The following is a 72089-nucleotide window of genomic DNA, read 5'->3' as shown; positions in this document are numbered from 1 at the left end:
TCCTATCTCAACACTCTAAATAAATACAATTCATCGGACAATTTCTCATTCAAACATTTTATCGAACACTTAGTCTACACATTCCATCATATTTGAAATAAATTAGTTATAACCTATAGTATAGCAAATCCTTTCACAAAGGAATTGCCATACATACAACAATCATGTATTCTCAACTAATACTCATAGCGGGCACAAATCATAATTCCATGTTCATTCAGACATTTCAATAAACACATAGAATATATTATTTTTAACATACTTCATATATATATATATATATATATAACAATTACTTTGCTTACTTTGCTTGATTCTGCCTTGTGTTTCCATAACTCCCCACATTCACTACATCTTGGTTAGTATCATGACGTTAGTTGTATGCGGTATTTCAGCAAAAGGAGGTTAGTTGTCCACCATGGTATGTTTGTAAGACACAATAGGTCAAGGTCTCAAAATCAGGCAGATTGTAACGCCCTGAAAATCGGGGGCCGAGCAGAAGCTTAACTCCCGAGTTCCAACGCATCACTTATACAACATAGATGATGATGATTAAATGTTGTCCGTATTGGTGCATTAAACATGAGTGGGATTATACCAAAACAGCATATCATAGTCCAGAGACAGTTTACGCAAGCGGAAGACTATAATATGTATATAAAGCATATAAGTGATTGTAAGTCCCCAGAGTATGAACATTACCAGGTTAAACAGTTACATGTATGGTTCCAAAATATACAAAATGGTGAAGTATAATGTCCTCTATCCATATCCCTGTAGCCCCGATACGCAACTCCGGGTCTACATAGACCCGCCAGAGAGTTGCATATAGGAGAACTCCCCCTCGTCATCATAAAAGTTAAGCTCCGTTTCGTAAGCATCGCCACCATCTGCAACTAAAACAGAGTCTAGTTGGTGTTTTAAAACATCATCCCAAAACGTGGGAGTGAGTGATCAACTCAGTGGAGCTATAAAGCAAAGGATAACATGTTATCAATTCAGTCAAGCAGTAATGATAAAGCAATACAGCAAGCATTCCTAAGTACTTTGGTTAATGGAAGGATGATATGTATTTATGATGCATGCCCTCGCCTACACTCCCTCTGCGACATCATCTCACGATCGCGGCATGCACCCCTTCCTCTGTGCTCAAATCCAACGCTAAAGGCACATGCAAATGCGGTGCATGTACGTGATTAGCCAAGTTCTTAATTAGACTTATTCATACGGCAGGTTTGGAAATCTAAGGCACCTTCCTTATATCATTACCTAAAAAATGATCCATCTACAGTCGGCAATCCTAGTTAATCACATATGATAGGCAAGTTCGCGAGTTTACACTATAAGTTGCCACGGGAGGCTTGTCACCTCAGCGTAGGCTTAATTCACACTCGAGGTCACTACCACCAACGCCCTACCAACTGGCAGTCTATTTTCAAAGGCTCGTCACCAACACAATTAGGGACCGTAAACATGCTGCGCCAGTATAGGCCGACAGCTCGAATAAAGTGTCCCATACCACCATATTCAGCTCACGAATTTGGATTGCTCACTGGTCACTACGAGGAGGCTCGTCGCCCTAGCGTAGGCCGACAGCTCGACGACGATGTCCCATACCACCATGCCCAGCTCATGAGTCTTAGCGGATCATGGTACCATAGTTGAAATGAGTCTTTACATTGGTAAGGGGTACCTTAAGTTCAAGCAGTAACGTTCATACATGGTAAACACTCAGTAGGCCAATCGGGTTACTTGACAAGTTTGATTGGTACGAGCGTACGCTGAATTAGTCGACATGGTACCACTATCGACAATCATCATACGACTCGAATTCATCGAACTTATCAAATGTGGCAAGACTAGTTCAGCCACTCATTCCAGAATCATTACCGATTGCCTGGACTAGTAGTCCCAATCACATTCAAATGCAGCATATGGAGACATGTGATGATCATATAGGCATTTTACAAACATTCCCAACACGAATCTCATTCAGGCATTTCATCAAACACATTTCACATATTACCATATATTGCATTTCATCCATAGAATGCATGATCGAAATTTAGGTTACATGAAGGAAATTATACATATAGATAAGGTGGTTGAGAATTCTACCTCAACACCCTTATTAAATACAGTTCATCAAACGATATCTCATTCAGACATTTGTCAACTAAATACAGTTCATCAAACGATATCTCATTCAGACATGTTATCAACCAAATAGAACATGCCATTATACATATGCATTTTATACATAAACCACGTAGTTGAAATTAAGACTACATGGAGGAAATTATATATCTAGATAAGGTACTTGAGAATCCTATCTCAACACCCTAAATAAATACAATTCATCGGACAATTTCTCATTCAAACATTTTATCGAACACTTAGTCTAGACATTCCATCATATATGAAATAAATTAGTTATAACCTATATTATAACAAATCCTTTCACAAAGGAGTTGTCACACATACAACAATCATGCATTCTCAACCAATACTCATAGCGGTCACAAATCATAATTCCATGTTCATTCAGACATTTCAATAAACACATAGAATATATTATTTTTAACATAGTTCATATATATATATATATATATATATATATATATATATATATATATATATATATATATGCGTAATGCACGAAAATCATCACATCTAAGTGCATGTGATAGCAATCAAGTCAGTCATAAATCATTAACTGACATTTAAAGCCTTGAAAACCATAACCTAAACATTTATAGTCCGCACCTTTCGTCGATAAACTCGTAACGAGCTCAGTTTGAACATTATGCCTTTGCCTACGATACAACGGCAACCTGTAGCATGAAATAGGTTAGCTATTTCATCACTTACTCTATTTAAATCCCTCAAACAAATTAGGGTTAGGATTTCTTACCCAAAAACGGAGTTGAAATCGCCAGAATAGCGATACGGAAGCGGTGGTTAAGCATGTGGAGTGGTGGGATCGAATCCCGGGAACGATCTCCCACTCTCTCTCTTCTCCTCTCTTCTCTTCTCTTTCTTCTCTCTTCTCTCTCCTAGGGTTGAAATTCGTATGGAATGAGAGAGGGGTGGGTTTAGGTCTTTATATAGGCCCAGAACTAACCTCAATGGCTACAAGGCTATGGTATACTTAGGTTATAGCCAAAAGTCGGCTGTTTCGGCTCAACGGAGCACATCTGGAGGCCCCTTTCTGCATACGGTCCAGGAAAAGTTTTCTGACATTGGATCTAGGTCAGGCTAAGTTTTCGGTCTGATCGGATTTATAAATCGACCACGGAGGACCATTTTCAGTTCAACGGTCACCGGTACTTGATCAGGGTCACAAGTACACTGACATGTGTTAAAAATTTTCCCTGATCCGAGGGTGTAATTGGGTCAGATTCCAACGGTCTGAATCCTTAGATTTGGCCTGCAAGCGAATGACTCAATTTACTTAAGTTTTAGTTCATTTTCTAAAGATATTCACGTTTCTCACACACTTAGCTCCGGGCTCAAGTTGTGCGTTTTTGGACACTATCTAGATTTGATTACTGAGATAGTTGTCAAGTCCAGCAAAGCGGTCATAACCGTATAGTTTTGTGGTAACCGGACTTTCGACATGCGGTCCAGGTCTGATACGAAGTTTCAAAGTGCTCCCAAGAGCAACTGGGTTTAGAGATTGGTCCTAGGTTTCTAGGTAACATAACGTTAGCGGTTCTGCTCGTTTTGGGTCTTGCGGTTCGTATTTAATATGGTTTAAGCTAATTCCACCAATGATTTAGTTTAGCACTTAATTAATTTTTGTCTAATTCCTAAAGGATTTGGTCCTGAGTGATATCCACCTGAGGTGGTACTCAGGTCTTTGTATGAATTTTTCCGGGATGTTATACAGATTTACAACTCACGTGTGAGGATTTTATCCTCGCCGTGCGTAAGAATGAATCAGACCCAAAGCTCACGTGGGCCCCACCCAGCAATAGTGGGGTAGTGGCACTTACCTTTGAAAACTTCCTGTGTCCCACCTTGAATAGCTACACTGTCCTCCTGTTTTGGACAGACCGTGGGGCACACCTTGTGCTTGCGTTGTATATCCACACAGTCCAGCTGGTGGGCCCCACCACCTCAAACGTTGGAGCAGCGGCCTCCAGCGTTGAAACCCTCCTGCAGCCTACCATCCCTTTTCCCAGCAAGTGTGGAGGGAGGTGGCCCGCCAGATGACGCTGATCCAAAGCTCAAGCACGTTAAGCAGTGGGAATTGAATGCCTACCGTTTGAAGCCTTATTAGGGCACATTCTGTTGTACGTGTTACACCCACACCGTCCACGCATTTTTACATACCAGAATGAGACAGATCCTAAATTCAGTGGGGCCCACCACATGGGCTGTGGGTCCCTACCGTGATGTTTATAAAAATAGCACGCTGTCCATCCGTTTTGACAGCTCAAGTGGGCCCTACCACGGAAACAGTGGTAGTTGAATGCTTGCCGTTGAAATGGACCCAGGGTCACCGTAATGCCTGTGATTTACACGCTGGCAGTGGGGCCCACCGTGATATAACCACACCGTCCAGGGGCCCACCAGAGTGGGACCCCTGCAATGTTTGTTTGCCCTTCAACCTGCTGGGGCCGAGCGTGTTGTACGGGGTCAACATCCATACTGTCCATTTGATTTCCCTGACGAAGAGGCAGAGGCCAAATGCAGGTGGCCCCTATCACGTGAAAAAGAAAGAACTCAAGGCCCACTGTTGAAGACCCCTTGGAGTCCACCATGATGTGTTTGTTGTATCTACACCGCCCATCCATTCTGGCAAGATCGTTTAGGGCGTGGACCCACCATCTGAGACCCTGTGGCCCACCTTGAGGAGGATGTATGACATCCATCCCTGCTAGCTCCTGATGGGCAGGGCCCAAAAATGAGACCGATTTAATCCCAGGTGGACCCCACTGCTGGAAGCAGTTGTGAATCCCACCGAAATTTTTGGTGAGAAATCATCCAGTCCGTCTGTCTTTCCAGATCATTCTAGGGTAGTAGCTCAAAAATTAGCAATCTAAAGTTCAAGTGGACCAGACCATAGCTAGCAGAGCTGATTGGATCCCAACTGCAATGTTTATGTGCCATTCAGATTTCAGGGGGCCACCAGATCGTGCACTGCATCCGCTGCGCACTGGACAGTGTGGTCCACCTTAATGTGCCGTATATACCCGTTGTCCATTTGGACAGCAGGTTCCACCTTGATGACGTGTTTAAAATATATTGTCCATTGGACAGCAGGTCCTAATTAACCCCTGTGAACTTATGATGTATGCATGATCCTTAATCATGTAATCGAGTGATATGTGAATAGCCACTAAGTTCTGTCAAATTGTAATGTATGAGTGGCCCCTTAATCATGTGATCATGTTATGTATGAGCGGCCACTTAACCATGAGAAACGGCGATGCATACATGGCAGCTAAACCTTAGGAAATTGTGATGAATATGTGGCCACGTAACCTTGTGATGGTGTGATATGTCAATAGCCACTTAACTATATGAAATGGAGTGTGTTTGGCCACTTAAGTATGTGAAATTGAGTTATATGTCCAATGGACGGCAGGGCCCCATGATATTTACCATCAATTTGTAGGCCCATGTGTTAGTTGTGTGACAGGTTAACATTGTGAATTTATGATATTTGTATGGCCACTTAATTATGTGAATTTATGATACTTGTATGGCTATTTAACTATATGAATTTGTGATACTTGTGTGGCTACTTAATTATGTGAATTTGTAATAACTTAATCATAAGAACTTGTGGTGTATGTGTAGTTATTTTACCACGTGAACTTGCAATGTATGTGTGGCCACATCCAAGAGAGAAAACACAAGTATCACATCGACCAAATGAGTGTATGGGCCCCATTTGTAGGCCACCTAATACATGTGTTTCATGTTCGCCACCCATCTCTAGGCCACCTAATGCATGTGTTTCATGTGTCCCTGCTCATATGTAGGCCCACCTAGAATAGGTGTTTTAGGTTCATGGTCCATCCGTGGGCCCATTTTGATGTATGTGTTATCCACACCATCCTTGAACCACCGCAATGTACATTTGACATCCAATTCGTTGATACGGTCGCTCACACCGAGACAAAGAGAAAATACAAATGTCGGCTTGAGTACAAACCTTTTGCAGTGCCTAGAATTGCATGGATACTATAACACCACACCAAACTTAAGACACTAACTTAGGACAATACCTTACACATATCTGTATAACCGCAGCCCCGATCGATAATCAGTGATCATCAAATTGACTTCTAATCATACTCATCAATCGGCGCATAGAAATGGCAGATCAATCGTATCATGTGTACATCTCCACTTGGGACACATCCTATTGCATAAATGGATCCATACGTCTTCTAACGGGCCTCAAAAGCTAGAAACACCCTCCTGGTCAATACACCAAAACCATGACCCTTGGGGCCAAATACATTACTTCTGGCACTATAAAAAGACCTCATTTGGGCTCCCCATACAAATTTTCCCATGCAAATGAAAGGAAGAGAGGAAGAGAGGAAGAGAGAAGGAAAAAAATAAAAGAGGGATGTGAGAAATGGTAGGGCTCGGTGTGGAATCACACCGTCCGATCCCTATGCTAGCTGGATCTTGCAAGATCTCACCTGTACACTCGAATTCACGTCTTTAACTATCGAAATCTGACGATTTCGAGTGAGATTCTTCACCCCTTACTAGGTAGGAAGTTCCTATTCACAACCCCAAGTGCAGGATCGCAAGCTAGTAATAACTCAGTGAGAACGAGGTCGAATCCACAGGGAATGGGGAACACGGTCTAAAACTAATCTAAGTCTAACTGAGTTAGTCTGGATTTTTAATCCAATGATTTAGAAAAAAAAGTTTTGAAATAATAAAGATAAAAGACTAAGGATCCAATAATCCACCTATAACAATCTCTATATTAATTTACTTGATTCAACGATAACTCGATTGGAATCGAAGTCCTATCCTATCCAATCGGATGATAGAGAAGTTAAAACAGAATTTGAACTTTCATTGGATTAGTTCTCTCATGAAGCACCAACGTGATGATCGCAAGGAATTCAACCATCTACCATGCCCAGGAGACAATAGTAAATCATGAATTTTATAGATCACACAATTGTAAAATAGATAAAAATATATCAAACGTTTTCCAAGCATCTACTGTAATTGGAGTCACAATAAACTATAAAAAAATGAAAATATTCTTTTATTCAAAATAAAAATTAATAGAAGTTTAATTATAAACTTGGATCAAAGTAAGATAAACATCAAAATAAAATATAAGTTTCATCCCTTAACCTTAGTTAAGAGATTAGCCTAACAAGACTAACATCCTATAAGAACGTAAAAAGATCAACTAGGAACCGTAAAGAAATCGAAGTGGAAGAATGTTGTCGGCGCTCCGTATTTGTCTTCTCTACATTTCCAAGCCTTAGAAGATGCTTTGGAATGTTCTAGAGACTCTTATTTATAATTGTGGAACTCCAACTTTCACACCGCCTTAAAGATTTTACAAACCGACCTTTGATTTACACACTCTATTACGCTTCGGTCGGACCAAAGGACCGAAGTTACCTTTGGTCGTAACGAAGTCGTGTATGAAAAATCTGTGCAAATTTTGTCATATTTAGATCGGTCCGGTGGGACCGAATTTAGCTTCGGTTGGACCGAATTAAGGCTGAAAATCTCACTCCTCGCTGGACTATTTTACGGGATTTCGTCGGACCGAAGTCTGTTTTTGAAATTATTTCACGACTTCCCTTTTTAGACTTGGAATTCCAGAATATGATTTTTCTGGCCAATTTTTAATATTATTTTTCTTCATTTCAAATCTTTAATTTTCTTCATTCCTCACTTGGTTTCCTTAGATCTTTGGCATATGAATTCTCCATTAATGACTTCCAAATCTCCAATTCTTCATTATCTTTTTTTAAGCTCTAAATACATTCTTTTAAGTGCATATTCATCTTTAGGTCCAAAACCACCTCACATGATAAAAACATATACAATTAAATCGAATTAACACTTAAATGCTAGGAAAACTAATGTAATGAAAGGGTTAAATATGCAATATTTAAGTCTCAACACACCCCCCCAAGCAACATTTTGCTAGTCCTGAGCAAAACATGCGAAAGATATTTTCAAAACCAATGAATAATTTTCATAAGCTCAAGTGGTTCTAAAAACAATCTATATTATAAAAATCTAAAATACATTAATATTGAGTACCACTTTCTCCTAAACTCTAGTACTTGGTAAATGTCCTAATCAAGTTCAAAGCATTAATCCTATAATTAGAAAAATTCTAAACATTGAGTTCTATGAGTGTATAGTGAAGTCTAGACTTATCACAACCAAAGGTTCAGTTCTCTATTTTCATGATAACGTTGATAATCAAAAGAGTTCAAGATAATTAAAACTTGTCTTACAGTTCAACACTATATTCTTCTAGCTTCTGATTTTTCCATCAACAACTTTCACATTGTTTTCACTTTTTCCTTCTTTTCAACAATCCTTAATGAACTTTGCTAGGTAGCCCTTTTCGACAACAACTATTTTTTTAGCTGGATATTACTTCTCCCTCTTTTATTTCTTTTGTTCAATTCATTTCATTGAACATGATGAACCAATTTCCCAGGTTTGATCCTTATTATTCTTAGTAATCATTAAGTTTTTTTTTTTTTTTTACACACGCACACACACCCCCACACTCACGCTAGTGGAATTTCACCAGCTATGGGTACTCGAACCCGTGACTGGGAGTTAAAACTCTTAAGAGTCTACCACTCGGGAGTTAATAATCATTAAGTTAACAATTCAATATCAAACTTAAACTTTAATGTGTAAACTAGAGGTGATATGTGAAATCATGATTTAATCAATGTTTAAAACTTCTAATTATGAATTAATAACTCAAACTTAACTTTGAAATCTACCAAGTAACTAAAATTTAGATTTCAATATTCCTCAATAATAAATATCTTATCATTCTAATCTCTGTATTATTTTTAAAATCACTTAATTTCACAGAAATTTTCAAAAATTTTATAGCTCAAAATTTTAACAATTTGCTCAAATCTGAAAATTTTCCAAGGGAAACTTACCTCCCAACCTAAAATCTACATTGTCCTCAATGTATAAACATATGTAATAAAAATAAAATTGAGAGGAATGAAAATAAAAGGAAGTAGATGAAGAGTACCTGTGAAGCGAGAACAATCTTCCAATAAAATGTGGCTCTAGTAGAGAAACTAAACTATGAAAAGCAAACTAATCCTAAGAATGCAATAAATTTTAATCCTAAACTAGGAAAGTAAGGGAAAACTATTCAATCATGTAACAAGGTTCCTCCTCCGGCCAGTATCTTGATAACTTTCTCAAAAGATTTCTCAATAAGATCATTCAAAAGCCATTTTTATAGTAGGCTTGGATACCTTAGAGCATGAATGTCCAGAGAAATTTATGAACATTAGCTAAAAAAAATTCTTTTAACCCCCCGAGGTATCCAAAGTAGATAATATTCACCTGTGACAAAAAAGTTTACAATATTAGTACACCATGGTGAATCAGAGACTACAAGTAGGTGAAATTCAAAAAAAATCTCATTAGGTTGTGTAGTCTCAACACATTCCAAAGTTTCAGACTTCACTTCAATTTTCAGCTCATTCTCCTTTAATGGTAAAATATTTTGGATGTGTGGAAGGAGGGGCCTCAGAATAATGATTCCCTCAATCAATATCAATTACCAAGGTATTGTCTCACAAGGCATTCACTATGTCTTATATCATAGGATCATTTGAATCTGGAAAGTGTGTCAAGCAAACTTCTAAAGAGTTAAGACATTCAGTTGAAAGAGGCTCATTCTCCGCATTGAGGTCTGTGATGATATGCCCAAGGACTTATTCATCTTCTTTGAAAATAGAGGGAAGCATACTCTCTTGCTCTTCGTCTAGGTGAGAGTAAATCATCATTGGATATATCTCGCCTTGTCCTGCATAGACAGGTTGAGGATCAGTAGGCGAAGATTTAATGTGAAGACTTAATTCCTTGATACTAATCAGTATAGGCTTTGTATCGTCAAGGATTGACTGCTCAAATGGTGGGCTCCACTAAATAGTTTCAAATACCAGAGTCGTATCAAGCAAGTTGTCAATCTCCCTAATCATATCATAATATAAATCTTTAATTCTTCATTATCTTCTTTTAAGCTCTAAATACATCCTTTTAAGCGCATATTCATCTTTAGGTCCAAAACCACCTCACTTGACAAAAAACATATATAATTAAATCGAATTAATACTTAAATGCTAGGAAAACTAATATGATTAAAGGGTTAAATATGTAATATTTGAGTTTCAACAGTTCCCTAGTTGTCCTTCCACTTCTTTCTTTCGTTTCCTACATTTTTTAGCCATTGGGATTAAAAGTTCCATTTTTTTGGTCATTTCTCAGAAACCCTAACTCCAGGATTTATTTATGCTAGGACTTGGGGTCCTAACAATCTATTAGGAGTGGCTCATGCTATTGCGGAAGCCATATTTGGGTGTGGTCACATATGAATGACTTGGTATGTTATTTTTGAGCCCCGACTCGTCGAATCGAGTTGGGATTTACTCAAATTAAGTTATTTAAAACCCTTCATCCTTGATTAAAATCTAATTATGTTAGAATTTACGTTACTAACGATAAGATTACCGGTTAATTAAGGTTTAGAGCGTTTTCTCCAAATTTTGCGCTAAGGCCACATCAGAATCGATGATTTTCGACTTTAAGGTAAAAATCTACCATTAAGCTTATACATGACATTTTAGGTTATTAAATGTGTTTATTTGCTATTTGGTTAATAACATGCTCGATAAAATACTTGGGTGATCCATAATATTAGAATTCTTTGATGTTGAATGTTAAGAAATATTAATATAAATTGAATTACATTGAAATGTACATGTGTTCAACTGTCATGTGTTGATATAGGTCAGATTGTGTTTATGTTAGTTGGATTGTACTGATTCATACATGTGCTCAACTAGTATACATTGGGTATGGTATTGAATTTTCTTATGATTATGTTTATATAGTTGATAAACTCGAATTATTATGGTTGTGAATCAATCTCCGCAAATTATTTGAATAAGCAAATAGCCCACTTTAGGGTAGCTATTCCAGACTTATACGACCGATCAAATTTGAACACAAACGATCAGCAGTAGTTGGAACTACACGGGGTGCCTTTCACCCAATGTCGGTTTGCCCCCGTAGTCAATCGCAACAATCTAATGTAAGGCTCGATCATTCTTATGCTTGGTGACTGTATAACATTCGATAGAATCTAAAATATCACTATTATCATTGATTTAAGTCTACTCATAACCATTAGTGCGTTGCGATCCTATAAAGACTCATGGTTGAGCATGGTGGTATGGGACACCGTGTTCGAGCCGTCAACCTATGCTAAGGTGACGAGCCTCGCCATAGTGACCAGTGAGCATTAATGGATGCAATAAATTGTTGTTCGAATGACCCTTATTAAATACTCGCCCCATGGTTGCGTGCCAGAGAACTATTCAAACGACCCGAGTGTGAACAGAATCGGGTGATGACCTCTTTTCTTTGTATTGATTTAGTTTCGAGTGACAAACCAACACCTCTACAGTGATTATTCATAATCGGTATTTGAGTGACGACCCTTACTGTGTTGATTTATATATTATTGAGCATCATGTTGTACCTTTAGAATGGTTGATTTATGAGATATAACGGGTAATGCCTTAATTTGGATCAAGGGACGTTGTGAGGAGTCACTACGTGCAGCAACGAGTCATGTGATTCGGATAATGATTCATAATATAATGGTGGTATCCTAGCTTCGCCAACATATTGATTGAACTAGGAATAATAACAACTTGGCTAATCATGCATAGCATCATGACAATATTGTTGGGTTCTACTGCGGGCCAACCATTATGCATATCATCATGGAAATTATTGTTGGATTGTGTTACGAGCCAACCATTATACATAACATCGCATAATGTATTAAATAACTAACTTAAGAATTATTTATTTTGTATTGCTATTATTGTCTATGCTTGATTGTGTTGATAAAATGGATAACTCGTTTAGTATTTGTGCGTTTGAAGTAGAATGCTTAAGAGCGTTATATATAGAAATATGTATTTGTTGTGGATCTGTTTATTACTAAGATGTCCCGAGTATATTCTTAGGAATATTTCTTCACTATGTTGGTGTTTGACGTCTTCTATTTGACATGTGCAGATGACTCAAGAATAAGACCAAATGGTAGTGCGCTCGAAGCACTCTAGTAGACTCATAGCTCCATCACTTTGGGTAGTTGTACTTTTCGTAAATATTACATTTATTGTGATTTGTATAATTCTCGCAAGGATAAATACTACGTTTGGAATTGTATGTTTACATGTTAGCCCTATATTTTTTAGAGATTGTTACCTCTACCTTGCTTTGGATCCATTAAGTTGAAATGTGTTACTCTGATTATTTGTGTATGAAATGAATGTGAATCTAAATGATGACACGTGCGTTTTTTTCACTTCTGTCACGCTTCAAACTCGAAAACCAGGCTCACAAAATTCCCGATCGTCGAATCTGGTGCTAACAGCCTCCATAGTACCCCATTCTCGGCTCCAGGCACCCATACACAAGGTTCCGATCTTGGGATCTTACAAGGAGGATTTCAAACATGATTTGATTTATAATGAGCATGACCATAAGCATAACCCACGAACAATAACCACAAGAACACCCATCACAAAATCCACTATGATCAACAACTTTTGATACAATGCGGGTGAAAAGGAAATACAAGATAATGAAAATAACAGAAACTCCAGAAGCTCGACTGCACACTCCAACTGCAGCAAGGCTATGGTTGCGTCCTGACGTCACCTACACGCATCAATCGTGCATAAACTTATAGAAAGCTTAGAGGATGGTGTAAGTGTGTGTATAGTATGAACGTGCTCAGAATGCAATGTCAGAGTAATGCGGAATCATGTTGATAGGTACATTAATGCAATCAGTCGTACCAAGGCTATGCGGTGCAAGATGTGAATGCTATTAACCATATTAAGACTATGCGATGTGAGATGCAACTCAAGCACGTCAATCCTCATCCAAATCCTCATATAATACAGCTCATCAAATATCAGTACAGTTCTCATTTTGAATAATCACCGAGGTCTAGTACACTCTACGCCAGCTTGACGCCCCTATCCGAACGCACAACTAAGAGAGTGGAAGAGACCTCACTATCCGCTTGTCAATATCGGGCCCGGTTTCTCGATAGCGAACCCATTCCTCAAGCTAGTCAAACTCAACCTAAAAATTGCCCCCTCACTTAGGCGAGTAAGGTCACACCCCTTTCCAACCGACCACGACACAGTGGGAGACGTAACCTACTGGTATACGGCCCTCGCGGACTCATATATCCACTCAATCTCGATGTTGGAGTCATCCTCTAGTACCATCGAGTTTAGAGATTTTCACCCAGGGACATCTATGGTGCCCCGATGCTAGAAACAGTATTTTCGGTACCAATCCAGCCACCCATGATGTGTCTGTGGAAGTTATAGCCCTGATGTCACCAAGGCATACAATAATCACAATCACACAAATGCAAGTGCATGAATCACCCTACTAGATATGAACCAATCATGCGCGTACCGCGCGCTTATGAAGGGCAACTCCGCCTATCAGGGAGCTCATAAACAATCTGCCCGAAGGCATATGCTATGATCAGTCACTCCTCATATCAAGCATACATATGATGCGTATGAGCATGAATCATGGATCTATACTAAACATGTTATATGGTGATGGGCTCTGTTCATAACGACGATGGGCCTAGACGGCCTACACACTATAAGTATGGGCCTATCAATGGGCCTTAGGGAGAGTGACAATGCGAACATTTAACCAACATCATCCTCACAATGTGGACATCAAACCATCATTGCTCTCAAGGCACGGCCTGCCATGAACATCATTACATAAACCATAGTGGAATCACACATTACAATGGGCCTTATGTACATCCCGTTGGGCCTCGACCCAAGGGCTCCAAATACATCAAATGGGCCGCATCACATGGGCCTCTTATATATCCAGGTGGGCCTCAACATCAGGCCTCATATATCACATCGGGCCTAATCAAATGGGCCGAATCAACTGGGCTAAGTCAAATGGGCCGAGTTGAATGGGCCGAGTTCAAATAGGCCGAACACAACTCATCTATTTTTAGAAATCAATATATATATAAAATGAATCATATCAAAACATCAACTGGACCGCACTCCAAGTAACAGTGGTGACAATGATTCCCACCATTAAAATCCTCAAGGCCCACCATAACATTTATTTTCTATCCAATCTGATCATAAGATCACACAGACCTGAATAAAAAGGAAAACAATTTCCCTATTGGTCCAAGACTTCTGGGATCCAAGGGTTTCAATGGTAGATATTCAATCCCACTGTTTCTATAGTGTGGTCCACATGATACTAGATCTGTCTTATTTTTTTATCTCAAGCCTTAAAATGAGCTTTCAAAATGGTTGGACGGTTTGGATGTAACACATGCATCATGGTGAGTCCCATAGGGATGGACGGCATAGATAAAGCACGTACCTCATGGTGGAGTCCCCTACCGTCCGGCAGCCCAACCAAAATGGCTGGACGGCATAGATAAAACACATACGTCATAGTGGGTCCCCCGTCCAATGGTGTGGACGGTGTGGGCAAAACACATACACCATAGTGGGTTCCACGTGGGGCCCACCATAATGTTTATCTACCATCCAATCTATTGGTAAGGTCACACAGATCGGATGCAGAGGAAAAACAAATTTCATATGATCCAAAACTTCTGTGACAACAAAAGGGTTCCAATGGTAGACAATCAACCCTCACTGTTTCCTTCCATGTGGGTCACCTAAGCTTCACCTGCGACTGATTTTTGGAGGGCTCACTGCCCTAAGGGGCCCCATCAAAATGCACGGTGTTGATGTTCCCACACATCACGGTGGGGCCACGGATAGGACCTGCCTGTCTGCCCACGCAACAGCGCATGACGCTGTGTGTCCTCTATCAGCAGCAGCAGCAGATGCTGCTGCTTCATATATATATATATATATATATATATATATATATATATATATATATATATATATATTTGAAAAAGGGATTTTCTTGTGGTTTTTCCTAGGTGGGGCTTGCATCAGTTGAATCCAACCCAACCACTGGATTCTAGGACTCAAGACGGACCAAACAAGCCCAATATGCGATGTGTTTTGGCGTATAAAAATATCAGAGTGGATTTTAACAGTGAAAACCACTGTTTTCGACGCTATGGCCCACCAGAAAATCGGATTGGTTTCATTTTTTGGCTTAACGCCTAAAATGACTTGGGAAATAGGATGGACAGTGTGGATTAGATCCATACATCAAGGTGGGGCCTGCATAAGCAGCCCACCGGAAATTTTAAACCAAGCTGATATTTTTGTTTTTCATGTGCAACTTCCAGACCCTACTGGACGGCCTGGACAGTGAATGTACAACGGGTTCTCAGCTGGCCCATCTGGTCATCGTGGGGTCCACCTAAGATTTGTATTTCCATCATCCAAACCCTCAAAAAGGAAGGGGTAGCAAGGTGGGTTGTTCCCCATATTTGGACGATCATGTGGTCCGTTGGATGGACGGTCTGGATATCATGTACACTCATCAAGTGGGCCACAAAATATGAGAAGGAGAGAGAGAGAGAGAGAGAGAGAGAGAGAGATAGGAGACGATGATAGAGGGACCCCGCCACTATCAGCCCCTCATGGTTACAACACATACATCATAATGGGTCTCACCTATAAGTAGGCCCTCAAATGCAAATTAACGATAGATCACCCACCAATCGACTCTTTCTTTAGCTCCTTGGACTTGTATGCTCCTTGCCTACAACTTTGATCGAGGTTGATGGTGATTGGAAGGTTGAGATGGGAAATGAGAAGGTGGGAAAGTGGGCCACACTTGTTGTTTTGGAAGAGAGCTTGGGGAGGCTTGGACATGGGATATTTTGGGTTGCTTATGAGGTTTGAGAAATGAGAGAGAGAGAGAGAGAGAGAGAGAGAGAGAGAGAAGTGATGGGATGACATGGGATAGGTGTGATGGGTGATGGGTGGAGTGATGGATGAAGTGATGTAAGAGTTGACTTTGGGGTAGCTTGTGTAAGAGAGAGATAAGGGTAGAGTATGGGTTACTTGTACTTGACTTGATGCGTGATGTGTACTTGATTGATGGGATTGATGATTGATTGATGGGATAGGTCGTAGAGATTCTCTCGAAATTCGTAACGCGCGGCGTTTTCCTCGATATGAACGCGAGCCCACATCTCCTGTCCTGAGTATCGGTTTGGTACGCGAGTCGCAACATTGGAACCGCGGCGATGGCACGGTCGCTAAGATACAAGTTTCAAGTTGAGTCGACTCAGGTATACAGGACTCAGCTTAGGATCATGCGCAAACGTCGGATACGGGTTAAGGGTTGCTGGAATTCGACCGGAAGGACCGCGGAAGCTTATGGAATGGTACAGTCTAGGATACGGGCCTTACAAGTTCAATCCGGAAACTAGTAATCGGAGTCTCTATACTCAGGTGCCGATTTCCAATGTGTGACAAACATACACTACCGCCGAAAGCTCTCGTAAGAGGCTTTAATTGGTTTTCAATCAGTTAACCAACAGCCTCAGTCTTAATACAAGGATATACGTTTACCCCCGCCGGAGGTTCCCATGGAGACTAACACGTACACACTCGTATACGATGAATTAGGCCCTAAATAAAAGGCTAGGTCATATACAAGAACCTATCGAGTTTAGGTTACAAACTCTTACCCTCAATCCTACACAAGGAAAGAGAGCATGTACTCACAAATTGACACTTTTTTAATTGAGCCCCTCATTTGATGTGTAGTCTCGGGTTGCTTGATCGATGCTCTCTCGTACTTCAATCAGCTCCCATTTTGCTCTCCCGATCATTTATGTGATGTCTTGCGAAGGCTTCAACTCCAAGATCAAACATTTTACATGCAATGATCCATCGATGTGACCAAGGTGATGGGAGTTGGGTGAAGAATCCCCTACAACATGTGGGAAGATTGTAATTTCTTAGGGGATTCACCTATATGGGTATTCTAGACCGTTTAGACAAGGATATGACTATTAGTTCAAGTCTAATCTCTAAAACAAGGTAGAGACTAAGCTCATCGCCTTCATTGAGGTTGGAATCTTCTTTCAAGTGATAAATCACAAGAAAGATGACTTAAATCCCATGATTTTAGAGGCTTGGAATGTGGAATATGGGTGGGGAATCTCCAAAACTTTTATTGCACCAAAAATCTATATTTTTACTCAAAAACCAAATGCCCTTTTTATAAAAAAACCTAATTTGCAACGATTATAAAATGACTAGTTAACGGATCTGTCGATAGGCTCGAAAGGCCCGATGGGATTGAATATCCTTCAATAGGATTGAACAGTCTGTTGATCCCATCAAGAAAATCCAAAATTATATCTGATAGTTGTTAGGCTCATTCTTTGATCGGATTAAGTAATCCTTCAATTCCATCGTCTCATCGACATTTTTTATTGAGAACCCCTCAAAAACTTTTATTTGAGGAATATATTGTCACAACAGCTTAACAAATCTTCTAACATTGCTTATCATATTCCAATTAGACTCCTAAGACTAAGGGATAATCAAAACAACATTTACCTATTAGGCCATGATCAACTAGAAGGATAGGGTTGTCTTGGGTCAATGTTAAGGTCACCAAGGCATCTCATTCACTTGTTCTTCACTTCATTGATATTCCAGTCTTCATGCTTCTTCGATCTTTAGCTTCCAAGGACTTAACCAACTACATGACATATGAACTCACGTAATTGACAAACAAGGTGCAGAAATCAGTGAACTAACAGGCAACACAGTCAACAAGGACAATACATTTTGCCTGTTCCAACCTACTAAGAATGGTCTTTAAAAGTAATAAAGTTGATCCAAAGAATGGTCATTCCCGTTCATGAAGATGGCATTCCCACACTCGACCAAGGCCACTAGCATGGTCCTTGCATATATTCCAATGATCGAATCGTCGCACATTCCCTTCCTCATATTTCACAATCGAATCACCTCATAGTCCCTTCCTAAATGATGAAAACCTCGTGTAGTCCGTTCTTTATCGATGGACACTACTAAGAAATTTTTAATTTCTATTTGAATGTAATTAAGGACGTGGTATTTCACATCCTCGGATGTAATAAGAATATAAATATCAATAAAATTGAATTAAAATTTCTGGCTTCTTTTATGATTACAATTTCAACGAGTAAGAGATTGTTTTGCATATGTGAGCGATCACAATATTAACGAGTTAGCAATGGCAATTAGAGTGATCTCTAAATCAACAAATGAGCGACCACTATCGGAATGTACATGTGATCATGCTATGGACAAGTGTGCGATCGCCTTTAGAACGATCGAGAGATTGCAATTTGGATTCAATTTTTGAATTTGTATTGATTGGGTTATGCTAGAATCTGTTGAAAATCTTCTGCAAGCTTCATATGGGGGAGTGGGGGGAAAGCCGATAAAGCTAAATGGAGGATGATTCTTATGGTTGTTCCTGGGTCACATAGGGTGTTAGAAATAATAGATGCTTTCGGAATAAAAGCATGGGAGTTGATTAAAGGGCTCATGTCAGATTGGGCAATTTATGTAAAGGACAACTTGGCGAGTAATATTTTTAGATATTTTTAATAGTGTGTGGGTCAGTATTTTTTTTGAAAATTTTACTAAGATGACCCCAAGGAAGGGTTGTTTTAAGAGAATAGCATCCCTTTTCATTTCTTTCTTTTTTTTTTTAATCCTCTTTAGAACTTTTTATCTTTTACAAGATCAAAATGTCATTGCCTTTATGCATTGTGCCTGCATTCATGGGAGCATGCTTCACAGTCCATATCCCAATGCAACATTGTGGCCATTATGTGGTTATTGGGCCCACTTGAAGGAATATCCAATCTGTCATTCTCTTTGTGGCCCATCATTTCAGTAGGAAGACACTATTTTGAGTCGGATAGGAGCCTCTCTATGGCCCCCAACAATCGATACCGGCAGTCATTCCCTCTCAATTGTTTCATTGTGGCTAGCTCCACCTTATGTGGATGGAACTCATTTTTAGCCCATGATATTGAATTAAATTTTGAATCCAATGAACGGAGTGGATTCGACACATACCCCACGGTGGGTCCCACAACCCTTGGCATATGACCACCTAGACTCTTTAACACATGACCACCTAGACCCAACACATGACAACCTCAACCCTCAACGCATGACAACCTCGACCTTGACCCTTCAACACCAAAAGGGCACCACCTGTGGGGCCCACCATCTAGTATGTGTTGAATCCACTCCATCCATTAGAGTCAGCATTTCATAAAAGGTCATTGACCAAAGAATGAGCCACATGCGCAAATCAGGTGTACCACACTACAAGAAAACAATTGAGAGTGAACATCCAACGTTATCATTTGGTTGGGCCATAGAGAGCTCGTATCAAGCTGAAGCTAGTGCATACCCAATGAAATAGTGAACCATAACGAGAATGAATGAATTGAATCTACCATCACATTATAGCCACCTCATGCATCGAGAGTGAAACTTCGAAGCTTTTTCCACAAGTAAAATCAAGTACGGCATTACTACCAAAAGCAAGAGCATTTTGGTCCATGAAAAAGAGAATATGTTGTCATAGGTTTAAAATAAAATAAAATTAATAATAATTTTTTATTTTATTTTTTAAAATGAAAAGAGAAGCGACCATACCTTGAGGTTATTTTGGTAAAAATCCCTATTTTTTTGCTGCAGGCTTTTTAATAATAAAAAATTTATCTCTAAAAAAATCCAAAATCACCCTTGTATTTACTCATGGGTCACCAACCCTTTTACCACAGTTGTTACTGGCTATCATTACACGTCTTTACACCTGTTACCTACTCCCTTTGCTACTGTTGCACGTATGTAAAAACATACACATGCACACGGGGGCACAAGTGTAAAACACGTGTATGAGATCTCATCCATCCATAAGGTCGGAAATCATCTGTAATCCTTCTGCCTATTGCTAACAGTTGCTTCTTGTCCTTCCACACAAGCTACGGAAATACCACAAAGGGTGGTATCTGACCTATTTTGAGAACATACTGGTTTATTAGGAATACTTAGAAAGGCAGGGGGGAATCTGGGTATAGGCCAAAAGGCAGTGTTTGTATGTCCAAATCCCAATATTTAAACATCTCAATTTCTAGAAGGCATTTTTTTGTTTTCTTTCAATAACACACATTGAAATTAGGATTCAGGACTGCGAACTGCAGATGGATACCTGGACAAAAATAAAAGAGGTCCCGGGAACATCTGATGCAGACCAAACCTCCTGGGCTTCCAAGAACTCTCCATTGTAGCTTACAGACCTAACAAAGCCATTTAGGACTAGTCCATTTAAAAATAAGATAGTCCACTGACAAATCAGTCATCTTGATTACCTAGTCTGAGAGGGGTCAAAGATTTCATCGATTCAACTGCCACGCAAACTGATCAACAGCCACCATTGCACGAGATGCAGAACCAATTGAACCATCATACCTGTATATGGATCAAAGAAACACAAATATTTAAATGCTAATTACAAGTTCTCCATCACAAGCCACACCAAGGGCACATTTGGATGCCCCGTTGAATTGACTTGCAATTTTTTTTATCAAGGCAAACATGAATATCTAAATGCTTTCTTGCCACAAACCATATCAAGGGTGCGTTTGGATGCATTGCTGCTGAATCGACATGCGATTGTTGGTCAAATGCAATGGGAAGGACTGAAGGAGTCAGCATTCAAATCATGGGTCTGGGCTCTGAATTGCAATTATGTTGCTTTCAAGTTAGATGGTAAAAGAAACTGCAATTCGAGGCCACTTCCCCATTATGAAATATTAGGAAACATCATTATTTTTTGTTATTTCCTCTTTTGAATGAACTAAATATTTGCAATTCAAACTGGTGCAGCCAAAACACACCCCAAGTTTCTACATGACCATCCATATTCAAACATGCTGGTACCATAAGCCCATCAATTTTATTTTATTTTATTTTAACATGAATAAAACTTTTACATGTTTCAATCGACCCTTACATTGCAACCAACAGAAATGCTGCAATCTGCATAATGATAGCGCCTTCACCAGCAGGTTTTGATGTATTCACACACCGTGCACAAAACCAGTGCTCGTGGATTGACGTGACCAGATCTGTAGACACCATTTATCAGAAGTGAATACCAATTAAATCATTCAAATCATGCGGAACTTTGGGGGAGAAAAGCTAATGCATGAAAGTCAAGAAATAATATTGGACACCTATTATCCAGGTATGATGGATTTGAAAATGCATATTTACTTTTGACACTAGAAAAAAAAAATGCTAATGCACTGGGCCATTCATCAGGTGGGACCCGTCATGAACGTATCCGGTCCAAAAGATCCGGCCAATTGATTCATCATGTGAATCATGTGAGCAACATATGCACATCCAATATGGATTGTGGGTGATTTCTTCCCATCCATCCATTTACCTCAGATGAGTGCAGTGGCGTGGCCTGATCTTTCTCACATGTATGCTTACCGTTATTCAATTTATTGCTAGGCTGGAGTGTATTTGGGAAGCACAATATCGTGTTGCCCTCCCTCACATCTTTATATGTTGATCGCCCTCTTTCACATCTTACACACCCATCACCCTCCCTCTCTAAGCACATCTTTACACTCTGATAACCCTCCCACTCTAAGCCAAGTATTGATCAATTCTATTATGGAATCAGAGCATTGATCCAAATCTGGGCTCCTATGCATCTCGAACCTATAGAGAATGGCAAGTTGAAGAAAATCAGAGATCTGCTGTTTTGATTGGGGTAATCTATCTCCCAGTTTAAGGTGAAACTCACGAAACCAATCTGGTTCTGCTCTAATCGCCGCATGTTGCTGAGAAGAGATCCAGCATGATTAATTTTTTGTTGAACCAGTTGGGTTGAGATCTGATCGTGGACACCGGGATTTTTTTCTTTTTTTCCTTTTTCTTTTAAGAGCCAGCTGTGTCCATTCTTCCCTGGAACAAAGATCTGGTCAGCGTGATCAGGGCATCACAACTATTTCATCAGATTTGCCGGTGCTGATGTCATGGATATATTTGAGAAGTCTGCATTTTTTTTCTTTTTATAATCTGAAGTGACTAACTGTCAATTTGTTGATAGTTGTTAAGGTGGATATTGATCAGATTTGTAAGCCATTGTGATTGATCTGAATTTTTTTTTTTTATATACCATTGGTTTATTTGTATCTTTGGCTAATCGAATGGTTGATTTGAAACCAGAAACCAAGGCTGACACCCAATAGATTGCCGCAATCAAACTGCGGGGTGTCAAAAACTATTTGCCCTGGGCCCGCTCCGTAAAAATTTCCCTTCAATCCAAGAGAAAACTGAAGCATCTGACTGATGACTGGCCTGTGGAAGAATCAGACACATACTCGCAATGGAAGGAAAACAATTGCCAAGTCATGACCTAGCTATTTCATAGCATGGAGGAGATTATACTGCAATGTTATATATGGTGAAAGTGCCAAGGAAATATGAGCAACAACTTTATTCTAATGAGAAGAATATCCAATGGCTGTACGACATCTTCAAAGAGTTTCAAATGACTTAGTATCTGTATGAGCATTGTGCCCGATTTCAAGGATTGTTCAGATGAATGGAAATTACACCATGCCTTCACTCAGAATATTGCTCAACAGCAACGTCAAAGAGAGGAGATTGGAATAGTCCTCTTTCTCACTATAGTGCACCCATACCTAGAACCTATTAAGGCCCAACTATGGTTTTGAATGATGGTATCGGCCGCTGTATCAGCCTCGTGGAAAAAAGAAACGATATGATACGGCGTTGCGTATCGAAATCGAGGCCATATCGGCCTGTATCATCTCGTATTGGTCAGATTTTTTTTATATACGAAAACAAATATCAAAAAGTAGGAAAAATGAGATATTCATGAATCTTTCTTTCTTTTTTGAATTTTGACCGTGTATTCAATGGTGTATTGGACCATTCTTTGGTAAGAATGTTGTCCTGACAGGTTGACCTACTATAAGTTCTGGTATTGATTTTTTTGATATAAACAGTAGATATATATCATATATTACTAATAGTCTAATATGATTATACATGAATTACATTTAAAGTTTCAACTTTCAACACATTTATATAAAAAAATAATTAATAAAAAATTTTGAAATTGAAGAAAACTAGACATAATATTTGAAAGAACCCCCCACCCAAAAAAAAAAAAAAAAAAAAGAGCAAAGCAATATATTTGAAAAACAAAAAACGAAACAAAACATTTTCTGAAATTTTGACAGAAATTATCCTAAAAATAAAAATAAACAAACTTTATTTCTGATCAAACCCGATGTAGATCTAATAAAAAATGCCTCCCCTCTCCAGATTTGTGATCAGATTTTAAAAAAAATAAAAATAAATAATTAAAAAAATCTAAAATCTAAAATTTTTAGAATTTTCGACGGATTTAATAATAAAAAAAACTTAAGGGTTCCCCTCTCCAGATCTGAGATCAGATTCAAAAATAAAAAAGTTCTGGAATTTCCAGAATTTTCAACAGATTTAAAAAATAGAAAAAAAAAAAAAAAAAAAACTTTTTCCGATTATATCCCTAGATCTTAATCGGAAATGGTTCCCCTCTCCAGATCTGAGATCAAATTAAAAAATGATTTTCGAAAATTTCAAAAAAAAATCAGGCATAAATATGCTAAAAAAGCCCAAAAATGATCAAAACGATCGTTAAATCTGGTAATTTTTGGTAGATCTAGGGATATAATAAACATTAATATGGATTTCAACAAGGATCAAGAGGGAAAAAAAAAATGAATTCTTTTTTTTACATTTTTTTCGATTTTTTCAAAACCGGCCCCAAACTATTTCGATCCTTCAAATCAGTTGAAATCCAATGTTTTGATCCTCCAAGTAGTTGTTAATGGCACCAAAAATCTCTATAAGTTGATGTATTTAAGGGATTTGAAAGCTTGGAGGATAAATGATGAAGAGAAATCGAAAATGGAAAAAAAAAAAAGGAACATTTTTGCCCTTTTCATGCCTGTATCGATCTGACCGATACGGGTACAGCATATCGGCACCAATATGGGTTGTAACGGCCGATACAGACCGATATAGGCTAATGATACCAATACGGCCAATACAGGCCCGTATCGCGTATCGTATCGAGCCAATACGGATATGATACACCTGTATCAGCCGATATGGTACCAATATTTGGATATATAGGCACAACTGTTTGGGATGTGTGTGTGACTTATCCGATGTATTTGCTTGAGTGACATCTGTCTCAGCACCTCCACCCTTGTCAGCCCCACCACCATCAAGTGAAAGCGTAGCTTTGATCACCACCACAAGATGACAAGGTAGTGGCCGTGGAGGTCATTCAGGAAGGAAAGAACGGAGTTGTAGTTTCTCAAGTGATTCGATCGATCAACATTTTTGCATTTACTATAAGAATACAAACCATATAGTGAACAAGTGTTGGAATCTTCTTTACAGGGTTGGACCCCACCAAGCAAAATCCTGCACTACATACTGGTGATGGTTCATCTATTGGCGACTCGTCCAGTAGTAGCTCCTCTGGCTTTGGTGACTCTATCATCATGATTCCATTCTCGTGGGCTGACTACCAAAAAAAAAAAAAATCGTGGAAAGACCATGGAGTCTGATTCGGTTACTACTCCTTCGGCCGATGTAGCTAACTCTGATAATGCCCTGTTCCATCCTTTGGTTTATCGCCTTAGGTGCTCAATTCCAGGGCTACAAATCATATGACAAGTATGTGTTCCTTACTCCCTCCCACACCTCAATCCCTTGCTCTTCAATTTCCTCGATCAATTGGTCCTTGTCTAAAGTCCATGATCGGGAAAGCATTTTCCCAAGCACACACTAACCTTACTATAGGTTTTGTATGTCCTTAAGTTTACCCTTAAACTTTTATCTGTAAGCCAAATAACCAGAAATTTGAACTACTCAACAAACTTTTATACTTCTGTGTCTTTCAGGACCTCAAGACCAAGGCGATGGTTGGTGGGGGGCGTGAACTGTGCCTATATTACCTCAACCTGGGATCACTGGAGCTGCACTCAGCACACACGTGACTCCATCACGGTGGCGCTACCGGTTAAGTCATCCATTTTTGGAGTCCCTTAAAAGCTTTGTTTCATCACTATCTTCTATTTCATCAATATAGTGTGAATGTTAGTAAGATAAACACCATAGATCTGGTTTTTTTTTTTTTTCCTAGGATAGATAATCAGATTTCCGCTACTTTTGCTTTAATACATCAGATGTGTGGGGTCCTATTCAGGTTCCCAGTTTAAATAATTTCAAGTATTTTATTACATTCATTATGATTATTCTCACATGACCTGTGTATTCATGATGATAGATATATTAGAAGTTTTTACATATTTAAATCTTTTTCATTCTGAAATTCGTAATTAGTTTCGCAAATTATTTTCTGATCTGATAATGCCCCCAATTATCTCTTCCTCTCCTTCCGGGAATACTTAACCTTGACCAACATCGTTCATCAAACCTCTTGCCCGTACACACCGCAACAAAATGGGTTGGCAAAGGGAAAAAATCAGCACTTGTTGGAGTTGGGAAGATCACTTGTTACAAACATGAATGTTCCCAAATATTTTTGAAGTTTCGTGATTCTCACCGCATGCCATCTAATTAACAGGATGCCCTCCACGGTGCTAAGGGGTAAAACTCCTTTCTCAGTTATGTTCCCCAGCTTGTCTCTGTTTCACTTACCAGCCCGGCTGTTTGGGTGCACCACCTTTGTACAAAGACAGAGTTGACACACAGACTGTCAAATGCATTTTCCTTGCATATCCCGCACCCAGAAGGGGTATCGGTGCTTTGATCCCGTTAGTAAACGTGCCTTTGTTATTGCTGATGTGACATTTTTTTAGTAAACGCCATACTTTTCTTCTCCTTCTTGTGTGAGGAGGAGGCATTGCCAACTCTTATATGCCTCTTTGCCTAGCTCCTCCGCCTTCAATGGTCTCTAATGCTCCTTCCGGCAGTACGTGGATCAACAACACCTATCTCCAGTGAACAACAATTCCAACGGCCTCCAATTCTAGCTCGTCACAGTCAACCTTGCCTAGGGGTCCCACATTTCAGGCCTAGACCTACCCATCACTTTCTGGAAGCGTACTCGCTCTTGTACCTTGCACCTTATTTCAAATTTTGCATCTTACAACCAGCTAAGCCCCTCTTTCCACACATACGCCTTGTTCCTATCAAAGGTGACAAGACACACATCTCAACATGATGAACTGGCTGGCAAAAACCCATGGAAGAGAAGATTGCTAGGCAATGTATTGGGACTTGAGAATTGGCCTCATTGCCATGGTCCTATCCGTATGGACACGCCCTTTGCCAAGCCTGCGAGTGCCTTCATTTTGCTTTTGTCTTTCTCAAGCTTGAGCCCCAACCTAGGAAGTGGACAGTCAGTTGTCAGTGGGTTTATACTATCAAATACTAACCCAATGGATTGGTTAAACACATGAAAGCTAGGCTTGTTGCAGAAGGATATGCTTAGACTCAAGGGCTAGACTACAAGGAGACCTTTTCTCAGGTTTCTAAACTAAATTCTATTCAAGTTTTGATTTCTGCGGCAGCTAACAGGTCTTGGCTGCTAGATCAGTTGGACGTGAAGAATGCGTTCTTGAATCAAGATTTAACTGAGGAAGTTTACATGGAACAACCTCCCGAGTTTATTTGATGCAGGACATGAAATTAAATATGAGGTGCAAGATTTCAAGCTTTAGATCATACCAATTTCTAAATAATCACAAATATCCACGTCCCACATACGTTCAAACATTCAATAAGGGAAATCTACGGGGGTCCAGCCTACACACGTTTAGGGCTGGATCAAGTAAAATTATAAACCAAACAATACCCAAAGGAGTGTAAGATTCATCCAATCCTGCAAAGGACTGCTCCCCAATTCAAGAGAATCATCATGTTTCAAATAGGGGAAAACCTAAGGTTTGCAAAAGTTGGAAATACTTGGAATCTGGGATTTTCTCGTGTTAGGGTTTGAGATTTAAGGCAAGAGAGGAGAGAAATAGAGGAGAGAGAAGAACCTGAGAAGGATTTTGCATGTGGACAGCAGGCCCACCTAGGCGCACGTGCGTGACTACCTGGCTACACATGCGTGGGGCCCACGAAACTGAAAAAGGCCACCTAGGGCTTGATCGGCCAGGGGAGGCCCACTCTCACACCAAGTTTCGCGACGATCCGCCTTCCGGCGTGTGCGTGGTACTCCGCCAAGGTTTCAGCCCCTCTGGTAGGCCAAAATCTGGAAATCTGTTGTAGTAGGGAACTTGGGCACAAAAAATGATAAATATGAAGATGGGATGGCTGTGGAAGATGGTGGATGTAAGGTGGAGGAGGTGGGGACGATTTGGGATAGTTGTGGCTTCGCACCAGGGTAGTTAGCCCTTCGAGGAAGGGAGGGTTTCACACCCAATTAGCTTCTTCAACTCAGAGGGATAGAGAAGAAAAAATGCAGAATTTTATTCATAAACTTTAATGAATAAAAACCTACATGGGGTTGCCTATTTATAAGAAAACCCTATACCCCAAAAGTCGCGCCATGTGCGCACACTAAGACTTAGAGACAAAGTAACAAAAATAACAACTAATCAATGCAATCAAAACCGTTCATGATATTTCTAATAGCGATAATTAGGGGTGCACATTTAACCGGTAGAACCGTAGAACCGGACCGGAACCGACCAAACGGTCCGGTTTGGTCCGGTTCTAGAGTGCACCGGTTCCGGTTCCGGTTCCAAAAATCAAAGAACTGGTGACATCGGTTCGGTTCTCGGTTTGGGGGTATGTAGAACCGAACCGAACCGTGAACCGATCTGTAGAACCAAACCATGGATCCGATCCGTAGAACCGAAACGTGGAACCGAACCGATGTATTTTTGCACACCTTATAATTATTTTCTCTAGAATAATTATTTTCGTAAATGTATTTTTGAACACCTTATACAACATCTAAACCATTCATCAAATGGACCACAACATGGATGGACATGGGCTTGCAATTGGGCTGGATTATAAAAAGCCAAGAACCGTGGAACCGATCCGGAACCGAACCAGTGTTAACGGTTCGGTTTCGGTTCGGTTCTAGGGTGCCAACGGTTCGGTTCTGGTTCCAAATTTCCTAGAACCGTTAGGAACGGTTCGGTTCCGGTTTCACCCCAGAACCGGACCAAACCGAACCGTGTGCACCCCTAGCAATAATAACCAAAACTCAAACTCCTAGATCATCTAGAGTAGTGGGCCACAATCATGAGATCCAATGGTGGAATCCACATGATGATCGGGTCCACTCCAATGATCCATAGCACAACTTCCTAGCTAAGAGGTCCTCCATAGATGTCGTCGTCGATCCAGATCAATAGTGGGGCCTTCCTCCTTGAGTATGTGCATAGGGTGGGGGGCGTGCGTGTGCGCATGATGTCCCCATCAACTCTTCCTGGCTACAAAAGTTTTGCCATTGGCAAAACAAAACTCCTAAACCGCTCCAAAATGTCATGATCAAGTCTCTGAAGCTCCTCCTCAGTGAGCCACGTACTGTCTGAAGCTGGGCGTAACTTCCACTTGACCAAGAACTTTTGAAATCCGCCGTCCAACGTCGATACTATCTGATGGTCCAAAATATCCTCTATCTCCTCTCTGGCTGTGAGAAGGGTAGGCATGGGAGGTAGAGGCTGGGAAGATGGGTCGAGAAGAAGCCATAAATCAAAGGAAAGGTCTGGGGAATCGGGATGGTTCAGTGAAGGACTAGACAATACATCAGTGGTCCCCTGAAATGCAACTAAATCCTCCACATTGAATGTGGAACTAATTCCCATGGAAGGTGGAAGATCTACCACGTACGCATTGAGATCGTTTCGTTTTAAAATTTTGAATGGTCCAGCGCTACACGCATGTAATTTACGAACGGCTCCCTGAGGGTATTGCTCTGGCCTAATGCGGACCATCACAAAGTCCCCTACATTGAATTCCTTGAATAGTTTATGTTGGTCTGCAGAAATTTTGTAATATTCATTACTAGTATTGATCTTTCGCCTGATTTCTTGATGCAATGAATGAATGTGATGTGCAAAGGACTCTGCAGACTCTGATAGCCTATGGGACAGGGACATAGGGACAAGATCAATAGGCTTCCTAGGTTTATGTCCCAAACTGAATAAGAACAACATCACACCAAAATGTGTCTTTATATGATCCAAACTGAATAAGAACAAGACAATGGTGCGAGACTGGAATGTAAGTTTCATCAACCCAAGACACTCTATAGGGTTGAGGATGGGCTTCAAGCTTCAAGCCCAAATGGCTCATAGTGCGAGTTGATGCCACGTTGGCATAACTATCGCTATCTAGGATCATCTTACAGCTCTTATCACCACATGTTGTGTAAGTATCGGAGATCGTATTGCGGCGCCAATCATCAATATTCTTTGCTTGTGCAAAGACGCAACACACAACTGCAAGGGTCGCGGACTCTTGCGCTCCCTCTTCCTCACTAGGGGTTTCTGCTAGCTCATATTCTTCCTCCTCACCGTCACTTTCTGGGGGCACTACTTCTACTTACCCCTCAATAAGGAACACCTTAGTGCCCTCTTTCGTACCACACTGGTGAGCAAAGTGACCAAACCCCTGACATCTAAAACACCTAGTCGCATCGCTTCTACGCGAGCTAGACCCGACAACTTCTTTACCCTTATCATCCTTAGGCCTAGACTGAGAACTACTGTAAGGCTTGTACTGATATCCAATACCAGGTTTAGCCCCAGAAGGGTTAGCCTTAGCGCCAGAATCACGAGACTCAAACCACCTTCCCACAAATGCTTTGAGGTATTGCTCAACCTCCAACACTACTTGATACATCTGTTCAAGAGTGTCTATGTCCTTGGCGAAGAATTCTCTCCTAATGTCAGAATGGAGGCCCGTCTTAAATCGAGCAAGAGTGAGTACGGGATCCTCTTCAACTTCACATCGGGATAAGTACTCTTTGAACTTCTCAACGTATTCAGCCACACTCATGGAACCTTATCGAAGAGTGTCATTCTTCAACCAACCTCAAATGATAAGAGAATGGGAGATACTTTTCCTTAAGAGTTCCTTTCATTTCTCCCCAATAGACTATTGGGGGCTCCCTCAACCTTTCTTTCTTTCGCTCCACAGTAGCCTAAAACCTCTTTGCTTGGCCCACAAGCTTCATCTTGGCAAATCGGACTCAACGAGCATCTGACATGTCATACCACTCAAAATAGTGGTCCATATCCACCAATCAATCTAGAAAAGCTTTAGGGTCCAAGCGGCCATCAAACGTAGGGGCCTCTACTACTCCCTTGAGGAGTTACACATCTGGGTCATAATGATCATGATGCCCCTCGCGGTGTGGGTGCACGAGTGCTCGCCCATGACCATTCCTTTGGCCACCCCCATTCCTTTGTCTGTCCTAACCACCTGCCTGAGATTAGGCATCTTCCCCCATGGCGGGGTTTGCCCAGGCGAAGGTCTCTAATTGGGTAACACGTACATTGATCTGATCCAACCGTTGGTCAATACGTTGTTCCAAGCGCTTAACCAAAGACTCAAACTGTCAGGTTATGTTGTCCATTGACTCTTGTAATTACTCCATGTTTAGCGTGAGGTGAAAACCAAAACCACGACCAATACGTGTGGACATACAACGACTCACTCAACTAAAAGACTCTCTAATGCAACTATATGCATCTAAATGGAACTTAAATGATCCAATAGGACTCTATATGAGGGAAACTACACAACGCCATTAAAATTCCAGTAACATAACTGCCCAAATAGTTTGTTAACAGAAAATTCAGCCATGAAAATTGGGGATTTTCTGACAACAGAAAATCCAGTAGTCCATATTGTGAATGATAAGTCCTAAACAGCCCTATATGATGAGACTTGATGCAAAATAGACGTGAATAGACTAAACCCTAAACATGCAATGCATTCCCCTATGAAAACCATAAGCTCTGATACCAAATTTGATGCAGGACATGAAATTAAATATGAGGTGCAAGATTTCAAGCTTTAGATCATACCAATTTCTAAACAATCACAAAAGAAAAAAAAAAAGGGGGAATCTACGGGGGTCCAAGCCTACACACGTTTAGGGGCTGGATCAAGTAAAATTATAAACCAAACAATACCCAAAGGAGTGTAAGATTCATCCAATCTTGCAAAGGACTGTTCCCCAATTCAAGAGATTCACCATGTTTCAAATAGGGGAAAACCTAGGGTTTGCAAAAGTTGAAAATACTTGGAATTTGGGATTTTTTAGGGTTAGGGTTTGGGATTTAAGGCGAGAGAGGAGATAAATAGAGGAGAGAGGACCTGAAAAGGATTCTGCGTGTGGACAGGAGGCCCACCTGGGCGCACGTGTGACTGCCTGGCCGCACATGTGTGGGGCCCACGAAACTGAAAAAGGCCACCTAGGGCTTGGTCGGCCAGGGGAGGCCCACTCTCACACCAAGTTTCGCGATAATCCGCCTTCCGATGTGTGCGTGGTGCTCCACCGAAGTTTCAGCCCCTCTAGTGGGCCAGAATCTGGAAATCTGCTGTGGTGGGGAACTTGGGCACAAAAAATGATAAATATGAAGATGGAAGGGCTATGAAAGATGGTGGATATAGGGTGGAGGAGGTGGGGACGATTTGGGATAGTCGTGGCTTTGCACCGCGGTAGCTAGAGCTACGAGAAAGGGAGGGTTTCACACCCAATTAGCTTCTTCAACTCAAAGGGATAGAGAAGAAAAAACGCAGAATTTTATTCATAAACTTCAATGAATAAAAACGTACATAGGCTTTCCTATTTATAAGAAAACCCCACACCCCAAAAGTCGCGCCATGTGCACACACTAAGACTTAGAGACGAAGTAACAAAAATAACAACTAATCAACGCAATCAAAACCGTTCATGATGTTTCTAATAGGGATAATAACCAAAACTCAAAATCCTAGATCTAGGGTAGTGGGCCACGATCATGAGATCCAATGGTGGGATCCGCATGATGATCGGGTCCACTCCAATGATACATAGCACAACCTCCTAGCTAAGAGGTCCTCCATAGATGTCGTCGTCGAATCAGATCGATAATGGGGCATTCCTCCTTGAGTACGTGCGTAGGGTGGGGGGCATGCGTGTATGCATGATGTACCCATCATTATTGCTTAGCAAAAGACTGAAAATGTGTGTAAACTTCAGAAGGTGATTTACAATCTGAAATAAACTCCTAGGGAGTGGTTCAAAAAGCTTAGCAAAACATTGGTCGACTTTGACTTTCACAGTTGCCAAGTTGATCATTCCATGTTCATGAAGCATAGTTACAAGGGGCTAATTCCGTGGATACATCATTATCACAAGTGATCCAGTGGATACATCAGAAGTTAAAGCTTACATCCATTAACAATTTCAGTCTAAGGACCTTAGACCTCTCTGATACTTCCTAAAGATTGAGGTAAGCTCAATCAGATTCAAGGATCTACTTGTCCCAAAATAGGATGTGATGAACCTATTGGAGACGATTGGCATGTTTGGGCACAACGCAAGTAAAACATCAATGGAACCGAACTGTAAACTGTCTGATGATTAGGGAGAATTGTTCAAGGATTCATGAGTACAAGTAGCTTGTGAGAAAGCTCATCTATCTTACCATTACTTGGCCAGACATTTCATTTGCAGTTGACTTAGCGAGCCGATTTATGCATCAGCCAAGGGTACAACATTGGGACATAGTTCTTCATATCCTTCGCTACTTAAAGAGAGCTACAAGACAACGATCGATATACTGATCACGCAAGCATGTTTAGGTCAAGTCCTCTACTGATGCAGATTGGGCTTGCTCCATTACGAATAGGAATCCATTGGGGGTACCGCACGTTTGTCGAAGGAAACTTTAGTTACGTGAAAGAGCAAGGAGCTGAGTGTTGTTGCCCTATCTAGTGTTGAGGCTAAGTGCAAGGGCCATAGACCATGCCATCTATTGAGTGTCAAATATTGCATATTTTCCCCTGTTTATATCTTGGTTTTATAAACATAATAATGCTTAATTGGTATATTTTATGCATGTTTGTCTTGCAAGGTGAATTTGAGAGCTTGGAATAAAAAGAATGTTAAAAGCATGGATTTAATGCTCATGAATCACCAAGGCAAGGGATGAATCTTATAAGACTAAGATTGAAGACTTCAAGGGCCCAAGATTCAAGAAAACCAAGTGGAGAAGGAAGTTAAAAGTGCAAAGTGCAGAAACTCAGAAAAACTTAACTTCACTATCGATGACATTGAACTCTATTCGATTGCATCGAAGTAAGTGTTCGATTACATCGAAGACGGTTCGATTGCATCGAAAATTCCATGAAAATCAAGTTCCATTGCTAGACTAATTGGGCACTTTTCTCGATGGCATCGAAGACCTGTTCGATTGATCGAAGACCCCCTCTCGATGACATCGAAACCTGTTCAATGGCATCGAGAATTCTAAAGATTTTGAAGAAACTCGCTTGAACAATCTGGACACTTTTTCGATTAATCGAATACACCTTCGATGACATCGAAGGTTTGTTCGATGGCATCGAAGGTCAGTCGATGACAACGATCTCTTATGCAGAGCGAAAGGGCGCGACTTCCGAATCCGATTCAAACTAAGATTCCATGTTCAATGGCATCGAAGGTTGTTCGATGACATCAAAGGCATTACGCAGAGTGCATAAATTTGAGACGGTTTGCGAAATTTTCCAAGGCGGTGAGAAAGCTTGAGTTGCAAAACTATTTAAAGGAATCCCTGGGCTACTCCAAATCATCTTTTAGGGTATGGAAAGGGAGAGAAGGCCTAGGTGGAGCGCCGACAACATTCTTCCACTTCAATTTCTTCACGGTTCTAGTAGATCTTTTTGTTTTTCTTCTAGGATGTTAGTCTTCTTAGGCTAATCTCTTAGCTAAGGCTAAGGGATGAAACCTGCAGTTTATTTTGATGTTTAGTTTACTTTGATTCAAGTTTATGGTTGAACTTCCATTGATTTCTAGTTCGAATAAAGGAATATTTTCAGTTTTCTATGGTTTATTGTGACTCCAATTACAGTAGATGCTTGGATTCGACCTCGTTAAACTTAGATTAGTTCTAGACCGTATTCCCCATTCCTGTGGATTCGAACTCGTTATCACTGAGTTATTACTACATTGCGACCTTACACTTGGGGTAGCGAACAAGTTTTTGGCACCGTTGCCAAGGACTTCGGCTACATTTTTTTGAGAATAATTAGTATTGGAATTAGTTTAGCATTAGGGTTAAGTTTTTGTTGTGTTCTTAGGTTAGGATTTCTGAATTTATTTTTAGAATTAACTTTGTTTTCTGTTTTGGAGGATCCTAATATAGAAACTCCAATCTGGTAACTTCTCTCCAACTCCCTCTTACTTTTAGATTTCTCATTTGTTGTAGTTTTTAGTTTTCTTTTTCTTAGGTTTTAGTTGTTCAGAATTTGATGGTTGTGAGTGTTTCATGCCCAAGTGGGTTCGTAATAAAACTCTCCGTCTCTTGAATGAAGGAGGATTAGTTGAAGGGTTACCTATCCATCACCGGATTAGATACAACTTAAGATCCTCTGAGTTAGTAGAAGTGATGGCTGCATATCAACCTCAACACCCAGTTGAGGAAGTCCAGGATGAGAATGAGGTGCATCGTGCACCCCCGCCTCATACTCTACAAGATTATTTATAACCGGCGGGAGCGAGTACACCTTCCTACATGATATTCCCATTGAATGCAGGAAACGTGGATGTTAAACCTGAAGTGATACAACTCTTTCCTAAGTTTCATGGACTAGAATCTGAAAGTCCATACTTGCGCATCAAAGAGTTTGACGAGATAGTCGCCACATTACACTTTTCAAACGTGTCTGAAGACAGTGCGACTCAAATTGTTTCCCTTCTCATTAAAGGAAAAGGCTAAGACATGGATGCACTCCTTGAAGCCACGATCTATTGGCACATGAGCCTAGATGACCCGAGAATTTCTCAAAAAGTTTTTCCCATTTCATAAAACTAACACTTTAAGGAAGGCAATCATGAACTTCGCTCAGAAAGAGGAAGAGACCTTCTTCCAATGATGGGAAAGATTCAAAGATCTCATGAATTCCTGTCCACATCATGACTACGAAATATGGTGAATAATAAGCTTTTTCTATCACGGATTGATTTCACCAATGCGCCAGTTCGTAGAGATGATGTGTAATGGTGAATTCATGAACAAGGAGGCCAACGATACATGGGATTACCTTAATCAATTGGCAGAAAACGTGCAATCATGGGACACCTCCCCAAGACCCACCACTTCTAAGCCTACTCGATCAAAGGGGAGGAATTTATGTTTTAAAAGAAGAAGATGATATGAATGCAAGGGTGGTTAATCTAACAACAAAAGTCGAAGCCATGGAACTTAAAAAGATAGAAATTATCAAACCCAGGGAGGTCATGGAAGTTGTTTGCGGTATTTGTGCTAGCAACATACATGTGACCTAGGATTGTCCCACAATCCCTACCTTTCAAGATTTATTAAATGAGCAATCAAATGCCGTAAATACTTACCAACGACCATTCAGTGGTCCCACCTCAAATACATACAATCCCAACTGGAGGAATCATCCAAATTTCAGTTGAAGGAATGGACAAACAGCAACTCCTCAAGAGGCCATTACTCAACTTCTTAATCAAAGAAAACCTCGAGAGGATCCAATTTTAAAACACATCCAAAACCAAGAGCTTTTCAATCAAGGCACATTACAAGCCTTTCAAAACCTTACCAAGGTCATTCAATGGATCGAGTCACACTTAACAATTGGAGAGAAAGGGACTCTACCAGTCCAACTTCTACCAAATCCAAAGCCGCAATGTGAAATTAGTGACCCAAGCTCTTCAAATCAAATGGAGTAAGCCAAGTCTATCACCACTCTTAGGAGTAGAAAGACAATTGACAAATCTATTCCAGTGAGAGCTGAAAAGTCTAAAGATTCGAAAGGAGATAAGAATGATAGACCTAGCATTGCTCCATAAGAGGAAGAACCGGAAGAAGTGTGTAAGCCAATTGCGTCATTCCCTCAGTGGTTGATTGCACCAAAACCTCTAACTAACTCTCAGAATATTCTAGAGGTGCCTAAGCAAGTGAAAGTCAATATCCCTCTCCTGAATGCTTTTAAACAAATCCCTTCATATGCCAAGTTTCTGAAAGATCTATGCACTACCAAAAGGTGGCAAAATATTTTTAAAAAAATCTTTTTTACGGAAAAAGTAAGTGTCATCCTCAAGCAAGATGTGCCACAAAAATACAAAGATCCCGGTAACCCAACCATCACTTGTGTAATTGGGAACCACCGGATTGAGCACACACTTCTTGACTTGGGGGTGAGTGTTAATTTGATCCCTTTCTCGGTTTATGAACAATTGGGTCTAGGTGAATTACAACCCACTCGGACCACATTACAACTTGCCGATCGATCGGTCCGTGTACCGAGAGGAGTGATTGAGGATGTGTTGGTCCAGGTTGATAAATTCTACGATCCAGTAGATTTTATTGTTTTGGATACTCAACCCATCGTGGATGTGAGCACTCAGATTCCCGTCATTCTTGGTCGTCCATTCCTTGCCACATCAAATGTCATCATCAGTTGTAGGAATGGAATTATGAATTTATTTTTCAGAAATATGACATTGGAGCTCAACATCTTTTTCAATATGAGCAAACAGTCAGAGGATGATGACAATATCCATGACATTAACATGATCGATTCTTTCGTGGAAGATAGAGCACTTTTGACTCTATACTCTGACCCTCTAGAGATGTGCTTGGCCCACTCCCCTGATTTACATGATGACATGATTAGGGAGATGGATGCCTTGCTTGATGCTGCGCCGGTACTCAAAGTTAACCAGTGGAGGCCACAATTTGAAACTTTGCCCCAAACCAATGTAGTGCCCCTACCGTCTAGCCTCAAAGCACCGAAGCTTGACCTAAAATATTTGCCCGCTAATCTTAAATATGTCTACTTAGGTCAAGATGAGACATACCCGATGGTGATTTCTTCTCACCTAGAGAAAGAACAGGAGAGTGTGCTTATTTCTACTCTCGTTGAGCATAAAGGAGCCATTGCATGGTCGATTGCGGACCTCAAGGGAATTGACCCTTTGATTTGTACTCACCACGTTCATCTCAAGGATAATGCGAAGACCTCCCGACAACCACAACGTTGGCTAAATCCAAATATGAAGTGGTTAAAGGAGAGGTCCTTAAGTTGTTGGATGTGGGTATTATTTACCCTATATCAGACAGTTAATGGGTGAATCCAACTCGGGTGGTTCCTAAGAAGTTCGGAATCACCATCGTAGCCAAATGTCGACAATGAACTCGTGCCAACTAGAGTCACTACTGGTTGGAGAATGTGCATTGACTACAGAAAGTTGAATTCCATCACAAGGTATGATCACTTTCCTTTGCCCTTTTTTTTTTTTTTGAAGGGTAACTTGACTTATATTAATATGAAAAGAAAAAAAACAACAAAAATGCTAGGGAGGCACAGAGCGCTTGCTGAGATAGCAACCCCACTAGCCTCCAAGAAAACGGAAATCATAATCCTTAAGCGAAGGAACATTAATCGCCTATTCAATGATAAAACCCTTAGCTATAGCTGCGATAGACTCCGCCGAATTTGAGGCATTCTCAAAACAGCTTGCATTTCTTTCCCTCCAAACAGCCCACCAGATCGCAAGGATGGACATCCTCCATAAGCATCTTCGCTTCTCCAGCCTGACCCCGTGCCACGCCGGAAGTTGACTGACCACCGATCTGGTAGAAACCCAAGGGATGCTAAAGCATTGACAGAAGTCTGCCCAGATTTTTGAAAGGAAAGGGCAGTGGGTCAGTAGGTGATCAACTGTTTCTTCCACTTTCATACAACACAGGCATATGTTCACGATCTGCATTCCCCTTTTTTTCAGATTATCAACAATGAGTATTCTCTTATTACCCACCAACCAGCCAAAAGAAACTATCTTAGGAGGAGCCGCATATTTCCATAAGAACTTGGTAACATGAGCTTCTCCTAGGACTGAGGGAGCACTGGAACGATTGAATAAGGACCTGACTGAGAATCGACTCAATTTGTCCCATCTCCAAACCAAACAATCTGTTGACGCGAGGGGGGTGGGGGAGCTCTGGAAATGCAATTGAGGAGGCTCACATATTCTGCTATCTCCCAATCTTGGAGATTTCTTCTACAAGCTACATTCCAAACAAGCTTACCAGAGCAATAAGAGAAGCAGCCTGCAACGTAAACCGACTTGCCCTCATCGATCAAATTTTGAAAAGGCTAGCTGGTCGCTCTTACTACTGCTTCCTTGATTGGTATTCGGGCTACAACCAGATAAAGATAGCCCTCGAAGATCAAGAGAAAACTACGTTCTCATGTCCCTTTAGCACCTTTGCCTACCGAAGGATACCATTTAGACTGTGTAATGCCCTCGCCACATTCCAACGATGCATGTTAAGCATATTTTCTGACATGATAGGGCAGTATTTAAAGGTCTTCATGGACGACTTTTCTGTCTTTGGTCCATCCTTCAGCGAGTGTCTGGAAAATCTCAAAAATGTGCTGAAGCGATGTGAGGAAAAGAATTTGGTTTTGAATTGAGAGAAATGTCATTTCATGGTTTCCAAGGGAATAGTGCTTGGAAATATAATTTCGTCCAAAGGAATTGAGGTGAACAAGGCTAAAATTGACCTTATCTCTGAACCTACATCCACCTAAGAACATCCTTCTTAGGACACGCTAGATTTTATAGACAATTCATAAAAGATTTTAGTCATCTCTCTCGTCCTTTATGTAATCTACTTCAAAAGGATGCACCATACGAGTGAACTGAGCAATGCCATGAAGCTTTCACTAAGCTTAAGGCTAAGTTGACTACCGCACCTATCACGCAGCCACCCGATTGGAACATCCCTTTTGAGATTATGTGCGACGCGTCTAACTATGCTATTGTGGTGGTATTAGGCCAGAGAAAAGAAAAGAAACCCTATATGATTCACTATGTGAGTACAACTCTAAATTATGCCCAAGTAAACTTCTCTACTACGGAGAAGGAACTCTTAGCCGTAGTATTCGCTTTGAACAAATTTAGGTCCTACCTGATCAAATCCAAGATCATTATCTACACAGACCATGCGGCACTGAAGTACCTTCTTTTTAAGAAGGACGTCAAACCTCGCCTAATAAGATGGATCCTTTACTCCAGGAATTCGACATAAAAATACGAGACGAAAAGGGAGTAAAGAACGTAGTGGCTGACCATCTCTCTAGACTTGACCTCCCCGATTCCCTTGAGCCGACACAATAAATGATATGTTCCTTAACGAACAATTGTTTAAACTCCTCCAATTACCTTGGTTTGCTGACATTGAGAACTATCTTGCCACAGGTTTCACGCGGACATATTAGACTACGCAAGATAAGAAAAAAATTCTTTGCCGAGGTATGTAAGTTTTTCTGGGATGATCCTTATCTTTTTAAATATTGCCCAGACCAAATTCTAAGGAAATGTGTGCCAGACAATGAACATCAGAGTGTTATCTCCTTTTGTCACTCTCAGGCCTGTGGTGGTCACTTTTCTGCTAAAAAGACCACGGCCAAAATTCTGCAGTGTGACTTTTAATGGCCCACTATGTTCAGAGATACTCATGAGTTTTGCAAAGCTTGTGAGCATTGTTAGAAATTGGGAGGTTTATCCTGTCAAAATATGATGCCACTGAACCTCATTCTTATCATTGAAGCATTTGATTGTTGAGGCATCGATTTCATGGGGCCATTCCCCCAATCCTTTGGAAATATTTACATTTTGTTAGCAGTAGACAATGTCACTAAGTGGGTCAAAGCAATCCCGTGCCGGAACAATGATCATCAAACGGTCATTAGATTTTTAAAAGAAAATATCCTTTCCCGGTTCGGAACGCCTCGGGCCATCATTAGTGATGAAGGTTCACACTTTTGTAATAGGTCATTTGAGAACTTAATGAAGAAATATGGCATATCTCATAAAGTGAGCACTCCATACCACCCACAGACAAGTGGGCAAGCCAAGATTTCCAACAGGGAAATTAAACAAATTCTGGAAAAAAATAATTAACCCTGACCGTAAGGATTGGTCAATCCGCTTGACCGATGCTTTATGGGCTTACAGTATAGCTTTTAAGACCCTCATTGGAATGTCTCCCTTTAAACTCGTCTATGGGAAAGCTTGCCACTTGCATGTGGAGTTGGAACATAAAGCATACTAGGCTATCAAAAATCTGAACTTTAACTTAGACAACGCTGGCTTGCTGCGCAAGCTTCAATTGAACGAACTCGAGGAAATCTAGAACGACACATACGAGAACTAGAGAATTTACAAGGACAAGATGAATTTGTTTCATGACCAGAACGTCATGGAACATCCTTCAAAAATCATTCATAACTGGTCAAAAAGTCATATACAATTCTCGGTTACATCTTTTTTCCAGGTAAACTTCGCTCTTGTTGGACCGGCCCTTTCACAGTTACGAACATCTATCCTCATGGGCCGTCGAGGTAAAGAATCTAATAAATGGCAATGTTTTCAAAGTGAACGAACATCGTCTCAAGCCATTTGTTGAAAAGTTTGATTCAGAGGAAATGTTCATGCCTCTGATTGATCCTATGTACCAGGATTGACCTCCTAGTCTGAGGGAGGTATAGTTAGGTTTATTGCTTTCATAGGATTTAGGATTAGGATAGTTTGTTTTTAGTATATTTTCATACTAACCCATTTACATGCTGAGAACTTTGGAAAAGCTTCAAATATCCATTTCAGGGGATAAGTTTGGAATCAGCACTTAACTATTCAATTAATCTTAAAGTGATGAGCATGGCTAACATTATGAAATGATGGTATTTTTATGGAAAGTAAGTTGGAATTCATTGACCACATTGAAAAAACTTGATAAACAAACTTATGCTCCTAAGTGATTGATAAAGAACCTATTTGATTGATTGCTTATGTGATTCGGCCCTAGGTTTTCAATTTTCCACTCTCGCGTCTTGATTTATACTCATTCATACTTGATTGCACAAAAGATTGTTTTCTAAAAGAGGTTTGAACATTGAGAATTGAAGATTTCTTCACACATGTTTTGCTCGGGACTAGCAAAATGATGGTTGGGGGTGTGTCGAGTGTCAAATATTGCATATTTCCCCCTGTTTATATCTTGGTTTTATGAACATGATATCGCTTAATTGATATATTTTATACATGTTTGTATTGCGAGGTGAATCTAAGAGCTTGGATTGAAAAGAATGTTAAAAGCATGAATTTGATGCTCACGAATCACCAAAGCAAGGAATGGATCTTAGAGACCAAGATTGAAGATTTCGAGACCCCAAGATTCAAGGAAACTAAGTGGAGAATGAAGGAAGTCACAAGTGCAAAGTGCAAAAAAACAGAAACTGCTAAACTCATTGTCGATGACATCGAACACCCTTCGATCCCATCGAAGTGAGTGTTCAATGCCATCGAAGCATGTTCGATTGCATCGAGATTTATAGGAATTTCAAGTTTGTTGTTGGACTAATTGGGCACATTTCTCGATTGATCAAAGACCTGTTCGATTGCCCGAAGACCTGTTCGATGACATCGAGATTTTTAGAGATTTTTAAAGCAACTCGTTGGAACACTCTGGACACTTTTTCAAGTCATCGAGGGTCTTTCAATGACATCGAAGATCTGTTCGATGACATCTAAGCATGTTCGATTACATCGATAACTTGCGCAGTGCGAAAAGGTGCGACTTTCGAATTCGATTCAACTTTGGAATTTACCTTCGATGACATCGAAGGCTATTTAATGACATCGAAGGTGTTACGAGTGCGTAAATTTAAGGCGGTTTCTAAAGACGGTCCGGGAAAGCTTATAAATATGGATTTTTTAAAGAGTTCTAAAGACAAATTAAGGTTCAAGGAGCATAGCAAAAGGGTAAAGCAGCCTCCCAAGAGTTTTTCTTCTTCCTTAATTTATTTTTCATGTTTTGATTGAGAGATTTGGTTTTAATCATGTCGATGGTTAACTAAACCCCTTAGCTAGGGCTAAGAGGTGAAGCTTGTAGTTTGTTGGGATGTTTATCTTGCTTTGATTCATGTTTATATTGAACTTTATTGATTTTTATTTTGAATTAAGGAATATTTTTAGTTTTCTATGATTTATTAATGCAAGGGCATTTTCACACCGAGCTCGAGTGGGGTTGCCTGTGGGATGCGGGGGCACAATTGGGGGGAGGGGCGGGACCCATGGGGGTCTTGTGTTCAAAACTCCTCACCAGGGATGATTAATGCGCATTTCACATCGGGATCGAGTGGGGTAGCCTGTGGGATGCGGGGACACACTCAGGGTGGGCGGCCCGTGTGAGGCGGTACCCATGTGATTTGGAGCCTACGAGGGGGCCAAGGTCCTAACCCATGAGATATTCTCATGGGGCCTGGGCTATGAGATAAAGGGATTGATTCGTCATGCTCTAACAGTTCGAGCTTTTAGAGCAAGTGGTTAATTGTCTTGCATCAAATTGGTATCAGAGTGAGAGGTCTCGTGTTCGAGACTCCTCACCGGGGGTGATTAATGCAGGGGCATTTTCACACGGGCTTGAGTAGGGTTGCCTATGGGATGCAAGGGCACACTCAGGGTGGGAGGGGCCCACAGGGGAGGTCTTGTGTTCGAAACTCCTCACCGGGGATGATTAATGCGCATTTCACACCGGGCTTGAGTGGGGTAGGCTGTGGGATGCAGAGACACACTCGAGGTAGGCGGCCCGTGTGAGGCGGTACCCATGTGATTTGGGGCCCACGGGAGGGGGGGGGGGGGTTTGGCTGAGGTCCTAACCCATGAGATTGGGGCCTGGGCTATGAGATAAAGGGATTGATTCAACATGCTCTAACAATTCAAGCTTTTAGAGCAAATGGTTAATTGTCCTGCATCAAATTGGTATCAGAGCGGGAGGTCTCGTGTTCGAGACTCCTCAACGGGGGTGATTAATACAGAGGCATTTTCACACCAGACTTGAGTGGGATAGCCTATGTGATGCGGGGACACACTCGAGGTGGGCGGCCCGTGTGAGGCGGTACCCATGTGATTTGGGGCCCACGAGGGGGGTTCGGCCGAGGTCCTAACCCATGAGATGTGGGGCCTGGGCTATGAGATAAAGGGATTGATTCGACATGCTCTAACAGTTCAAGCTTTTAGAGCAAGTGGTTAATTATCTTGTATCATTTATTGTGACTCAAATTACAATAGATGTTGTGATAGCTTTGAAGATCTCCTTATATGTTTTAATGTTGTTGAGATTGGTAAAATTTGTGATTCACCATCGTCTCCTAGGCATGGTGGATGGTTGAATTCCCTTCCAATCATCATAACAATGCTTTATGTGTGAACTATTTCAATGAGAAGTTCAGATTATGCTTCAATTATTTTATCTTCCAGCTGGATAGGATAGGACTCCGATTCCAGTTGTGTTTATTAAATCAAGTAAGGTAGCATATTAATAGCTACAAGTGGATCCTTGGCGCTCTAGTTCCTCTTTTAATTGATAATTCTTTCACAATTACTCTCACCTCTTCCAGATTTTAGTTTTAGTTCCAAGTCTAGTTCTAGTTCTACGTACTTTCAGTATACGTACAAGTATAGTCCATGTGGATTCGACCTCAGTCTCACTGAGTTATTACTACATCACGACCCTGCACTTGGGGTTGTAAACACTATCCATGAACTGCTATGGGTCTAGTCACTACTTCAGGAACTTTGGTTGTTTGACATAGGCTCTATGAAGCCATACTCCGTTAATCAAGCTATACTCCATTAATCAAGCTAGTAACCATATCACTAGCAATCCAATATTCCACGAGAGAACAAAATGCATATAAGTTAACCCCAACTAACTGACATCTTCACCAAATCCTTACCTCATACACAATTCTCATCTCTTATTAGCAAACTGGGCATGGTTAATATTTATGCTTCAGCTTGAGGGGGAGTATTAAACTATGTATTGTAGGGCTAGAGCATACTTAGGCTAGTGTGCATTTGGGTTGATCTAAGCCCAGTGGCATGCAATGTAATTTCTCATACATTATTAATAAATAAATAAATAATGAGAGGGACCCAATAGCAAACCAAATCATGCTACCCTCATCTTTACACGTTAATCAACCACTATCTAAGACTCTAAGTCAAGTCCAAATCTATTGTTGGTTTTTTTTGTTCACAATGTTAGACATGTGCGCTAGTGCCAAATTGGGATGTTTGCATTAAGCCCCTCCATTTCATGCGAGTACCATTCATAATCCTTTTGATGTTACCATAGGGGCTATTTGAATTCGAGCAAAAGTTGTGTCATTGACATGCAAGTGTGGACAAAAGTACATGTCCATGGTATGTCAACCATGGACAAAAGTACATGTCCATGGTATGTCAACCATGGTTCTAAGACTCATCGTAGTTGGTGCAACTCAGACTCAGTGGGAACCAATCCAGTTCAACACCACGAGTCACCTCCGACTCGGATGAGTTGGGCTGGTTTAGTCCTAACTTATGCAAATTATAACTCGACTTGGCACCGAACGAGTCAATCTAAGTCGCCGAGCCTTTTAACAATGTTGTCAACCCCCTTATGCTCAAGAACCTAGGCATTTTTGAACAAATAGTTTAAAACAACTAGCCATTAAAGCATAGATTGGTTGTCTCAACTAAAGGGATGGAATTACTTGTCCCTAATTCGATGCAAATTAGGAATAATCCCATCCGTGCACATATATCACACTTTCCAAATGTGCAACGTGTATGACACATGTGCCACCATCAATCTTCAAGCACCCAAAAATGTGGCAGATGTGTCAATGTGCCACCATCTATATTAAGCTCCCTAGATGTGCCAAAATACATCCTTACTCCTTGTTTCAAGGTGTTTAACAAACAAGGAACAAAGTAACTAGTCAGCAAGAACATGTTCATAATCAGGTGGTCCCAATAGCTTGTCAATAGACTACTAGTCAATGACACAACTTTGCTTGAATCCAAACCCCATGGTGTCAACATTTAAAACATTTCATGGTATTACTATCTTCAAATCCCACAACCTGAGGGAAGGTGTGCTTTCTCATTACACCCGGCATGAGTATCACAAACGAAGTGGTAGGACTCACATTCATTTGACCCAATGAAGAAGCATTCCTTCAGGAGATTGTTCCGTTTGATGAAGTCAAGAAAAGGACTAAACTCCACAGGCTTTGCCTTCATTCCCTGCTGCTCTGCTCTGCCAACACCACAGACCAAGTTTCAGCTTCTATGGAGGCATCAAATAAACATTTCACTCATATAAATCCCAGAGAAGTCCAGATAACAATTACCAACCAGCCACGACACAATGTTTTCAACAAAGTTCATAACAAAGATCATGGCTTGTGTGGAAAATGGAAGAACAGAAATAGGAGTGAATGTTTTAAGCATAGTTCACAAACCAGGATTCAGATAGTCAGTAGGTTAAGTCAATCAGGGACTCAGTGGATCAACCAGGTGGGTCCTGACAATAATTTCTACTATCACACGTCTGAAGCCCTGTCCATCCACACTCAAGCACATATGCATATATAACACGTCTGCAGTCTGAACTTTCCATCTAGGCTACAGGAGACAAAACAAACAGACAGCTGGAAGATCTAAACTGATCGGTCTGTGTGATGGAAAGCTTGGACTGCATGCACATGAGCATATTGGCATGTGTGATTGTGGATGGGGAAGGCTCCACCATCCAAGCGCATGGACTTAGCAAACTTCATGAAATAACCAGCTGCAGCAGCATCACAATCGCCAAGGAGATTTCTGGGCATTCCCCATCTATGGCAGGGCTCATGGAATTTTTTTTTTGCTTTTTCTTTTTCTTCTTTTCCTTATTCCATTTTGACCAAACTGGGAATCAAGATCACCAGGACAAGTCTTGCCCTGAACCATTATGGACCCAGTTTCCCATACCTGATCACCAAGCAAGTGATGGGCTCAAGTTGATTCAGGTGAGTCCAGGGTTCAGAAGCCGGTTTGTGAACTATGGTTTTAAGACCATATGGATACAAAATCATCTGCTGGAAATAAATATATAACATGTGAGAAGACCTATAGACCCTTCAACATATTGCCCAAGAATACAAATAAGTAAATAACCAGATGTGATTTATCCTCTACAACATGATATATATATATATATATATATATATATATATATATTTATATGCACATGTTTGTGTGGGGAACAATCAGATACAACTAATTTTCCCATAGGCTTTGGCCTAAAAAGCTGCATTGGGCACATCGGCAGTCCAACCAACAAGTAACAGGTCGCACCATCCATTCATTCCAGGCCACAGTCTAAAAATGCACCAATCAATTGATCCTAATCATCCATACATTATCCACTTATGTTACAATCCTCCATTTTCCAATCCATAGATCAGACGTTAGCATCATCTAACAACAGTGACTCTTTAGAATCTACACAATCCAAGGTGGAGCCCAACAAATTGGATGGTTCAAGTTGATGATTACACTTACTTTTCTTTCAATTATGTTGACTGTTCATTGTTCACACCATTAATTGGATTGTTAGGATCATCAAATTGGTTTGGTTTTTGCACTATTGCCCACAAGAGTGGGCTACAATGAATGGATGGTCAGTAGTGCCAAAATGTCCGATACAACTGGTTGTATTGCAGGCCTATGGCCTGTGGTAAAACTAGTCGTATATGATCACTACTCTGTCTATATATGCATACATGTAGGGAATTAACAAGAAGAGCCAACCTGATTGATAAATACACCCTTCTTTTCTATTTTTGTTAAGAGAATGGTATAACTTTGAACTACCCCACCAATACTAGAAAGGGCCGGTGTCTCTATCAATCAAGTTGAGTGTAAATAGTGGATCCCCATGTGTTTGTATGTGTTTGCACGTGCACGTGTATGATAGAACATACATGCCTAAATGTTGAATTGTCAATTTCTTACATGACAGATACCAAGCGAGAGGGAGCATTTGGGTCATAGTTAAGTAGCAAAGCTGCCTTCAATGGTTCACCTACAAGGAAAGACGCCTTCTTGTTCATTGTCCATTTGATATTTTAAAAAAATAAATAAATATAAAATAAAATAAAATAATCACTTAACAAGCTCTGAATGTCCTCACCAGAAGAACCAACATTATTAGAAGCCCACTTCTCCCAGACTCTATGTGTGAATGCCCAATCCATTGTAGCTGGCAAATAATCGCAAATTTTAAATTGCATATGATGTAAAGAAAACTTCATTTCACAACACGATCTCATAAGCAAATCTCAAATGGTATAATGGGAAAGTTTTTTCATCACATCAGGATTAAAAACCTTACAAAGCAAGAAAGACAGGCGAAATAAAATTGTTCAGCGAAGTCCCTGGATACTGAAAAGCAAGCTGCTCAATCTCCCCCCCCCCTCAGGTAACATATCATGATCCAATTCAGTTCCCATTGTTTATGAGTCAACTGCAATGAATGTCAGTCTGAGGATATCCATGCAACCCTCACAGGAGAAATCAACGTAGGTTCCACCCTTATGTTTCCCCATGTAATATTCCACCTTTGTTTGCCATCATAGGCTTCACCCGCATCACATGCTGATATCTATTACTTATCCCATCTTCAATTCTTTGACAGAGGTCATCTGGCAAACTAGCTTCGGCAGCTAGACTTAGAGCATCACGAACCAATTTATACGTGTAATCGCGAGGAACAGATCCTCCATCAACCATCTCAACCAGCAAATCCCGTGCTTCCAACGGCCTTCTCGCTTCACAAAGCGCATGGATGATTGGGGTATAAGAACTTGAAGTGGGTATCCCATGGTTTCGTGACCTCATGCTACTCATCATCACAATGGCCTTATCTATCTCATTAACAGCACTATAGTATCTAATGAAGGAGTTGTAAGTGACCCTGTTGGGAGTGAGACCCTTCTGAAGCATATCGTCGAAGAGCTCAAGCGCCCTACCGATCCGATACGTCTTGCAGAGGCCATCAATCAAGCAATTGAAGGTCACAACGTCTGGTACAAAACCCTTGAAAAGCATGTCTCGGAACAAATGGTTGGCCTCCCACAACCGCCTCCTAATGGCCTTGCGGCACCCTGTCTGCAGGCTATGCTTACAGTAAAACCCAATTAAGATCGTGTACGTAAACGTGTCGGGCGGGCATCTAGAGCCCGGCATTTCCATCTGATCCAACAAGAACCTTGCCTTCTTGAAAAAGCCAACCCTACAAAGGGCACAAATGATCGTGTTGTAAGCGACCACATCAGGCTTACAGTGGAACTGCTTCATTCGGTAGAATGCTGCCAATGCCTCCTTCACCAGGCCCTCCTCTCCAAGAAACTTTATGACGCAGGTCAAGGTAGCCGTAGTCAGAAGATTCCCACTCCTTCCGGCCATCTCCCGGAGAAATTGCCAGAGCTTCTTTAAGCTATTGCCCTTTGCCAGGACATACGCCATCTCCCGACAAGTGGCCTCCACATGAACAAACCCGCATTCGCTTTCGACCCAAGAGAAGAACTCCATAGCTCTGTCCACCCCCTGCTCGACTCTGACGGGGTCTCTGTAAGCTGCAGGCCCGCCAAGGCGTAGCCCATTGCGCGAGCCCTCGGCTTCTTGCCGTAGGTCCCGCTGCTTGAGAGGGGAACGCCTCCGGAACCCCTTCTGCCGGCCGACGGACCGTGCGCTCTGGAAGAAGAGCATCGGGACTGCCCTCAAGACCTCGCGGACGGCGTCAACGGTCCATACGCGGCGGAAGCACCCAGACGTGCCGTCAAAGGGCCTGTCTTGGAGCATAGCGTCCATCACTTGCCGGACGAAGGCTTCACGAGATTGGGGATTTGACAAGGTGGGGTTCATCGGCGCCGTCAGTGAGCATCGATGTTCGGCATTGTCCGGCGACGATGTCAACGGCTGGGATCGAAGGGAAACATGTGGGCGCTGCTGGAGTAGCAGATTGCAGAAGTGGCGGACCCTCGATCTTTTGAGTAAAGATCCGACGGTAGCCATTGATTGATGGGAATTTCGCTATTTATCACCACAGATTTTTCTTATCTTTTTTAACATTAGGAAGATAAACGTGCAAAACGAATTTGAAAACTTCCCGCCAAGGTAGAGAGAGAGAGAGAGAGACGAAGGAAAAAAGAAAAAGAAAAGGAATTCTGGGAAGTGTAGTTTGCTCAAGAAAACCCTAGAAAAGAGAACGGGGAGAGGGTCTCACATTGGACGGTTGTGATGCTCGGCTGCCAGCTCGGTCCCGCCTTCTTCTCCCTCGGTCGGTACAATGGCTTTCTCCACCCTTTATGCTGGGGAGGAGTAGCTGCTGGCGTTTCAATAGAAATAGAGCAAGCAACGGGGGGCGCGGCTTCCGTGGCTCCCCGAACCCACCAAGTCGTGTGGATCCCGATGGGGCCCACTTTGATGTATTTACCTTAAATCCACGCTGTCTATCCGCTTCAACAGCTCATTTAGGGCCTGTTTCGGACCGTGGATTTGAAATCCTCCTATTGGGTCTGGCGCTTTGGATTGGGAATCAACTTTAATCCAAAGTAGTTGTGCATGGTATATTTAGAGGGGCTTAATTTAATTACTAAATCAATTTTAATGTCTTTAATTAGTGAACGTATGAACTGTTTAACACAATAATTGCAATAAGCTCGCTGAAATATATGCTTTGTCCAAAAATGATAAAAATACAAGTCTTGGATGGGCCACAAGCACACAATCATATCTGAGTGACTAACCAATGATTTGTAACCATTGATTCACATGAAGAATGTTTGTGTGGTGTTGATCATCATATTAAAATAATTACAATGATACAATTGATAATCTTGTTTTGGGACATCATTAGTGGGCCATGTGCCCAATAGAATAATAGTCTAGTAATATATATGTTACACATGCAACTCATAGGAGAGTTATAGGTATAATTCAAGCTCCCATCATGGATTTCAAATCCCTCCTCGAGGGAAGCCCTATTTACTTTATAGTGCCAAACAACTAGAGAATTTGATATCCTCTCACGGCCCCTTAAGGTTGTCGGCCTATAAATGAAGCATACACAAATGTTAGTTGGACAAGATCATGGGAAACAATGGTGATTAACCATTAATAACTTCTTATGGCCACAAAAGTATTGGATCAAGTTGATATTTGTGCGGTCCCTTCATCCAAGTCTTTTAAACCTTAGCAACAGGTTAGATAGAAAATAAACATTCTAGTGGCCTTGAGAAGTTTTTAATGGTGAGTATTCAATCACCACTTTTTTCTGTGGTGTGGTTCATTTGAGATTTGGGTCCGCTTTATTTTATTTTATTTTCTGGAGAATACTCTAAAATGAGCTGGAAAAATGAGTGGACCCCCTGAATTTAATGCACACACATCAAGGTGGGCCCCAAAGTCATGGATCCCTGACTGTGGGGGCTCACCTTGATGTATGTGCCTTATATCCATGCCGTCCGTCAATTTTGAAAACTCATTTTAGATCATGACCACAAGCGGACCATAATACAGGAAACCGTGGCAATCAACCATTAAAAACTTACCATGAGCCAGGAAGGTTTTGGATCAAGTTGATATTTTGTGGTCTCTTCATGCAGGTCTTTTTAACCTTAAATGGCAAATGAACATTTTAGTAGCCCATGGAGTTTTTAATGTCAAGGATTCAATCATGATAGTTTCCTGTTGTACCACCGAAGATTTGGATTTGCTTCATTTCTGAATCATGCTCTGGAATGAGCCGCCAAAATGGATGGACATTGTAGATGTAAGGCACATATATAATAGTCCTCACATACATAATAGATCCCTCTACCGACCTTGGTGGATTATGGGATCCACCCAAACCACGTGGGGCTGACTTAATGATGATGGCTAAAGTAGATAGGGATTAGGTACTACCCAACTAAGACTTAGTTAGAGCCGGATGGTCCTAGGGTCTCTGAAGGGCACCTTGGTATATATTTTTTATTCACACCGTCCATTCTTTTTTAGGTCATTTCAGGGCATAAACCCAAAAATGCTTATCAAAGGCTCAAGACGGCCACACCACAGGAAGCAGTAGGGATAGAAAGCCTACCATTGAAAATTTCTTGGAGGCTACAAAAGTTTTGGATTAGAATAATATTTGTGCTTTCCCTTCTTCCAGGTCCATGTAACCATATGAAAAGGTTGGATGTCAAATAAATATCACAGTAGGCCCTAAGAGGTTTTCAACAGTAGGAGTTCAATCCCCACAACTTCATGTGGTGTGGTCAACTTAAGCCTTCAATCTGCCACATTTTGGGTTCATGCCTTAAAATGATCCGGCAAAAATAGATGGACAGCGTGGATAAAACATATACATGACGGTGGGCCCCTCAAAGCCCCTGACAGGACCAAGGTGTTCGGGATATCTGATTGTGGAGGCCCACAATGATGTATGTGTCTTATATCCACATTGTCCACCCGTGTGGACTCCACACGCTACCCATGTGGACAATGTGGTGGGTCCCATTCGCTGGCCACATGTCAAAGGTGGGTGGGACCACATGTAATGACCCTATTTTTGGTGAATGACTTGAGACATTGACTAAACAAATTAATAAATTGATTTTTTCTTTATTAACAAAATTAAGCACTTAGTGTAGTTAGTAGGAGCATTCTTGGTAGAGGGATAAGTTAGTTTATTGATTCCCCGTACAACAAGTGTTATTTTTTTGGCAAAATCCTCAAAACCCTGGTGGAATCTTCTGGATTTATAACTCTTCCTCTATTTAAAGAGAAGATTCGTAGAAAATTACTGCAAAAAACCCCAAACCTAAGTAAGAGTAAAGAGATAAGCCCTGCAGAAGAGGAGCTTCTGCTGGTAAGAATTCATCTATTCATCCTTTATTTTTCGTAAATTTCTATCTGAAACCCATAGATTTAACCAATAAGCATGAAAGATTAACCCTACACCCATCGCTTGAATCTATGGAGGAGTTTTGTAAAGAAGAAAACAGTTTATGCGCAAATTTTGCATGTTAGAAGATCGGCTTTAAGAAACCAGCTGTATTAGTTTAAGAGATTCGAGTCGGAGGATCCTAAAGCCAAATCATGTCAGGACTTAGAACCCTAGAGTGATCCAAGTGAGGGGTTTCCTACAATGATCCGCAAATAGTATGGATGAAGATAGTTTATGCTGAAAAATAGTTTTCAATTTCTACTTATGGATTCTAGATTTTTTAGAATCAAGAAATCATTTGGTTATTCCGAATTTGACAATGAGAAAAACCATTGGATGGGCTGGACCTGATCCAGAAATCCATGGTTTTCATAAAAGCTAGGGAAGAAGAAAAGAGCTCCTAAATTTTTTGAAAATTGGATCGTGTGACTTCAGTTAATCGATCAAAGTCAGTGTTTGATCGATCGAATAAGTCGATTTTTGTCCAACAACCAAAGTCGAAAAATCATGTTGAGTTTCAATTGATCGATATCTAGGTTCGATCGAGTAAGGGTCTCCTCGAGTGGTCTTTATCGATCAAGGGTACCGATTGAGAATGACCACATTGATCTAGCACGCAAACTGATTTAATCCAACCAAGTTTGATTGATCGATGAGCAGAATTCGATTAATCGAAGGTGGCCAAAAGTGTCTTGAGACTTAAGGAGCTAAATTCAAATTTTATCAATCCATGGTCAACCTATCGGAAGATCGATCTAGGGCCCTCAATCTATCTCGATCAATCGACTACATTAATTGACAACCCCTATTGTTTTTAAACTTTTATGATTAAGAATTAATGTTGGGTCATCTTACTTAAATCGAAAGTAGACCCCCACTTGTTCAAATAATGTGATTGAATTGTGGTATGCTAAAAAATCTTAATAGGGATTTGAAGTATAGTTTCTAATGTGTTCAATTATTCGAAGGATTCGACCCTACATAAATAGGTGAGTAAATCCCAACGTGTCTCATACATGTACGGTTAAAATGGAAAATGTGATTGTTGTGACCGATGTATATGATATGATTTTCATGTGACTGTTGTATGGTTATGATAACATGATCCATGTTATATGACATATTATCTTTCAAAAATGATATACACATATTAAACATGTAAACATGTCAATCATTAATATTTTAAGTTTGTTATTCCTCTCAAAGAGAGGTGTATTTATTAACTATACATAACCATGCATGGATATTGAGCACACATGACACGCATCCATCGTGATTGCATGCACACCTGGGGGATCTCCCTAAATGGTAATGCTTAATACATTCGTTACCAGATGCCTACAATAATTGAAACCTACTCACGTAGTAAATGTATGATTACTCATGCCTACCTAGGTGAATGTCTGACAGATATAGATTGTCAATGGCTACCTATAGTGGATGTCTGAATGGTACAGTTTTCGAGTTGATGGATATCCAACCTAAGTAAGTGGACAATCATCCCACTTGACATCCTCCTCGTGACATTTTTGCATTCATGCTCATCTTGGATACACAATATTTCCATTATATTGTGATATCTTATATTGTGCTATGTATGAATCATGTTGGGTTCACTCACTAGCCTGGCAGCTAATGTTGTAAATTAACAACTGTATAAAGATAGACAATGTAGGATGATCTAATTGAGTGTTGGAAAATGAGGCTGGGTTGGTGGATGAAACTAAAGACCAATGGTCGTATTTGGCAGAAGACGAGCTCACTGCATCAGACAGCTGAATTGATTATGTGATTAATTCAAGGAGTTTTAGTTTCCATTCAATTGTTGTTGATTTGATTAAATTTAAAATATGATTATGCCCATAACCTTGTTAGACGATGATTAATTAATTTAGTTGAATATAGTCCCAAATGGGTGGACTTAGATCAGTTTTGATAATTATTTTATAAATGAAGAATGTTATCGAGAGAGTGTTAATAAACGTAGTGAAAACAATTGGTTGTATGAATGTTGATGTGATGACGATCTAGAATATATGTAAATTGTACCTCTTAATAATTATATAATGAGCGGATTCATGTACAATTAGTGTACAAGTCATGGACCATAACTTGGGTCTAAGGGTGCACACTCTGTATTCGAAGTGCGGAGCCCGACACCACATGCTATATACAATGGACAATGGGTGGACCCCACATTCAGTTGATTTTGAAATAGCTCTAAACCAAGCGGACACTTGATTTGGTGTGGACCACTATGATGTAGGTATGGGTAAATTTTCTTTTTAATGTAGTAAACTAATAGTTAGGGATGTTGGCTCTACTAGTGGGCCGCACTTTATGGTTTAAAATTTACATTAAATGCCATATTGGGGACATTATTTCTTAATAAGGGATGAACTACCATCAATGCACTCATATGTAGACCATTCTAGTGAGCCACTAAGTTACCCACCAAAAAGGGGTTATTCGCAAGTAGACTATAATTTCTAAATTTTATAATAAACTACATGACTATGGACCATATTATAGGATTGCCATCTTCTTTAAGTACAAATCAGATTTTATTTTATTTTTTTTACCGCATGATCTGTATACATGTGTACAGGAGGATTTAGAAATGTATTTTAAATGCATGGACTTGTATTGGGTGATTCGGGTAGCTCCCAACATATATACATATATACATACATACATGATAGATAAAGTGACAAATCCCTGGATCTTTACTCTTGCTCCAGTGGTAGACTCTCAAGAGTTTCAACACCCGGTCAAGGGTTCGAGTATCCATAGGTGGTGAAATCCCACTACAGCGTGAGTGTGTGGGTGTGGGCGCGTGTGTATTAAATAAATAAATATAAAAAAAGGTGACAATTCCCAAAAATTAAGAAAATATTTTAGTAGTACTCAAACTTAGTAATTATCTACACTAAATAAAATTATAAATGACTAAAAAGTGTATTTGACAATCAAGAAGCCACTCTCGACAATTTTAACAAAAAAATATTAGGAAGAGAGAGTACACTCATGCAAATTTCTCTGTATAGGTAAGTATAAATTAAACTCTATATGGATAGTAGAATTTTGTATGCATCTCTTAACTTATATGTATTACAGTTAATATGTCTTATGAATTAAATTGCATTGAATTGTGAAATATTTGGGGAATGGACATAATATTTCATAAGAATGAATACCAAATAACTAGGAAAATAAGTTGTCCCTTAAATAGATAGGAGGAGAGGTCTCGTGTGCAAAACCTCAACCCTAGTTGATACCAATAGGGCCTCCGTCAAGGACTACGAGTCGGGTAGGATAGAAGTCCAACCAGCTCATAATGGGTTACTTAATGATCTAGGTCATGAGTGATAGCTAATTAGACCAGAAGATTTGTCAATACGCGAGGTTTATACTCTTGGTATGTGTTCCATTACTCGAGTTAGGGCCAACTAGCACTAGTCAGGTGGGTGTCCCTGGTGGTTCAAATAATTAACTGTACAGATTTTTTTTATGGAAACTCAAGCAAGTGGCCCAATCATGCATTGAAGTATCTATATTTTGAGAACATCATGTCCAGTTTTATCCGCATCGTGTATGAGTTATAAATGCATGAATTGTACTTACTAGGCTTTGATAGCTCACCTTGTTGACTATTAACCATCCAAGATAAAAGAATACGTGCATCGCTTGCGCAAATTGCCGGATAACGTTTATAATATACCACTTGAGCAAGCGGAGCATAACATAGCCTTTATAGAATGTTGGGAGAATGGGCTACAAAAGACGAATGAACATTTTATTTGTTTGAACAATTATATGATTTGGAATATTTCATTTATTTTCTTAATTAGGATATTTATTTGGTTTTTAGTTCAAATAATGGGATGTGTAAAGAAACATCTTATGAGTAGTTCACGATATATTTGAATTATTGATTTAATTAGCATTTTTTTTATTCATGTCATGAGTTTTTTTTTATGAATTAATGTGATTATTTAAATTTTTCCCTAAGTCACACCCTTAACTAGGTAGCTGGGTTAAGATGGCTCCAGTTCCCAAATTAAGGGTGTGACATTAAGAGGCCATCTCATTAAAATACTTCATAAGTGATATGAAGTTGTTAAAGTCTGATGGGCTAGTTTAACTTTTTCTTTTTTAATTTTTTTTTGTATAACCAAGCTTCCATTGCCTTAGTGAAATTCCTAAGGTTCATTATTAGACAAAGCATATCAAGATGAAGTATCATTATATTAAAGATATGGTCCAAAAAGCAATATTACAATCTCATATGCACTATCTTCTGAAATGCTTGTGGCTACATTCACCAAACTCTTGTCATGGAAAGTGTTTGGAAAACATGTGGTAGGGATAGCTCTTATGTTAAGTTCAATGTATTAGCTTTTAAGGCCAAGTGGAAGCATGCTGGGAAACATGGCTATAAAAGCCTTAATCAGGATTCAAGAAAATCATGTTTTAGATAATCAAAATCTCCTACGAACCATATTGTTTTGAAACAGTTTGGAGGAGATCCATATTGGCTGGGTTGCAACTTGGGATTGGATCTTACATGTTGCTCTCAATTCAACCAATCAAGAGCACGAAGGCTTGGATCGGAAGAACATATGCATGTATGATTGTGCGGGCGTGCCAAAGTCTGCTTGAATCAAGGATATTTACTCAATTGGTCAGTGCCCATGTGAGAAGATAGACAGATTGGAGACTAGATATGAATCCAGAGTCCTCTCGGCCACCAACTGATTGATTAAATGCACGTCATACTTACGCGATTTGAGCAAGGGAAGGAGTTAACCCTCACAAATGATTCTTTTTACCTTATACTAGTGATTATAGAATCAACCGGTTTAAGGACTTTCAATTTCACCCGTGCTTTAACATGGCACTCCTCAATCAGAATAGAAGATGTGCACATATCAGAATAAATGCTAGCATAAACACGATTGATATTTATTAATGTATCGACCCTATTACAACCATCATGTTTTACACTCTTATTAAAGCGAGAAGTAAGATAAATACATTATGCACATATTAAAACAAACAATCAAGGAAAATGGTCAACAGGATATGACCGGGGTATGAACAATTGAATTGTAACTCAAATGGGAATGTGGATCTAGCAATTTAAGGTTGCAAATATTTAATACACTCCTACAATAAACAAACTACAATGGGAGCCATTGGCAGTAGTATACTAGGCTAGAAAAAGTAAAATAGGCATGAATATAAAGTAGACATGTAGATATATGTGTTTAGTACGGGGCCTCGAACTCTTCTTCAGGTGTTCCTTTTATAGCTTTCTTGAGGCGGTCAAAGCCTATCACTGGGATTTTAAGTCCTTCAAGATTCTTCGTGTGTGCTTTCCGAATATGCAACATTTTCCTTAGCAAACTTGGGTTTTCTTTGGAAAGATAGAGCTCCAGACGCGCTAGCTTCTCAGATCTTCTTTCCATAGTTGACCATTCGTAGATATGTTCATGGCCTATTAAAGATTAGACTTAGAAACCTCCAAGGCTAGCCCTGAACTGATCATGGCTAGTAACATCTCTGCTGATTACCCACTTTGTCAACCTCGAGTTGTTGGATGGTCCGGACTAACCACATTTTACTCTTAATCATCCCTAAGGTGATGGTCATAAGTGAGATAAGATTTGACACCCAATATCGATATATTATCGGACTAGGTTGGATCTACTTCTCCCATTCTTTGATTCCGAATGAGTCATGGTTGTGAACCTAACGCAATTAATGTTTATGTTCCTCCCGATCGTGGCTCAATCTAAGCCTAGGTTCGTTTGGAGATTGGTTCAATTCGCGAATATTCAGAATCTTCTAGATCGTTGCTGGTTCTTTGACGTCTCTGGAAAAATCTCCCATTTTGGAAGGATTGTAAGAGACAACCTCATTGATAAGATCATATCTAGTTGTGAGATAAGATATGCTCACCTAGCAGGTCTTTTATACCTATACCAAGCACGTTCCTCATTTAATGGGCACATGAATCATGGTCATGTGGCATGTGACAATTCGTCCCCTTAAAGGGCTTGACAAGAGCCTGAACCCTCATTATAACACCCCAGATTTTCGCTATTTTAGGATTTGCCTAAAAATCCTTTAAATATTTTTTTAATCACTAGCCACGTCATCACTTATGGACCTTTGACACTCGAGATAGGCTTATACGCGGCTGGTACCGATAAGAACCGTACAAATAGGATTTGATCGATTGTAGAAGACTAATGAATCCAACCAATCACTTAAACATTAGGTTTATCCCCATGATTTATTCACATATGGCCCAAATCTAACCGACTTACCACTGATTAATCAAAACAATCGTAACTAAATTAAAGATCTACTCGAAGTCAAGTTAGATAAAACTCGGATCTTGACTAATGGACTAAATCAACTCAGTTACTCTTTTAGCCTAAAATCGATAGTGTAGAGTGACTAAATCACCACTTTCACTAATTTCATATAGGTCATACTGTGAACTTCGTCAATCCATACGTCAACAGCTACGCCCAAGAAATCCCCCTACCCAATTTATTCCAAAAATGCCCCAATTACCCGAACAAGCTCCAGACTGCTTGTTAGTGGGCCACTAGTTCCGAAATTGTAATGTCCATCTCACCGAGCTTGTGGTCCATCACAGACGATAGACTCAGACGACACCCAAAAATAAACGATTCATGCTTTCAAGTCAGCACTTGTAAAGTGCAACTCGCCCTAGCATAGACCAAAAATCTGAATTTTAAAACAAATGGTCCCACCACTTAGAGTAGTAAATTAGGACATTTCAACCGTCAGACTCCACCTAAATTTTCACCATAAGTTGAAGATATTTCTCTGCACTTGTCCGTAAAATTTGACCATTAATCGAGGATAAGTGACTATTGATTGCAAATCGGGTCATTCCGATAAAACCCCGCATCCGTTTACCGTCAAACTTTACCCAGCCCTTTATCGAGCCATGGGGCACCTATCCCATAAATTAGATGGGCCAGGGGGCATCAGAGCAGCCCTAATAGCCTAAAATGGGTCCCACATGGCCATTATGGAAATTTCCTTAAACCTTAGGGCCAACAGAAATATTTATGGATATATAAAAGTCTAGCTGTAAGCCCCGTATCCTAGACCGTACCGTTCCATAGGCTTCTGCGGTCTTTCTGGTCTAATTCCGGCAACCTTCGACCCTTAACCAGTATTTACGCGCGACCCTGATTCTCATGCCGTCAATCCGAGTCGACTCAATCCTGGGCTTATACCTTAGCGACCGCGTCGTCGCCGTGGTTCCGATGCCACGACTTGCGCGCCGAGGCGATACCCTGGTCGGGAGATGTGGGCCAGCGTTCGGTGCGAGGAAAACGCCGCGCGTGCGAATTTCGAGGGAATCTCTATAAGGTGTCACATCAATCAATCAACCCATCAATCCCATCATGTCAAGTACACATCACCTTTCACCCTTTCCCAAGCAAGCCCCAAAGTCAAAAAGTTTCTTACAACTCATACCCTCTCTTACAACTTTTACCAAAAAAGTTTAAAAGAAGCTCTTACACCCATCACCACCACATCCATCACTCCATCACCCATCACTCCCTCTCTCTCTCTCTCTCCCTTTACAAGTCTCTCCCTTATTTTCAAACTCTCCCAAGCAAAAAGAAAAAAAATCACCATACGTATGAACCTCTCCCAAGCTTTCCAAGCATCAAGTGTGGCCCACCTTTCCATCCCTAGATCTCCCATCCTAACCATCCATTTCTCATCTTCCTCCATCAAAGAGAAGTACAAGGAGCTAAGGAAGCCAGGGAGCAAGAAGATCAAGCGGTGGGTGCTTTGATAGGGTAGTTTTAATATTTTTTTAAGATGGGCCAAGTGAGGCCAATCGATCAATGGTTTGGATCTCACTTTGGACCCTAAGATGTGGCCGATGGCCCACTTGGATCATCATGATCATTCCATGATGGGGCCATTCTCCATGGACCCCATCATGATGTTTATTTCCTTGCATGCTTAGGGTCATCTAGACCGTCTATTTTAGTGGAGAAGGGATCTCCACCGTTGGATTTCGATTTCATGGACCCACATGTAATGGGACCCACTTGATGTATGATTTAATGCAAGGGAGGGCCCATAGTGCCGGGGTCCCTCCATCACGCGGATCTCACTCTCTATCTCTCTCTCTCTCCCTCTCTATTCCTTTTTTTATGTTTGATGATAAGGAGGTTGTGTGGCCCACTTGAATGGACCCCACCACAAGGTATGTATTCCATCCAAATCACCTACAGGTGGGGCCCACTTTGCGTGTATTGTACCACACCATCCATCAGTGGTGGCCCTCATGAGGAGGCCCACCTTGCTCGGCCAGACAGTCTAGCGTCCAGGGACGTTGGACGTTTGCTGAAAAACACAAATACAAGCTTGGTTCCAAGTCAATGGAGGAGGCCCACTCATGTAGGCCCCATCTTGATGTGTGTCTTCAATCCACACCATCCATTCCTTTCCCAAGCCCCTTTTAGGCGTTGAGCCGAAAGATGGGATCAATCAGACCTTCAGGCGGGCCATACCATACCAAATGGTAGTTTTCACCATTGAAACCTTCCCTGATTTCCTATACGCCAAAATATGTCCGATATTGGACTTGTTTTGCTCATGTTGAGCCATGGAAGGCCATTGGACGGTGTGGATTGTCAAAATGTGGACCCCACCTGCGAAAACCATAGAAAAACTGAAATAAAAATAAAAAATAAAAATACAACACAGCAGCTACTACTGCTGTGTCAGAAAGGCAGCAGCGCTGCCTGCGCACCAGCGTCCGGGTGGATGGGCAGACAGGCAGCAACCCACGGCTCCAGTCGTGGGTCCCACCTTGATGTTTTTTCATCATCTAACCCGTTCATCGAGTGGGCCACTCTTTAAAGTGGGCCCACCCCAAAAATCAACATGATCTAAAGCTCAGGTGGCCCACACCGTATGAAACAGTGGGATTGAACCTTTACCTTTGAAACCCTTTTTAGGTCCACAGAAGTTTTGGATCAGGGTGAAATTTGTTTTCACCCTTCGTCTAGGCCCACGTGGCCTTATCAACGGGTTGGATGGGGCGTAAACATTATGGTGGGCCCCACATGGAGCCCACAGTGATGTAAGTGTTTTATTGCCACCGTCCAGCCGCTGTGATGTTTATGTTATATCCCCACTGTCCAGGGACGATGGGCCTGTTGTGTGCGTGCGTGTGGTGTGCGTGCGTGTGTGGGTGTGTACGTGTGTGTTTATATGTTTATATATATATATAATATTATAATATATATAATGTTATATGTACTATATATATATTATATTATATTATATTTAATTTAATGGTGGTGGGAGGCCCATCTGAGTACTTATAGCCCATGGTTGAGGCCCACTTTGATTTATATGTAAGACCCATGGGTCGAGGCCCATTTGACGTATTAGGGGCCCATGGGTGAAGGCCCATTAAGATGCATTGGGACCTATGGGTTGAGGCCCATTTGATGCACGTATGGGGCCCAATTGGCGAGGCATTTGATGCACTCTAAGGCCCACGGGTTATAGCCCATTGCAATGTACATAAGGCCCATTGGTGCGGCCCATTGATGTGGCCCACTTAATGAATATAAGGCCCATGTGATTTGGCCCATTTGATGTATTTAAGGCCCAATGGAATGTACCTAAGGTCCATTGCAATGTGTGATCCCAACATAATTTATGTAATGATATTTGTGACAGTCGTGCCTTGGGAGCATTGTTGGTTTGACGTCCACATTGCAAGTATAGTGTGGTTAAATGTCCGCATTATATCTTTCCCTAAGGCCCATTGTTAGGCTCGTACGTGTAATGTGTAGGCCGTTTAGGCCCATCTTCGTTATGAACATCATTCATTCCATATAATATATTTAGTTCTATGATTCATGATCATATGCATCATACGTATGCTTGATATGAGAAATGATTGATCATAGCATATGCCTTCGGGCAGATTGTTTAGGGGCTCCCGTACAGGGGGTGTTGCCCTACATGAGCGCACGATACGCGCAGGATTGCTATATGACTGGATAGTGTGATTCATGCATTCGCATTGTGTGATATGGTTACTGTACACCCTAGCGACATCAGGGTCGTGGCCTCCATAGACGTATCGTGGTTGGCAGGATTGGATACCGGAAATACTGTTCTACATGGGGTGCGATAGATATCCCTGGGTGAAAGTCCCTAAACCCTTATGGTACCAAGAGGTTGCTCCAACGTCTAGACCGAGTGGGTGCATGAGCGTTGAGTGCCGATTACCAGACGGTTGCGCTTTCCACTGTGTCGTGGTCGGTTGGAAGGGGGTGCAGCCTTACCCGCCCGAGAGTAGGGGGCAATACTAGGCTGAGTCTGATCAGCTCGAGGAATGGGTCCGCTATTGACGAGCCGAGCCCGATATTGGCAGGCGGATAGTGAGGTTTTTTCCACTCACCTTATTGCGCGCGTGGGGCGGCAATCTGGCTTGGAGTGTACTAGACCCGGTGATATCCCAGATTTTGAGTTGTATTGATGTGGACTTAGATGAGGATTTGTATGCTTGAGTTACATTTCACATTGCATGGCCTTGATAGGGCCGACATCATTCATGCTTTGCACCGCATGGCCTTAGTACGGCTATGGTATTCTTGGCATTCATCAGTATGTTTCGCATTACTCTGATACTGCATAACTGCATTACCACCTTGAGCATACACTTTCACCACCCTCTAAGCTTTCTATAAGCTTATGCACGACCGTTGCATGCAGGTGACGTTGGACCGCAGCAGCGCTGAGGCTTGAGCCGTAGCAGATCATTTTGGAGCTTTTGGTCTATCTTCATTGCATTTCCCTTTATGCTCATTGTACTTGTAAAGTTTTTTATCATAGTGAAAATGTGATGGAGTTTTTGATTGTTGTTTGTGGGTTATGCCTTTGGTTATGCTTATTACGAATCAAACTGATGTTGAAAATTCTCCTTGTAGCATCCTAGGATCGGAACCTGGCGAATGGGCGTTGGGAGCCGAGAATAGGGTTCTACGGAGGCTGTCGGCGCCGGATTCCGCGATCGAGAATTTTCTGAGCCCGGTTTTCGAGTTTGGGGTGTGACACTAGCCCTTTTCTCTCTCAGCCCATAACCACAGCAGCTGAGAGAGAGAGAGAAGGAGAGAGAGAGCAAGGGAGGAGAGGGAAAGCCCTTTTTGGTGGTGCATTTGAGCTTGGAGCTTGGGATTTGGAAATCCTAGCCCCTTTCACCTCCCTATCGCCGAAAAACGCCGACTCATACCGTTGTTAGAGTGAAAGTTCGCCCCATCTAAGGTAAGATAGGGTTCCCAACCTCGTCTTCTTCGATTTTTGCAACAAACATGTGTTTTACCTCCATTCTATGCAATGTAGGGCCCCGACACCTCGAGCTTGCGGACCAGGAGGCGCTAGGACAATCTCGATGACCTCCGGCTAAGAATAGGTGAGGACCATTACCTTTAGGTGGCCGGTTATCGCGTCTAGTATAGGTTTAATGAACGTGCTTAGTGTATATTGGTGCATGTAGCTGGATTTTCCTTTTTAGGCATAACTAAGGTGACAAATAAGAGATTTCTGAAATTCATGGGAAAAGACTTGACCCCAAACCCTTAATTAAACTAAATTGCTGATGTGCATGCTTCGTTGGTTTCAAATTTGTGAATTTTCTTAATTTGCTGATGATTAATTGTGTTGCTTTTAGTTTGGTCCTAACTATGCCCAACATGCTAACATGTATTGCTGAAAATGGTTGTTAAATATTTGATTTCGTGAATCCCTAAACTTGTAGTTCGCATGCTTTGTTGTAGACATGTAATGATAAAGAAATGCCGAGTTGGTCGATTCACTTATCTGGATTGTAATGTATGATTGAACCGTAAAATGCATGATAACCTGTGGGGAATTTATTCCTACATGACTATCCATATAATTATATGAGCTGGAACATGTTGTGTAGAACCTGTAAATGAAATAGAACTTGTATATGGAGCTGCCCATGCATTGATTTTGCTAAAACTATATCTGCCTGATGTGAAATGTATGTATAGATGTCGTGATTGGTGTGTTTAATGCATAATTCTCCTATGGATTGGCCGATTACCTAGAATTATTTGGGAGGTTCTTATTAGACCTGTCTCTAAGTAAATCTAGCCCGACAGTTGAATCGTAGGTTGTTGGCTGTAGTTGGATTACACGAGATCATGTTCTCACGCCTATTAGTTATAGTTCAGCCTGTCGGGGGATATTGACCACTAGTTGACCATCCCGGTATGTTAACCTTATTTGATCACGCCTGTATGAACCCGAAGTACCCTAAGACCATTGCGCCCATTTAAAAATATGATTTACAGCCCACATAGTCTCATGAGCCGAGGATGGTGGTATGAGACACTGTGCCTGTGCTATCAACCTACGTTGGGGTGACTAGCCTCCCCTTAGTGTCCATTGAGCATTTGGACTCCTGAGCCAGGAACGGTGGTATGAGACATTATACCCGTGTTGTCGGCTTGTGTTGGGGTAACAACCTCCCTATAATGACTGCGAGTGGGACATCTAAGTTCCAATTTGATTTCGTCCATGTTATATTTTGTTCGGGATTGACGACCCCAATATAGGGCTAAGGATTACGAGAGTCACATGACCACGGTCCTTGAGCCACATGATCAAGTTAAGGGTAATAACTCCACTGGGGTATTCCGGTTTCCCCAACTTGCTGGATGAATGGACTTAACTAATCAACTTGGTTAACATGTTCCATGGCATTGCATTTATATTATTGGTAATTATGCAGTCGAGGTTACTTTGGAGGGAGTGTTGTTTCATTGCGAACGTCAGATGTCGTCGCTTAAGAGAGAGCTGATTTTTGTGAGGAGCATGCATCATATCATAATCATACATTTGCATTAATAATAGTGTTTAGGATTCCATGCTGTTTGTTGTTCATTAAATATATTCTATGCATGATAAATTGTGCGCTTATTGCTAATGATACCACTGAGTTAGCTACTCACTCCCACTCTGGGATAGTGTTCTAAAACACCAACCAGAACACATTATAAATGCAGGGTTGATGGAGTTGGACGCGCTAAATGATGTCGGCATGGACGATAAGGAGGAGCGAGCGCACTCCAGACTTATGGTAGATCTTTCTAGACTGAGCTTGACGAACACGGGGATTGAGCCAGTGTCACGCCCCGAACTCGGAAACCGGGCTCACAAAATTCCCGATTGTCGAATCCAGTGCCAATAGCCTCCGTAGTACCGCATTCTCGACTCCCGGCATCTATACACCAGGTTCTGATCCTGGGATCCTATAAGGAGGATTTCAAATATGATTTTGATTCAGTATAAGTATAACCATAAGCATAACCTACGAACAATAACCATAAGAACATCATCACAAAATTCACTATGATCAAAAACTTTTAAGTACAATGCGTCTGAAGGAAAATATAAGATAATGGAAATAATGGAAACTCCAAAAGCTCGACTACACGCTCCTGATGCTCTTATGCTACGGCTGCGTCCTAGCGTCACCTGCACGCATCGATCGTGCATAAACTTATAGAAACCTTAGAGGGTGGTGTAAGTGTGTGCGCAATATAAGCGTGCTCAGAATGCAAGGTCAGAGTAATGCAGAATCATGCTGATGCGTACATGAATATAAATCAGCCGTACCAAGGCTATACAATGCATGATATGAATGCTACCAGCCATAATAGGACCATGTAATGCAAGATGCAACTCAAACATGCCAATCCTCATCTAAATCCACATACAACTCATCAAATATCAGTGCAGTTCTCATTATGGATAATCACTGGAGTCTAGTACACTCTACGCCAGCTTGTCGCCCCTATCCAAACGCACAACTGGGAGAGTGGAAGAGACCTCACTATCCGTCTGCCAATATCGGGCCCGGCTGTCGATAGCGGACCCATTCCTCAAGCTGGTCAAAATCAACCTAGAAATTACCCCCTCACTCAGGTAGGTAAGGTCACACCCCTTTTCAACCGACCACAACACAGTGGGAGACGCGGCCTACTGGTATACGGCCTTCACGCGCTCATGTATCCACTCGGTCTCGACGTTGGAGTCATCCTCTGGTACCATCGGGTTTAGGAATTTTCACCTAGGGACATCTATGGCACCCCGATGCTAGAAACAGTATTTTCGGTATCCAATCCAACCACCCACGATGTGTCTGTGGAGGCTATGGCCCTGATGTCGCTAGGGTATACAATAATCACAATCATACAAATGTCAGTGCATGAATCACCCTACCAGACATGCAACAATCATGCGCGTACCACGCGCTCATGTAGGGCAACTCCGCCTATCAGGGAGCCCATAAACAATCCGCCCGTAGGCATATGTTATGATCAGTTACTCCTCATATCAGGCATACATATGATACGTATGATCATGAATCATGGATCTATATTAAACATGTTATATGGTGATGGGCTCTGTTCATAACGAAGATGGGCCTAGACGGCCTACACACTATAAGTATGGGCCTATCAATGGGCCTTAGGGAGAGTGACAATACGGACATTTAACCAACATTATCTTTACAATGTGGACGTCAAACCATCATTGCTCCCAAGGTATAGCGCGTTATAAAGGTTAGCACACAAACCATGGTGGAATCATGTTATAATGGGCCTCATGTACATCCCATTAGACCTCGACCCATAGGCCTTCAATACAACAAATGGGCCTCATGTACATGGGTCTTGTATATATTAAGATGGGCCCCAACGAATGACCACAACTACATCAAGATGGGCCTGATCACATGGGCCTTATATTCGTCAAGTGGGCCGCACCAGTGGGCTTGAATACGTCACAATGGACCCTCATATGGCAAGTGGGCCACATCACATGGGCCACACGTATATCAAATGGGTCACACCCAAATGTAAGTGGTGATAATAATTTCTACTATTAAAATTCCCAAGGCCCGCCATAACATTTATTTCCCATCCAATCTGATCATAAGGTCCCAAAGGATGCCAATGGTAGTCGTTCAATCCTCACCGCACAGTGTGGTCCACTTAATAAATAATCTGTCTTAATTTTGTCTCAAGCCTTAAAATTATTATGATTATTATTTATTTTCTTTTTAAATAGTTAGACGATTTGGATGAAACTCATGCATCATGGTGGGTCCCATATGGATGGACAACATAGGTAAAGCACATACCTCATGTTGGGCGCCACACTGATGGAAGGTGTGGCACACAGACATCAGTGGGTCCCACGTGGGGCCTACCATAATTTTATTTTCCACCCAATCTGTTGACAGGGTCACACAGACATGGGGCCCACTGTAATGTTTATTTGCACCCAACCAGTTGATGAGGTCACTTAGACCCTGACCCACCATAACGTTTATTTGCACCCAACCTGTTGTTAAGGTCACTCAGACCTGAGGCCCACCGTAATGTTTATTTTGCCATCCAAACTGTTGATAAGGTCACGTGGACCTGAATGAATAGGAAAAACAAATTTCACATTTGATCTGAAACTGCTGTAACCCAAAAAGGGTTCAATGGTAGGCATCAATCACCTCTGTTTCCTGTAACGTGGGCCACCTGAGTCCCTGTAGCGGCTGATTTTTGGGAGGGGGCCACTGTTAGAAGGGACCCAATAAATGTACGGTGTTGATCGTCAACACACATCAGGGTGGGGACCATAGTTGTGGTCGTGGGTCCCTGCCAGGCCATCCGTTCATCAGGCGCAGGCGCTGCCTGCGTGCGTTCTGCAGCAGCAGCGTCAGCGCTGCCTTCTTCCCTTTTTTTTTAATAAAATCAATTTTCCTGTGGTTTTTCACAGGTGGGACCCACATCAAGGAAATCTGCCCCGCCCATTGTATTCCCCGGCTCGATACCGTCAAATAGGGTCCAATATCCATTATGATTTGGCGAGTAAAACATCAATGCGGGTTTTGGATGGTAATAATACTGTTTCTTAAGGTATGGCCCGCCCGAGAATCGGATTGGCCTCAAATTTCGACTCAATGCCTAAAACGAGCTGGGGAGTGGAATAGACGGCGTGGATTTGATATGTACATAAAGGTGGGGCCTACATGAGCGGCCCACCCCAAGCTTAGTACACCCCAACGTCAGTTCACACTTTACTGTTAGCCACACCACGCCCACGGTTGCACATCCAGCGTCTAGAGACGCTGGACAGTGTGGAATAACACAGGTACCATGGTGGGTCCCACATGCACATGGCCCACCATGCATATACATATTAATATAATATTAATATAATATTATTATAATATAAATATAATGTGTTATATATACTATATAGATGGTGGATCTCTCCTAAAATGCGGTGGCCCACACCGTCTTTTGGATGGAGTACATTTAACACAATTCGGTGGGGCCCACAACATTCTAAGGGAAGGATAAGGAGAGAGGGAGAGGGAGAGAGAGAGAGAGAGAGAGAGAGAGAGAGAGAGAGAGAGAGAGAGAGATGATGATGAAGAGGAGGGACCCCGCCACTATGGGCCCTCCATTGATATAACACATATTAAAATGGGTCCCATCAACAAGTGGGCCCTCAAATCATGAAATTAATGGTAGAAACTCAAAGATCACCCACCTCTCCCTTAGGTTCCTAAGCTCCTTGCCTTCATCTTTGATGAAGGTTGATGGGATTTTGATGGTGGGGATGAGAGATGAGAGGGTGGGCCACACTTGGCTTAGGAGAGAATGTTTGGACGTATGGAATTTTTGGGGTTGCTTGGGAGATTTGAGAAATGAGAAAGAGAGTGAGGTGATGGGAATGATATGGATGGGATGATGTAAGGAAGGGGATGGGAGGATATGGTTTAGTTTGAAATATTTGTAAAAGAGGTATGGGTGAGTTTGAAAATTTGTAAAGGGGAATGGTGAGGTGGAGAGAGAGAGTTGACTTGTGGGGAAAGAGGGATGGGTTGCTTGTACCTAGGGCATGGTGTGTACTTGACTTGGATGATTGATTGATTGATGGGACATATCGTAGAGATTCCCTTGAAATTCGCAACGTGCGGCGTTTCTTCGAAATGAACGCGGACCCACATCTCCTTGCTTGGGCATCGGATCGGTGTGCAAGTCGCGGCGTTAGAACCGCGGCGTCGGCGTGGTCGTTATGATACAAGTTTTAGTTCGAGCCGACTTCGGTATGCAGGACCCGGCTTAGGATCGCGCGCAAACGTCGATTACGGGTCGAGGATTGTCGGAATTCAACCGGAAGGACCGCGGAAGCCTACGGAATAGTACGGACTAGGATACAGGTCTTATAGCCACGGCCCTAGTCACAATGGGACATATGCATGGGTGGGACTAGTTCCCTGTTTGGATATTTTTAGGCCTGTGATTTAGATATTTTTACATTTAGTGGCGCTTGATACTGTCTTATCACTTATTTATGCTTCATGCCTTGCTAAACTCTCCATTGCTTATGAAATCACCCAAATGCATTGAAATCTGGAGCCCATTAGGGCATACGTGGCACCCGGGAATTTGGGAGCCGAGTTCCTACTCGACCCCTGAATTTTGGGGGCATTACACTCATGTTCGCTTGTGCCCCAAGTGCAAGGTTGTGAAGTAGTAATCATCTCAGTGAGACTGAGGTCAAACCCACAGGGACTGAATGTGTTGTGATTTTCTGAAGTATTTAAGAATTAGAACTATAGATTAAACTAAATTTGAATTTAAAGAAGAATGTTTTAGTGAAGAAAATTCTCAATGTAAAGGAAACTAGAGTGCCAAGGATCCACTTATAGTTATCTTAATGGTATCTTACTTGATTAAATCAATACTTCAATTAAAATCAAAGTCCTAATCTATCCAGTTGGATGGTAGAGCGGTTAAAACATCATAAACAGATTCTGAACGGATTTTGAACATTCATAGGATTGGTTCGACATATGTATTAATTGTAGAGAGTTCAAAGTATCTACCATGCCCTTAGTCAATGGTAGATTAAGGAATTTTACAGATCAAACAATCACAAAATAAAGAATAGAGCATTCAAGAAGTTCCTAAGCATCCACCATGCCCGGAGTCAACGATAGATCAAAGAAAATTAAAAAATACTTCTTTATTAAAACCATAAACAATGAAATATCCAACATGAAGATCATAAACTTGAATCAAAGTAAGAAAGACATTAAAACAAAACTACAAGTTTCACCTCTTAGCTCTATCTAAGAGATTAGTTAACCATAGACATGATTAAACTAAAAATTTTAAAGAAAAATACGAAAAACTAACTAGAATAAGAAGATTGGAAGAGATGGAGAACTCCTTAAAGCACCACCGCTCCTTGCTCTACTCTTCCTACCCTAATTTGTGCCTTGAAGAACTCAAAAGATCACTTTATATAGGCTTTGCTCGGACTGACTTTGAAACCGCCTCAAATTTATGCAGTTTACGTAGCTTCGATAGAAGCTTCAATGGGACTTCGATGGGATCGAAGATTGATCGATTCAAATTTGAAAACTGTCAGCAACTATCTGCGTAAGTCCATCGATGAGATCGCCAGACCTTTGATGGCATCGAACTAGCTTCGTTATCATCGAACATGTTCTTAATTAGCTCAAAAAATGTCCAAAACTGTCTAGCGAGTTAATCCCAAAATTCATTATTTTTCCGATGTCCTCAAACTAGCTTTGATGGCATCGAACTGGTCATTAATGGGATCGAAGATATCCTTGATGGTATCGAGAATTGCACTCATATGTCCAGTAACAAAACTTGATTTTTCTGATGGGATCGAGCTTCCTTCGATGGCATTGAACATTACTTCGATGGCATCGAATTGTCAAGTTCAGCTGTTCTAGATTCTTGCACTTTGCAATCTCAAATTTTTTCCTTCTTCACTTGCTTTTCTTGGATCTTGGACTCTTAAAATCTTTAATCTTGACCTCCAAAGATCTACTCCTCACTTTGGTAATCCTTAAGCATCAAATCCATACTTTTACTATAACGCCCCGAATTTTCGTGGCCCGAGTATATACTCATACCTGAAAATCTCAAATGTTAATAATGTAAAAATTAGATGCTTCAAAATCTCACTTTTTTTTTTCATTTAGATCACATTCAGTTACATTCACGAAGGTAAACATTCACAAGATTAAAATCAACAGTATTTATTATTAGAGTAAGAAACGTTTAACTAATCTTCAAATGCTCTCTCAATGGGAGCTTATTATATCATCTTAAAGTAAACAGCGGAAAACAAATAAACAAATAAATTTCAGTGTCATTCTTCTTCTTTATTCAAATATATCTTTCACAAAATGATCATCATCCGTATCATCAACCTGTAATTCACTTACAATATCTGTATAGTTGGAGAGGGTCAATGCCTTACTCATAGTGATGGTTATCCTTAAGATTAACAATAATTCAAGAGATTCATAAGAATAATATCAGGGTTCCGATACATCTCATACTCCGCCACTACGAGTGGTATCAGTGTGCGCAACAAATGTACATGAATGCATGCCTAGCATAGTGTGTATAATCCATTATAAATAGCGGTCATCACAATATGGAATATA

At 40.9% G+C, this 72089-nt stretch overlaps 2 protein-coding genes and 1 non-coding gene across 8 annotated transcripts; all 3 read right to left on the bottom strand.

The window, feature by feature from the left end:
• Nucleotides 1-16756: 16756 nt before the first annotated feature.
• On the bottom strand, nucleotides 16757-49905 carry LOC131223710 (uncharacterized). 6 transcript variants are annotated; one of them, XM_058219191.1, is made up of 7 exons: nucleotides 49751-49905; nucleotides 47657-47725; nucleotides 47479-47548; nucleotides 45627-45736; nucleotides 21316-21430; nucleotides 20672-20771; nucleotides 16757-17208 (listed from the first exon to the last, which is right to left on the bottom strand). In XM_058219191.1, the coding sequence occupies exons 2-6, from the start codon at nucleotides 47718-47720 to the stop codon at nucleotides 20696-20698; spliced, it is 435 nt and encodes a 144-aa protein (XP_058075174.1). In that variant the 5' UTR covers nucleotides 47721-47725; nucleotides 49751-49905; the 3' UTR covers nucleotides 16757-17208; nucleotides 20672-20695. The 6 variants fall into 6 exon arrangements, with proteins under 6 accessions (XP_058075174.1, XP_058075173.1, XP_058075171.1 ...); XM_058219190.1 differs by lacking the exon at nucleotides 16757-17208 and adding an exon at nucleotides 20038-20316; XM_058219188.1 differs by lacking the exon at nucleotides 16757-17208 and adding an exon at nucleotides 20378-20599.
• LOC131224521 (small nucleolar RNA R71) lies at nucleotides 35427-35533 on the bottom strand. The gene has a single exon (XR_009160997.1). It is a non-coding gene; the product is annotated as a small nucleolar RNA R71 (small nucleolar RNA).
• LOC131223708 (pentatricopeptide repeat-containing protein At1g77405) lies at nucleotides 47763-49744 on the bottom strand. Its single transcript, XM_058219186.1, has one exon. It carries the CDS (start codon nucleotides 49537-49539, stop codon nucleotides 48058-48060), a length of 1482 nt encoding a protein of 493 aa, XP_058075169.1. The 5' UTR covers nucleotides 49540-49744; the 3' UTR covers nucleotides 47763-48057.
• Nucleotides 49906-72089: the final 22184 nt, after the last annotated feature.

The sequence above is a fragment of the Magnolia sinica genome, chromosome 13 (genome assembly GCF_029962835.1).
Source record: "Magnolia sinica isolate HGM2019 chromosome 13, MsV1, whole genome shotgun sequence".
Classification (NCBI taxonomy): domain Eukaryota; kingdom Viridiplantae; phylum Streptophyta; class Magnoliopsida; order Magnoliales; family Magnoliaceae; genus Magnolia; species Magnolia sinica.
The sequence above is the reverse complement of the archived record's forward strand: the minus strand, read 5'-3'. Positions and strand labels throughout refer to the sequence as shown.

What these genes read in the sequence shown, in the direction of transcription:
- LOC131223710 (XM_058219191.1), bottom strand. Translation starts at nt 47,720, where the DNA reads ATGGATTGGGCATTCACACATAGAGTCTGGGAGAAGTGGGCTTCTAAT. An exon ending in TAATAATGTTGGTTCTTCTG is followed by an intron (nt 47,549 to 47,656) that starts GTGAGGACATTC and finishes CTTTCCTTGTAG; the next exon opens with GTGAACCATTGAAGGCAGCT. An exon ending in GCATTTCTGTTGGTTGCAAT is followed by an intron (nt 20,772 to 21,315) that starts GTAAGGGTCGAT and finishes ATCCATATACAG; the next exon opens with GTATGATGGTTCAATTGGTT.
- LOC131223708 (XM_058219186.1), bottom strand. Translation starts at nt 49,539, where the DNA reads ATGGCTACCGTCGGATCTTTACTCAAAAGATCGAGGGTCCGCCACTTC.